Genomic DNA, 72,089 nt, shown 5'->3' with positions numbered 1-72,089 from the left:
AAAAAGCTAAATTTATTCCTCAGTGGCAGTAATTATCTCAGTCTTATTTCCATATATGTCCCTGTCTCCCTTCCTCTATGTGGATTTCTGGCTTACCTTTTTCCTTTAAGTTTTAATGTAGCCATCCTACAAGAAATATCTTTAAGTTATTTCAATCAGTTTTAGAATGACATGACATCCTGAAAGAAGCACCACAGAAGTTTGCTAACTGTATGGTAACTTGGAAACTTAACTGCATGAATCAGTTTGGTTGATTTAACATGAATGCCCAATTTTAAGTCAGAAGCAAATGGTCAAAAAATAGATTTTTTAAAAATTTAGCTCTATTTTAATCAATAGCCTATTGCAACTGCCTGACTGGAGGCCCAGGTCACATTCACCTGTCAGAGTATATGATAGATGAGCACTGTTGATGGGTCTGTGATGGAAGCTGTGCAAATCCTGCCCTGTGAAGTTATTTGAGATTCCTTCTGAGGGCTCACTAAAGGAAACCATTTACAATATTTGTCTGCTGCATAGGCCATAAATAGAAAGATTTCTCTAAGATCTTCAAAAAATATATGGGTTTTGTTAATATTTGGGTGTATATTCCCATTCCTTTCTCTTGTTCTGACAGCTCCTAATGGGGAAGATAGTGTCAGATAGAAAACTAAAAAGGGAATTTTAACTAATATCCTAAGTTCTATAAAACAGCTAAGGAAGGGAGCTAACACATAGAAGGGCTACATATAGCAACTTTAGGATCTTTCTAGAAACTTACATCAATAAAAGATCCAATCCCTGAATTCCAGGGTTAGCAGTCTACTGAGGAGATAGATAATTATGATAAAATGTGTAAATTACTGCTGTGTAAGATGAAGAGAGAAGAAGGAATACTGAAAACCATAAAATAAAAGACTGTATGTAGTTTCATTACAATGTGCTGAAAAGGCAGCGTAAGAGCTTTAGGTTAAAGGCAAGAAAATATTTCCTACCAGTGAGAGCTGTTAACATTTCATGGGCATTGAGGAAATTTGTTAAACCATCCTGGCTGAAAGGTCTTTTAAAACCAGGGAGATTTTCACATGTCTGAGAGGGTAAGTGTGGACCTGCCTGCAGGCTGAGGGATGGATTGGATGACCTCTTAAGAGCCTTGATTCTATTAGTGAATTTAGAAGTGGAAAATTCATCTTGTGTATTAGATGTTAACTTAAAAATGTTAAATCTGTCACAAAGCGATAATCAGTGAAATATTTCACACTCTGTGAGGCCAGAGCAACCTTGAGGCTCTTTGTGAGCCTGAAACAGTGGGATGATGGCTTACTCAAGGGTCTGATGTGCAGCTCTGGGGTCCTTCAGACTAGTTAGAGAGATAATAGTTTCTGCCTTGGAACCTGAGATTTTGACATTCAAATGGCAGTTCGCCATTTGTGCTGTGTTGGGTCATTCATCAACATCAGTGGCATTGATATTCTGTACAGTATGCTTGCATGCGAGACCATCATTATGTCTCCACATAATTTTTTGTCTGGATCACAGTTTATGTATTCCAGCTATATTTTTGATTATACGTGCTCTTCACTTGTTTAGGTGTTCCTGCCAGTGGACAGCATGACTTTTTAAATGGCAAAAAATGTTAGACTACTTTCATGTTATATCACCTCATCGTAGGATCCAGCCAGTGATGGACAGGCAGGGCTCTTCAGCAGGGGACAGGGCAAGAACTTGGCCAATCGGGAAAGGTCTGCCAGGAACTCCATTCAAAGAGCCAGAAGGTAAACTCTGATGAGCAAACAGGACTGGCATGTGGTGGCCTATTCAGGCCCACCTCGGGAGGTTTATTCTGAGGGAGTCAGTCATGGCAGGAGAGGTACTAGGCAGGTAGGAAGGTAGTGGTCTGGGGGAGCTCAGACACAGGAGGGCAGCTCCTGGACGCAAGCCACAGAGCAGCGAACCTTGAGTCAGGGGCAGGGGCTGCTTTCCCTCTGCTAGGCCTGGACAGCCTGGAGTCTAAACTGTTAGTACTAGAAAGACGGAGGCCAGAGCCTAAAGGTGACTGAGGAAGGGGAGTATGTGTTCTCAGGGATGGAGTGGAGCACAGTGGGTAAGGGTGATCACTGCAGTCAGCCGACCTGGGTAAAAACTCAGTTCTGTTCTCTGCCATCTGGGTGGACTCAGCCAAACAAATTAATCTCTTAGCCCTTCAGTGTCCACACCTACAAAGTAGGGAGGATGCAAGTAAGTCCCTTCATTTGGTTGTACAAAGTACAGTGCATAGCACATTGTAAGCGCTTAATGAACCATTTAACTACATAAACACACACACACACACACACACACACTACTTTAGTAACATAGTAGTAAAAATTCAAGAAGTAACATCAGAGAGTTTGGGGTGAGAACGTTATCTGGCATATCCTATCTTGGCAAAATACTTTAGAATCTGAATTTCGGCTTCTTTCTATGTTAGAATGAAATAATACTTTTAGATTGCAGAGTTGTCATAAGGATTAGGGCAATATAAGTAAAGGGGCCTGGTGCAGTGCTTGACAAATAGTAGGTGCCCAATAAAAGACACCATTGCTTCTGCTGTTATTGTTACTATTATTGCTATTACTGTTAAGCCACGTTGGGATGAACTAACTAGACTCTATCCACTGAAATAATGGCATCATTAATGGAGTCCCAGAGTTGTCATCTCTGATTAGGCAGTGTTGTGGAAAAGCAACCCTAAACCACAGGCCTAATGAATCTACTCAGAAAGAGTCTGGCCTGGAGGCCACAGAACGTGCACTTAGGAGAAGCAGGGAATGCTGTTGCTGAAGCCCCACAGTGTGCAGCGGGGGCAGATTACCCGGGCCTTCCCAGACTGGTTCTAAGAGTTTTAATTTTTAAAAAAAAATATTTTTTCTAATGACAAAAATAATAAATTTAGCATGTTTGAGAAACATGAAAGTATAAGAAACTAATACATAATAATCTCCAGGTATCCTCCAAGAACTAAAAATGATTAGTCACTATTTTGATATATATAGTCTCAGTTTTTCTAATCATATATATTATAAAGATTACAAATGTTCTGTATTCTACATGCCTTTTCATATTCTAATAAATCATGAATATTTTTCCATTTTGATAAATATTATACTTTTTAATAATTGAACAATACACCACTGAATTCTTGTAATAGAATTAACCAATTCTTCACGGTTAGACTATCAGTATTTTCTGATTTTCATGATTTTCCCTTTTATATGTGTCTATTAAAAACAAATATCAGAATTATTTCTTAAGTGAAATTCTGTTGAATCATGTGCAGATAACCGCTAGTAAAATAATTTTACTCTTTATTCACACACACACACACAGACATGCACACGCGCGCGCGCACACACACACACACACACACACACACACAAGAATATTACACAGTGTTAAGAGAAACAAGTTTAGAAAAGTCCTGTAAGCAGAATGCCGTTTGTTTAGTGGTCCTTGACCATCATGCAGGGTGAGGGTTGAGTGAGTCTCACTTGCACTGCAGAGGCTAGAACACATCATAGTGTCTAATTTGATGAATCTGGCACATTAAGTCCTAAAAGTTCACTACATTCATCCCACTACAGGCTTTGGTTATTATTTTCCAGTTGGAATAAATTGCATGTCAGACCTTGCCCCTTGAAACATGACAAACTGAGAAATTGTGGTTAGAGGCAGGCTGTACCCTTGCCTGCTTCTGGTTGCCTTTGGCAAGGGGCAAAGGTTTGGATCCTTAGAACTCCAGTTTTGTAGAACCCTTATCTGTTTGTTTCTTATTGCTCCTTTCACAGTAACCACAAACTTAATACCTTTAAACAACCCAAATGTAGTATCTTAACAGTCATGTGAGTAGGAAGACCAAAGTCAGTCTCAGAGGGCTAATGTCAAGGTGTCAGCCGGGCTGTTTCTTTCTGGAGGCTCTAGGAGAGAATCTGTATGTCACCTCCCCCAGCTTTCAGACGCAGCCTGGATTCTTGGTCATGGATCTTTTCTCCTTCTTCAAAGCCAGCAACATAGCATTGTTACAACTCCTTCACCAACTCTGCTTCTACTGTCACCACTCCTTTCTCACTCTGACACTCCTTCTTTCTAACTGAGACTCCAGGGATTACACTGGACCCACCTGCATAATCCAGGAATCACAAAATCCTTAATTTAATTATATACGTGCAGTCCCTTTTGCCATGCTACGTAAGGTATTCATAGGTTCTGGGGATTTGGACGTGGCTGTCTTTGAGGGGCCAGTACTCTGCCTACCGTGTCCTCCCTCCTTGATATCCATCTGTGAATCCATACTCAGATGGACATTGACATATCTGGAAAATGTTAAACTTGATATTATTTCTGGGAATACTGTTATTAAATCTTCCCTGAATTTAATGAGTGAGTAGCTCTGGGAAGCTGATGGTAAGATGTAAAAGGACTGAACTGGACACTGAGCTCCAGACCTCTGTCATCTCTGTGAGACTGTCTGAGCCACAAATAGAGCCATCATTAGCAGGGTCCCTCCATTAAATCTTTACAACCTGCAAATTTACAGCTCTGTCAGTGAGGCCCAGGCTTATCTACATGCACTGATTGAATATAGAAGGAAAATTATTGGTGCTATTGTCAGTAGTTGGCAGAAAATTTGAACTTGGAGAACAACTCTTTCTTAGAATGAGTGGCCAAGGCTTACAGGCTTGCTCATATGTACCAATTGATTGCCAGACTTAAAACTGTAGCATAAAAATCTCTTACATGGATATGAAATGGTCATTTCAGAGCATGAGTCTGGTAGGCTTTAAAAGTTATCTGATTGTACGTCAGATTTTATAGTTCTTTTTGCAATTCTGAGCTGAGTATTTGAGAAAGTTAGCAAAATAATACAATGTGTGCTCTTTCCTTAATGATTTCTTACATGACTTACGTTGTTGCTGTGCTTACACACATTGCGACATATGCCAACAGTTTTAGTAAAAACAAATAAACAAGTAAACAGACGTTCCTGGATTGTCAGCTTGTCAAAACACATGTAAAAGTCCTTTGGGTTCTGATGATAAAGGAGTGAAGCCTTCACACTTGAATTTTGGGATCTTATCTTTGACTGTTTCTATTCTAGTATTAGGCAAATTCCCAAGGGCCTCAGAAAATATGTAACTGATAAAGAGAGATTTGTGAGTTTTTTTTCTTTCTGCAATTTTCAATTTGCTGCAGTTTATTGATGATAGCAGGCTAGACTAGTTGGGCTGTATGAGATCCTTCCTTTCCTTCCTTCCAGGGAAGTATCAGCTAGGGTTCAATATAAGAAATAGAACCTCTTTGAGTGATACAGAAAAAAGAACTTATCATAGGGTCTAGACATTATGAAATTGTGTGAGTTGGTGAAGAATTCTATATAAAGCTGTTATCTCTGTGCCTGATGTGGCTTGAGGTAGCTGTAGGTCTTCAGGGCTGGTGGTCAGGTGGAAAAGCTGACTGTGAAGTGGAGGAGGGCAAAGAGGCAGAGGAGCTGTCTATTTCTCACCAGCTCAGTGGACCTCCATGATGCAGGTGACCAGCAGGAAAATCTAGGACTCTTCACTGGATATGCAGGACCCTGAGAAGTTGCTGAGGAGATCCAGTGGGAGCTGAAAGAGCTGGCTCGTGGTATCAAGGTGGGCCATCAGGTCATGACAATGTGCGCCACGTGCACCGGTGCCTCCCACCCTCGACAGATTTCAGAGCATGATGGTTACTGTTTCACTTCTGCCTTCGAAATCTAACGTTTCTCCAGTGGTCAAGTCAAACTCAGAACCCCACAGGGAAAGGAATTCCAGGAATTATAGTTCCTGCTGATCTAAGCTGACACAGTTAAAGCCACCACAGGAAATTCCCAAGACATTGTGGACTGACGATTAAGATCAACAAGTAGAGCCAGGCACCATATTAAATCCTTCAGAAACAGCAGTGAATGAAAACAGACAAGATCCTTGTCCTCATGGAGCTTGCAGTCTTGTGAAGACAGACAACAGAAGAACCATAAAAAAACACAAAACGGTTATAATTTTGAAATGCACAAAGGGATTTAAAAGGGTCCTATTATAGGGAATAATAGAAGAGTGATCATTCTGGAGAATGAATTGGGTAGGGCAAAAGACAGAATTTGGTGAACAGAAAGGATGATGACTTGGCTTAAATTAGTGGCAGTGAAAATGGGAGGAAGTGGAAAGCTCTTTGTTGTGTTTCAGCGGAAGAAACATCAGCATTTGCTATTAGATTAGATATTGAGGAGAAGAGGAAAGAAAATTCAAGGATGATCCTCAGGTCTTTAGCCTGAGGTCATTATGTGAGAAGGTCAGAAGAGGACTGGTTTGGGAAGGTGGAATCAAATTTATAAAGTTTTGAACATGATAGTTTAGAGACATTCAATTGGAAATACCATGTGTGGTTGTTTATAAAGTCTGGCCCTCAGAGGGGAAGTGGGAGAATAGTGCAGAGGAGATGTAAATTTGGGAGTTACGCTTATAAAGATAGGATTTAAGGCCATGGTAATAAATGAGATATTGTAGAAAGGGAAATATAGAAAGAGAAGTTGGAGGATCTAGCATAGAGCTCCAATCACTCTATAATTTAGAGAATCGGTAAACAGGAGTATCGTGTTTATATATATATATATAAGCCAGTGAAATAGAAAATTAGTAGATTGTGGTGTTGTAAAAGCAAAGAGAAAAATATATGAGCAAGGAGAGAATGCCAGTTATCACTGAGGGTGAGTTAGACCAAGAGGTACGTTTTCCAGGATTTTGGTTTCAGCAAACCTGTGCAGTCCTAAAAATTATGGAGAACCCTAAGGGGCTTCTGTTTTTGTGAGTTATTTCTATCAAAGTTTACTTTATTAGAAATTAAAACAGAAAAATTTAAAGTGTATATTAATTACTTTAAAAATAGCAAAAATCAATCCATTTCACATTAACATAAATAACATACTTTTATGAAAAACTATACTTCTCAAAACAAAAACTATTGAGAATGGGAACATTGGTTTATGTTTTTACAAATCTCTTTGTCTGGCTTAATAGAAGGCATCTGGATTCTCATTTCTGCTTCTGCACCAGTCTGTTTTGTTCTGTTGTTTTGGTTGAAGCATATGAAGAAAATCTGGTCTAACACAAAATGTAGTTGGAAAAGGAAATAATGTTTTAGTAGCCTGTAAAAATAGCTGTAGATATTCTTTTATACTATGCCAAAACTTGGTAAGTGGCAACTTGTTAAAAATTAATTGCTGTGTAGAATCTAAAACCATATCAGTGAAAATTTAATACTCTGTTTAATACCTATCAGTCTGCTTTACACTTTGAATGGATATTTTCACCCATGCGTGATTTTGTAATATCATTTATCACCCAGAAAATATCGGTTTACTGAGTTATACATATTGGTCAAATATTGTCATATTCCATTTGACAATAGTTTTAAAATCACATTAATATCACATCTGATGTTATCAGTATTATTATAGGAATAGATTTTATAACATAAACTCCTTGAAAAAGTTTTTGGTATTCCAGGGATCCCTGGACCACATTTTGAGACTGATTAGTTGGACGAAACTAGAAAATTATTCATTGGATTTGACAACATGGTGACTTTGGTAAGAACAATATTGATGGAAAGAGGGAGACAAAATAGAAATTGGAATGAGTTAAATAAAGTAAGGAAATATTGATTTCACAAAAGAGTACTCTCCAGAGACATTTATTTGTAAAAATAAGCAGAAAATTGGGATGGTAGCTGAGGATGTGTGGTTAAAAGAAGATTTCGTTTTATTTGCTTTGCTTTATTTTAAAAACACAACCACATATTTGCATATTGATGGAAACATTTGAGAAGACTAGAAGAGATGGCTGGTGTAGGAGAAAGAAGCCATGGCTTCTTTAAAACCAATGGCTTTAAGTCCCTTTGTCAGGGATTTAAGGTGACTTACTCTAGTTGACAGGTAGCAATTGCACATTATTTCATTTTTAGAATTCAGGTAAATACTCCTTCCTCCACCAAACACAATTTACTGCAAAGTAAATACCTCCTGTGTAACTGAGCAGGTATAATTAATAAAGTGCAGAAAAGACTTGGAATGTGTGCTTCATCTATGGATACTCAAGTAGAACTTTTTCTTTTTAAAATTTTTTTCAGAACACTGAGCTGTTCATATAAAACGCATGTGACAGTCAAATGGCTTTTGATTTGCAAGTTTGCAGTCACAGATCTAGAATCTCTTGTTTCTGTTGCTGGCTAGATAAATGCTTCCAGGATCTTATACAAAAGATGAAAGTCCTGATACGCACATATAGTCAGCCTTGCAGATGTCAGAAGGGCACCAAATGTTGCTATTCTTTTCCTGAATCGGAAGGAGAAAAGTTAAGCCCATATTTTATTGAGTGGCATGTTATGTCTCTCCTTTGGAATTCAGATCTGATCAGCCAGAGGGTCAAATAAAAAGGGCTCGCAACTGGATTTTGATCCAAACTTGCGCTTTTATTCAAGAGCGGCAACAGCTTGTATGCTTGGGGAGTTAAATTTGCTTTATTATTTGGAATCAAACCTCTGCTCTGTGCCCCTGAGCTGGATAATTATTCTTTTAGAGAGAATTAGTCTTCTGATGACACATTAAGAGGTTCTTTTAGAAAACAATACATTTTTAACATTGGACTAAGTCCCAGGATATTTGAAATTAGTGTAAGTAATGGTTGGAAAACCCCCAAATGATGGTTGTAAATGACACGCAGAGTGGCAGGCTCAGTGGAGGCAGGGACTTAATGGGCACAGAGACAGACGCCCTAGAGGAGCAGAACGCCATGCTGAAGGATTAAATGGCCAGTGTCTAAGAGGCTGGATGCTACCATTTGGGATTTATTGTGGCTGTTCTAGAATGATTTCTTCAAAACCAATGCTGACATTTCAAACAGTGCTTCCAGGGGGCTTGGCTTACAATGAAATTTGACTCTGCTTGAACAAAACATTTCAGATATGCTGGCTGGAAACACATTCACCCTATATTAGTTCGTGTGTGTGTGTGTGTGTGTGTGTGTGTGTGTGTGTGTGTGTGTGTGTGTGTGTGTGTGTGTGTGTGTGTGTGTGTGTGTGTGTGTGTGTGTGTGTGTGTGTGTGTGTACACTTTCTTCCCTGAGGGGTAGATGCTGTGATGCTAAGCAAGTATTATCGCTGGATCTGTGCACATGACTCCCATGTTAATGAGATCCCAGATGGGTTGTGAGAATGTACATGAAGGGTGTAGATGAGTCACAAACTGCTGTTATGTAGAAAAAGTGTTTTACAAACATTGGAAAGTGTCATTTCATTATATAAGAAGTAATTTTTCTTTTCATTTTTCCTTTGGCATTTTGTATCAAGTGCCACGTATTAATTTGTGAAATAGCAATTGATGACTGAGTAAAATTGCTACAAATATATTCTGTCAAAAATATGAAATCAGAATTGGTCCCCAAAGGAAGCAGATAATAATGCAAAATCATTGTTTATTACCCTTTCATTTTTAGGTTTGTTAAAAAATGATCCTTTTCTGTTCTTCTGGGTGACTCTTTTTCTTCTTCCCATTTACTGTTTGTGAATACTCATTCCCCAAGGTTTTAGCCATCATTCAGTTCTATTTCCTTCTCTGTCTATCCCTTCAGCTGATGCCGCTATCTATCATAAATGGGGAAATGGTCCGACCTAATGCTCTGAGACCTTGGTGCCATAGCCTAGGGGCTAAATGGAGAGGTGGTGAATTTTCTGTCAGCCATAACCTTTGTCCATTTTCTCATCTTCTTTGGAAGAATTTCCTGCTCTAGTATGCATACGGTTCAAACCAGTGCATAAATGTATATTTACAAACTGTGAAGATCTGAAACTGCATATTGGGATATACCAAAGGGACGTGAGAGATTGTTAATTCTAGATTCTAGCTGAACATCTCATGCCAGTCTTACTCATTTATTTTGTAATGGTTGTCTATTCATATTCATGTTACAGAATGGTTTTGGTACTGAGATAGAAGTTCAATGAGTATCTTTTACGTCCAGCAATAATTTAAATGGTTTTTAGAGAAGGAGTTACATTTTCTACTTCTTTATGTCTTTGGTGCTATATTGGGTATACTGTGGTTTTAAGAGATGAGGGAAGAATCAGTGAGTTAATGCTCCCTAAATACTAGGTGTCAGTTGGGATGAGTGATATGGAAGGAAGATAGAATGACAATGACATCTGTGACTTGGTTTGAGTAATTTGAAGTCAAATACCTATAGGTACAAAGTTGCGTATATCAATGCAGATGGGATGCAAAATTGAGCAGGCAGTGGGATCTTTTTAAAATGAAAATCTGATCATGTTATTTCCCTTGTATAAATCACAGCAATATGTTCCCAGTAATATTAGGAATACCCAGATTCCTTACTTGACTTATGAGGCACTTTATAATCAGCTATTTCCTTATTTATCCAGTCTAATTTTGTCACTCCGTTCTTATGAAACTACTTTTGATTGCTCTAGTGTGGCTGAACTAAAAGCTGTAGAAGAAATGAAAGCTTTGGCTCAACAGATCACAGACTTCCTCTTAGGTAGTATCTGTTTATTTAAAGAAGAAGGAAAAGCATATATATACCCAATATATTTACCTAATGAAGGTGTGACTTCAGGATTCAGTTGCTAGAAGTAGATAAGGTCACATTTGGCAAGTTTACACACTTGCATTTTCAGCTAAAAACAACTCTATCAGTTGTCCAGGATCATAGAATAATGTCATCCTACCTCATTCTGAGGATAATGGGATTACTAAATTCTAAATGAAATAGTGGAAGAACTTTTCTTAACCAGAATCTTTGTCTGTGACTGATGCTGCTTAAATTTTCCAGGGTGGTTAAAGTCAGCAGAGGCCAGGGGAAGGGATTGGGGAAGAGAAGTTTGGGAAAGAAGTTTCAAAATGAGCTGTGGCAGAGGCTTGAATAGATCTGAGCAATGGCTGGAGAGGACACAGAGAGCACCTAATATGGGTTAGGTTACTTTGTCTGCACTAGACAGTGAGGCTCAGAGTCAGAAATTAAATTCCATTCTAAGGATATTAATGCTTTTTCCACCCTGAGCAGTAACTAAAATTTTCTAACCATATAAATACTGCTACATAATACATAACTACTTTTTAACTTAATGCTCTCTAACAGTGATAATAATAGTAGCTAATACTACTGAGTGCTTACTATGTGCCAGGCATTATTCTACATACTTTATATGTGTTAACACAATGCTCATCATAACTTTTTGATGTAATTATTATTGTACCTTTATGGTAGAAGAAACCAAAGCTTAGAGAGGTCAAGTAACTTGTCCGAGCACACAGCAAGGAAGTGGTGTCGCTGGAATTCCAACCCAGGCAGTCTAGTCAAAGACTATACCCTTAGCCTTGAATCTAAACCACCCCTAATGCACCAGGTTTTGTCATTCATTATAAACACCGATGTTCCTTCATTTCTGTATATTAATTTACTGAGAATTAAAGCATTTAGAGTGGAAGTAAATTCAAAGGAAACCTAATCAGGTTCCTTATTTTACAGATGAGGAAACTAAAGCCTTGAGAATGCAAGGGGGTTCATCTAATGTTATATGGAGCTGATAGACGCGAGCTCAAGCACACTGCTTTAAGCCCTTGTTGATTCACTGTAACCAAGAGCCGTTTACTGAACATTGTTTTGCTGGGGCTGGAAAAAAGTCTCAAAGTCTTGATCTGGTGGTTCTTTATTTTGGTTTATGTATGTATGTATATGTATGTTTGCTTATATGTTTGTGTGTATGGAAATATATTAATACATATGTACACATACATATAAAATACATAAATACATTAGAAAAAATACATATAAACACAAATACATTAAAAATAGATATTTTTAGGACATGTTTTTCAAAGGGAGAATGCCTTAGCACTTCCTCATCAGGGTCCTGAGTGTCCTTGTGGACCTTGCTGGGACTCTGTCTTCAGCAGCCTCAGGCCTATCTGCTCATCTTTGTTTCTTTGGAAGTGAATGAAATTAGAAAACTGAAAGGCACACTTTCTTTTCCTTTTGTTTTAGGGTTTGTACACTGCTTTGCTGCTTAGCACATTTTTATTCAAACACCAATGATCAATAAGTACGAATGGGGTTATCTTTCTTTCCCATGTTAGAAAATAAAGTGAACTTGTTCATTTTTTTTATTCTGACAAAAGAAAATCTATATTAAATATTTGTTTTATTGGGCAGACTTTTATTATTTCTTTCTTTATCTTAATGCAAGCATCTGTTCCTGTTATATGATATCCTTATGTGATACTGGGTCCTCACTTTCTACTGTATCAAAGTCCGATTCTGTGGAATATTATTTTCAATCCCTCGACCACCATCAAACTCTCTTGTCTCTCTTTCTTACTATCAGACTAGTTTAGTCAAACTGACTCGGATTGAGCTCAACTATCTGACTTAACCTACATCCAGAAGAAAGAACTATCAGTTCTGCTGATTATTCTCCATCTAAATCATGAGCATAAATCTAAAAGGGCACTGAACATTCGCCTGCATTTATAGTTTGCTTGGCTAACATGCTTTGGATCTTCTGTGCCTCACAAAGACTATAATACACCTCCCTTTGAAGCTCCTAGACCCCTACCACATCTCACTCACCGTTTGTGACCTTACTTCACACATCTGCAGACTTGAACTTCCTCATCATCTCACCACAGTCAGACCTACTAGCCAATCTTCATCTGAACCTACAGTTTCTCCTACTGCAATACTCCCATCAAAGCCTTCCCTCTGGGAGCTCCAGCCCGTGTTCCTCACCGGCAGAACTCAAAGGAAGATAGAGGGCAAGGGAGCACATTGAGTAGGTGGAGGAAGTGAAGAGTAAATCTGGAGTACCAAAATTGCCCTGGACAAAGGTAACCAAACAAGGAAGAATTTATTCAAGGCCATAGAGGAGTGAGGCTAGAACTCAACTACACCACAGTTAAGAGCACTAGAGTTTTTAAAGGCTGAGGTGAGCTTGTGGAAAAATACTGGAGGATGTTAGAAGGAAGTCATAGGTCATCTGTGTTTGCTAATAAACTTCACATATTTTTATGAAAAGTGGTAGTTTTGCAGCTTGAAGCAAGGCCACCACATAAGTTAGGCTGTTACCTTCCCATAGAAACCAGGAGATGGGGATTCTATCTTTCTTGATTACATTTCAAAGAGATGGCACGCAGGTCACTGAGAAAGACAGTCCTGTGTTATGAAATAGACAAAAAGCCCTTAAAAAGAGTTATATTTAAAATGGGTCAGAGAATGAATTTATAAGTTTTCTAAAGTAAATAAGAAAAGGGAGGTCAAGGGTCTATCAGGAAGAAGCTTGTCTAAAGTTTAGTCAAGCGGAGGAGAACTTTAGTGTCTTGGTCACCAGGTCACATCAGCATGGTATATATTAAAACAACATAACAAAGTGTATTTTTTTCCTGCTGCTACTGCTCCATTTCTCTCCTTGTCTTCAAAGCAAAACTTCTTGAAAGAGTTGTTTATAGCTATTGTCTTTGATAATAACCTTTTGTTTTTGATAATATTGTCTTTGATAATAACCTTTTGTTCACCCTTCAATCCATTCTAACCATTTCTCCATGTCAGGTATTCTGTGATTGGTCATCATGTTGCCAGATCCAGTGGCCAGTGTCTCTCTCTGTATCCTGCTTGACCTCAGCAGCATTCGACAGAGTTAACCACTTTCTACTTGAAACATTCTTTCCTTAGCTTTTGTTTTTTCATCCACATCACTGGGTGTTCCTTCTTTAACTTTGCTGGTTTCCCCCTCTCTGATGTTTAAGTTTGGAATGCCCCAGGGCTTGGTCTTGGGCTCTTTCTTTTTGGACTACACATTCTTTCTAGGTCAGGGGTCCCCACCTCCCTGGCCGTTGACCAGTACTGATCCATGGCCTGGTAGGAACTGGGCTGCACAGCAGGACGTGAGCAACGGGCGAGCAAGTGAAGCTTCATCTGCTGTTCCCATCGCTTGCATTACCACCTGAACCATCTCCCCTGCCCCGTCCGTGGAAAAATTGTCTTCCATGAAACCGGTACCTGGTGCCAGAAAGGTTGGGGACTGCTGTTCTAGGTAATATCATCCTGGACCATTACTTTAAATATCATCCTTATGCTGCTGACTCCCATTCAGTACCCTAGTCTTGACATTTTCCTACAACTTTAGAATCAGGTTTCCAACTCCCTGCTTCTTGTAGGATGTCTAAAAGACACCCAGACTTAATTTGTTCCAAAGCATATTTCTTGTCCCTTAACTCTAATTTGTTTCTCCCCCATTTTCCATCTGGTAAATAGCAGTGTTACTCACCCAATTGCTCAAGTCAGAAGCCTGTGAGGAGTCTGGACTTCCTGTTTTCCCCTCCTTTCGCACATCCAAATCATTAGCAAGTGTAATTGATTCTACCTGCAAAAACGTATCTCTTCTATTTCCAACAATACATGACCCAACCCATTATTATCCCTCCGTGCAATACTTATCTGTTTGCACTTCTGCCTCCCTGTAATTCATTCTCTGCAGTCAGCAGAAGGATCTTTTAAAAAGCAGACATCAAATCATGTAACTTCCCACTTACACTTAGAACAAACTCCAATTCCTCCCATGCCCTATGATACTTCGCATGAGCTGATCTTTGCCTCTGGATAAATCATGGATTTTGTGTCTCAACACCCTCCCTTTGCCCACTGCTCCCAGCCATGTTGGTCTCTCTGCTCCTGGAATTCTCTTTCTCCTGATCTTTTCATGGTTGTGTGTGTGTGTGTGTGTGTGTGTGTGTGTGTGTTTATGTGTTTGTGTGTGTGTGGTAATTCAGGTCTCAGTTTAAATGTCGTGGGAGAAGATTTCCTTGACCACTCAATCCAAGGTGACCCTGCCACTCTATTACATGACTTTATTCTAATTATTTGCAGAACATTTATTATTCTCTGACGTTTCTTCTTTATTTTTTATTGTCTGCCTTATCCTGCCCGAATCATGAAATCAGGTCCTTCATTTTATCCACTGCCCTTGGAACATGGGCTAGCTCATAATAATTACCATATAAAAATATGTTGAATTAATGTTAATAGAGGAGTGAAAGCTACATATTCAAGTAGATTCAATTTCCTGACCGTGTCTCAATCTTGAAGCTAAGTCTATACTCTATAAACTGACATCACTTTTTTTTTTGGATTAGCAGTATATCAGTGTACTTCAATTAAATCAGAGAAAAGACTAAGATTAAGTGATTAACCAACAGAAGAAATTGCCAGTGATGGAATGATTTTTTCATGTGACATAAAGGTTCCTATTTATAAGGTTTTATGATGATGGTCTTTTCTTTAATGGTGCATTACATAGATACATGTATGTATTAGGGTTAGGCCTTGAGGTTTACATGAATACCATGTTAATTCATTATCTATAGCATTTCAAACATAGAAATAAATAAGAGTGAAATCACTAAATGGTAGGCAACTATTTTAAATGATTAGGGTAAATTAGCTAATACTGGTAAGATTTAATTCGGTTGAACAAATTATTTTTAAAATTCTTAAAATAAGTACCCATGTATTACATATTTTGGGTTCATTGAGGAGGATTCTCCCAGAGATTTTTTTAATCCAGTTTGACTTATGAAATTAATCTAGATTCTCAATAAATAACAGTAATTCACATACTGCCAGATATCAAAGTATTTTATAAATACAAATTGACCACATGAATGGTCCTTACAGGGTAGATGTTAGGGTTTATGAAAATGTGAATGGGCAACTGATATGGCCACAAATATAAGTGTTCAGGAATAAAGTATATTTGAAATACTCAAGTCTTGCACTACTTAGGGCAAGTTTGCAATAAATTATATTGTATTAGCACAATTGTTTTGCTTAATTTATACAATGTTTGAAAAATCTTTAGACTGCAACGGACAATCCATATTTTTGTTTTTGCTCAAAAAACCTAATATCTCTCCTTCAGTGAGCCCTCATTGCCACATGGCAGCAGTCAACTGAGCAGAGTAGTTTCTGGTCCACTCTCCACCACTCCCTAGTGTTCAGTGCTTGCCCGGTTTCTCAGTTCACTCATATTTCTTGCCTGGGCCCTGTACACATTGTGTTGACAAATCTGTCAGTTGCTCTAGCTGATAGCTGATTAAGTAATACCTAATTCATATGGGGGAAGTATCTATTTGCTTTACCTGTCTCAATGGCACAAAAGATTATATATTTTTTGCATAAAATGTTTCACAGTTGATGAATTAAATCAAAGGTTAACAGAAATTTTGAGGTACTTAACAATACAATAATATAAAATAATGTTATTAATTTTGTAATTAAAAAATTTTGGCCTATTTTTATGTTAAATGGTATTAACTTGACAAATTCTTTTTACCTAAAATTGCCTAGTAGAAATTACCAATTCAAGAGTATTATTAGAATATATATTAGCACACCTTTTCCATATTGGTGAATGAAAATGTACATTTATTTTGCAACATTTTATAATTATAAACTATACATATTTACAGTAGAAAAAACTTACATGCAGAAAAATTCAGGAAAGATAGAAAATTACCCATATTCCAACTACATTATGATAGTGAGTATATATGTGTATATGTTTGTGTATTGTGTGTGGATATATATATCTCGAAGTATGTATAAGAATTATATATTTATATTGTATATATATATATATTTTTAAAGCAAAACTAAAAGTTAAAATTAAGATTAATAAAGTAAAATTTAATAGTAATGTTTCATTGTCTAATATATTATCAGCAATTTCCTGTGTTACTAAATCGAATGGACAGTTCTGAGAGAGGAAATTAGTTTTTCTTTTTATTTATAACAGACAACAAATGAGAATTTTTCATTTAATTTTAAAACTAATCTTGTTAGGACCAATCAGTCTTGCTCAGTTCATTTGAAAGGGGAAAGATCTATAAAGAAAGCAAAAAATTATAATAAATAAATAAATTTATATCTTTGCCCCCAAAGAAATATTTATTTTCTCCACTTTCATACTCTTTACTGTCTGATTTGATTTGGCCTCAAAATTGAGACTTAGAAATATTTTTACCATATGAAAGGCAAGACATTTTTACCATATGAAAGGCAAGAAAAGCAGTAAGAAAACTGCTACTAACATCTGAAAGATCCCCATTTTTCAGTATTCTGTTTTGATAAAAATAGAACCATAACTGAAAATGAGTAATTCAAAGAAATAATGTTACCATTTGCTAAAGGGGGACCCCTTTCTTCCTTCATTTTATTAAGCATGAGAACCAGTGAGTTGGATTGGGGGGAACTTTTAATTGTTGTGTGTATGTTTAGAACTAAATATGGGTCCATGTATATTTCACAGCACTTAATTCACAGCTCCACTGTGTTTTACTCATAATGGTGTCAGCTATGAAATGAGTGAGTTTTACTCAGCGTACCCAGTAAAACCCATGTAAAATTTCATTTCTAAACAGATTTGATAAGATTTTTATTTTGATAATTTCACTTTACAGATGAGAAAAAATATCCAAGGAAACAAATAACTTGACCCAGTAACATAGGAAGTTAGCAAGATGGTGAGGCTCAGAACTCATCACCTGATAAATAGTGCAATAAAAATACCAAATATTACAACCAACAATGCCAAGTTACTACTTAACTAAAGCAAATAAAATAGAGAGCATGCAAAGGCGATACCTCTTTGTAAATCAGTGACTTTAGGGACTTACATTTAGGGAAAGCATTATACTATAACAGATATAGTATTACCATCACAGATATGTAACAATTTAGGTGCGCATTTCAGTCTGGTAATACCCAAAGCAATATTTCAGGCAATACAAACATTCCCCTATTTAAAAATGGCCATTTACCATGATCTTATCATTTATAATCTGAGATCTTAGTAAAAAATATTTTGATAGAAGGGATTACATTGCAGCCATCAGGCCATCATCAGTGGTTTTCTAGAAGTCACTCTTTACTGCTCTCATCCCCCTTTCTACCACCCTCCTTCCTGCTCTTGTCCACATTTTCAGCAGCTGCATTATTTACTTGGTTATTATGTTCATATCAAAAGTTCAGTGGTCTCGATTGGGCATTAGAAAGTAAATCACATCTGAGTTCCAGAAGGGCTGCCTATGAAGTGCAAGGTACCATTTTAACTTTCCCACGTAATAGGTTATTTTGTCATTGGCATTACTGTGCGCCTCAAGTCCTAACAACTAGGCTAAAATAACTCCATTTGTTTCAGCCACCCTCTGATTATTGAACTGTGGAACAATTTTCCTTTTGTTTCCCTCTAACACTTTAGAAAATAAAGTTATTTAAGTATAGTTCTGGGATCCTTATTGTCTCTACAGGTCATCTGCTCTGGCCAGAAAGATTTCTAGGCAATGAGAAATTGATTTACCCAGAAAACAGGGAGCTTCGTTTTTAATTCTTCCTAATGGTCTTCATGAGGGAATTAGAACATCCTCCTCAGAAAGGTTGACATGCTCTGGCATAGATGGGGGTCGAGCTGTGCTATAAACATGTTAGTGTCTTGACTGTGAATTGCTTGCCACCTAGATGAATGCTCATCACACTCTCTGGGAGACACTTGTCACAGCCTCGTCAAGATCTGCTTATCATTCATGTGGTCACTTCCATTACTTCTACTCAGTCGGTGCTGACCTGCTATTAGTGACTTTAATTTAATTTCCCTCACTAGTGTCATGGGTTATTTCTTCCATTACTTGAGAGGTTTAATTTACAGGGTAAACTCCGTTACATGAGAGAAGGAATTTTTCATGACAGTAGGAACAAGTACCTTTTGAAGATTAAGATGATGCTGGTTATTTATCTTGGTCATCTCAGTAGCTGGCAATTGAAACTTCATTGAATGGTAATATATTCCTGTATTGATGGTGCCTCTGACAGAAATTAAGCAGTGTATGGTTTACTGATTTTATGGAGTCACTTTTTGGTGCTGTTCATTCAGAGAATCTTAAATAACAGGTGCAGCGTGACTTATGAGAGGTAGAGAAAGAATAAAAGAATATTATTTCCCTTTTGTTACCCCATGGACTTCGGAATCTGACTTCCTTCTGTTTTATTATACTATTTCAAAAGAACAATAGTGGCAAAAAGTCTCCATTGTGTAAGTTCAGATTAAAAGCTTAAAAGATGTTATTCTCCCTCTATTTAGATTTGATTTGAAGAAATGCCTGATAAGAGGGTGCCTTTAGAGCAACGGTCCCCAACCGTTTTGGCACCAGGGAATGGTTTCATGGAAGGCAATTTTTCCATGGACGGGGGTTGGGGGAATGGTTTAGGGATGATTCAAATGCATTGATTTATTATGGTCTCTGTGCAGTCAGACCTCTCTGCTAATGATAATCTGTATTTGCAGCCACTCCCCAACGCTAGCATCACTGCCTCAGCTCCACCTCAGATCACCAGGCATTAGAGTCTCATAAGGAGCACGCAACCTAGATCCCTCCTTTGCTCAGTTCACAGTAGGGTTCGTGCTCCTATGAGATTCCAATGCCACCGCTGATCTGACAGGAGGCGGAGCTCAGGCGGTAATGTGAGAGATGGGGAGCGGCTATAAATACAGATGAAGCTTTGCTCTCTTGCCTGCTGCTCACCTCCTGCTGTGTGGCCTGGTTCCTAACGGGCCATGGACCGGTAGTGGTCTGTGGCCCGGGGGTTGGGGACCACTGCTTTAGAGTACAAATTATGGAGGCAGACTGATGGTACAGCATTGGAGACTATAAAAAAATTAAAATGTGTTCATTATTTTGATCAGTATTTTTTTTGATCATTAATTGCCAGAACGTTTAAATATTTTTCACTCACTTTTCCCCCTTTATTCTTCAATCTCAGGGCATTGCTTAAATGACTTATCCTTCTCTCTAAGTTCTTGGCTTACAAACACTCAACAGTCCTTACAGATTATGACTGCTTTCCTTGGTCTGAGTAATGCCCCCAAAGAACTGATGCCTTGTGAACTTAAATAAATAAAAACAAATAAACAAACAAATGGAGAGCTTTGTGTCTGTGGGCCTGGATGTTGAGAGAGAGATGACTGTCTATTCCTCTCCTTTTTCCGATTTCTGTTGTTGGCTTTCTTGTTGTTCAGGTCCCAAACTTGAGTTCATCCTCAACTCTTTTCTTTTCTTTTACACCATAGATCTAATTCTTCAATATATACTCTGCCCTCAGAATTAACTCAGAATGTGTCCACTTCTCTCAAACACTGATTTCTCTGAGGGTGAGGGCAGGCATCTGTTGCACCCTCTTGGAGAACAGCGTGCTGGCCACACTGGGTAATGAGGGGGGTGGGAGGAGGAGGCAGGTGCTAAAGTTTATTTTAAACTTCTAGTCCTAAGAAAAAGGGAAGGAATTTTCTTCACATTCTCTTTTTCAATCCCTATTTCAACTCTTCTATTGTGCTCCTTCTCTAGGGGATGAGTAATGGTCCTTTTAAATCAGTTATGGTAATTTCATTCCCCTTTGCCAGTAATTGGCCTGGGGTGGTCATGTGATTTTATTCTGACCAATGAGATGCTCATAAACCCCGTTGAGGGGATTTTATTCTAAAATTACCAGGGGAAAGCATCCCCCCAGCCTTCCTTCTTGCGTGGAACACTAAAATGATATTTGAGGCCATATTGGGGCAGGAGGGGAAAGCTTGGGGATGACAAGACAATACACGAAAGACACAAACAGCCTGGGTCCTTGGTGATATTGCCAAGTGACTGAATCAATCCTCAGACTTCTATAAATAATAGCAGTCTCAATTAGTTAAGTTTGGCTAAGTTTAGTTTGCTCTCTGCAGCCAAAACCATTTCTAACTGATGAACTTCCATGTAATTTTACCTTGGACTCCCTGTCATTATGTTCCACCCAATGTGGAGTGATCACATTCTTTTTACTTGGAATCCTGGTGCACTCAATTTGTCTAAACCATGACTAGAAAGTGCATCCTTGGTTACTATGTCTTGTCCCGTAGATGAACTTCAACTAGATTTCCTAGACTTAGGGGGTCACAGTTTATACTGTTTTTTTTAACATGTTACAAAGCCAGATCTTCGGCTGTGTACATTAACCAGCATGTACTGTTATGAGGTACCTGAATGTCCTAAGTAGTTTTTAGGTTTATGGCTATACTTTATTCTTCTTAACTGGGATAATATATGTGAATACATTTTGTCATAGTTAAGAATTGAAGATATGTGTGGTACTATTATTGTTGTTAAAATTTTTATCATTACTGTTGATTATCGTCCTCTTCCTTCTCCATGTTCATGATGGACTCTTACTCCCAAGATCAGAATTCTGACTAGTATTTCAGTGCTACGATCAGTGTATGGAATTACAATGAGACTCTTTTAAGATGTTGGAAATAAGCAAAACATGATTGCTCTCGGAGAGTTCAGTTGGAAAATTAATATAGGATAAACCAGAACTTTGCAAGTACAAAGAAGCGCCGAGGCTATAAAACTTGATTGTAACCTGAATGAATGTATCAACATGCATAAAGAAAAAGGATATTGATTAAAGGGGGGGTTGGTTTGCTAAAGAAGCATAAATAGAGTTAGAGTCAGACATTGTCAGTGCTCTTCAACACCATCCAGGGAAGAGAAACTTAACACATAGATCTTGAATATTCTGGCTTTTGAAGCTTTCTTAGATTCTGTAATTTCCATTTCATCAGGGACTCCTGAACTCTTCAAACAAGGTTTTCAAGCTGCTTTGACAAAGCTAGTTGCTTCCTTAGGAGGCATTCTGAATGAATTTTATGATTATACAGCTTTTACTTATTTTTGGTGGTTGAATTGTTTCTTGGAGTGTGACTCCTTACCAGCTCCCAGAAGAAAATAATTTTTATTCCTTTTACTTGGGAAGAAAGAGAGTTGCTTTTTGAGGTGATGGAGTGGACCCTATCTTGATAGAAGTTGATTTGACTCTGACAGTTGGACATGTAGAGTCATTGACCTTCAAACTATTGTGATGTTTGAGAAAGTGCTGAGCTTCTGAATAGCAGCAATTGTAGACAGTTTTAATAAATCTATCAGTTATATACCTAAAACTAAAGTTTGTAGAGACAAGATGTTTAGTATTATTGCAGCATATAATTTTTGCTAACTCTTTTCTATTAATGTGTGTGTACAATATTTTATTTTAAATGAATAATTCATTATGGGTTTGTTTGATTAATTCTTCTGTGCACTCCTTTGTCCTTGGAAACCCAGAGGAGTAAAATATTACATCTGCTCTTGTGCCTGTCCGTGAATGAGTGGATCTAAATGCCTAGTTGGGCAGTGATTAATCAGATCTGGCCTTCCCTGGAACAGCTGTGTCCAGCACATCTCCCCTTGGAGTTGGTCAGAGCATAATTTACCCCTAGGGATGGCATATGTCTCAGTTTATTTTATAATTTAGCCCAGTGATTTTTTTAAGCTTTCAGATGCAGGTGACATTTTGGTAAAGTATTAAGGGAACCAGATTTGTGGTCAAAGATCAAGGTTCTAGGTCTCACCCCACTGATTAACAGACTGACCTTTGGGAAATCACCTGTTAGCCCTACATTATACTTTAGGGCACAGAGTAATACTCTCCTCCTTAATTACCTTTCCATGTTGTCAGAAGCAACAAAGAAAACTATATATATATATATATATATATACACACACACACACACACACACACACACACACACACACACACACAGTATATATATATATTAAAATAAATAAATATATACATAGAGAGAGAACTTTGAAGTAGTTAAAAGGTTTTGTGTTTCTAATAAAGAGAATTTATTATTTAATCATGTAAATGTTGGGGTAAATTTTACAGCATATGTTCATGAGCAAAATTATGAAATTTTTTGTTTTCTTATGGCTGAACTTAATACTACTCGGAGTTCTCATTCCCTTTGTTGGAAAAACACTTGATCTATTATCTCCTAAGGAAATTCCAACATTTCAAAATTTGTCTTAGAAATTTTGAATTTAACTCAAGACAGTGAAAATTTCTCCCTCCTTTTCCTCCCCTGCAAAAGTAGCTCTGAATCCCTGGCTTTCTGTCATACAAAGGTGTGTTGGTGGGGAAGGAGGGGGCATCTGGTCTGTGGGTACCCTTTGCCCACCCTGGCTGTGCTCTGGGATATTCAATCATCTTATCTTGTCCATTTCTAGTGGTTTGTTCAGGGTTCCTGCATCCCTGAGCAGGGTTCCTGCATTTCTTAGTATTAGAAAGCTAATTGATAGCTTTCATTTGCTCACACTGACGATCTGTGGGTCTACATCAAGTTCCACTGCAGTATCCCCTTGTCCCAACTGTGAGACTTTTGTTTTGCCAGCCCTTAGTGTCACTTTTCTGCCATTCTTGGTCATGTGGGAGGGGCAGGATGGCTCCCCAGGCAGCCCTCTTTTACTTTCTATGCATGAGTGGTGAGGAGGTTGCTGTCCTGATCAGGATGGAAAGGAGGAGTTTGGTTTTCTATTTGTTTTCCTTAAACTCTCCTGAGCATTCAGCTTTTCTCCTCTTTGACCTGGGGAATCTTGCAGGATGCAGGGCTGTTCCTTTTCCCATGGTCCAATTCCATTTTGTCTCTTCTGCTGTTAATGTATATCTAGTAGGTAGGAAATTAGAGAGGGGCGTGGCTGTTGGTTCTGCTGGATCATATTCCATTCAAATTTTGCCTATCAAGCCTGGTCTGAGGCATTTTGAATTTAACAGTCAAGAATTTATAATCTTTTACTGTGATTTCTCTACCAGTGCTGGGTGACTAGGCACTTGGTAAAAGTGAAGAAACTCAATGAACAAGGTGAGTAGGAGAACAAAACATTAATTATAATCTGTCATATAAATTCATGTTTGTCTTATATTTTCCTGACAAGATATCTCATAGTGTCACTCAGAACGATGATTTTTGAGAAAGATGGAAATTTGAAATGTGAACATTGGACATATGGATCTCCAAAAAGTTTAAAAATATTCCTGGAGGTATAAACTATAAATCTGACGCATACTACAGTAATTTCATTCTATTTCAGTAGATGTTAATAAGCTTTATTTTTCTTGTATCCTTATAAAACTGTTTGTTGGATGACTGCTACCTTTTGAGGAAGTATGTTTCCTTATATATTAAGTGGGGTATCATTTAATAGATGAAAGATCTCTGCAAAGTACTATGGACATCACTGAGGTGTTGTGTGTTTTAATTAATGCCAATCACTTGCATACACACTAGGGAGGATTAATAAATAGTAAATAATTAATTATCTTTAAATATTTGGAGGAATGTGAAGTGGAAGTCAGGATGTAAATCAACTTTAATTTTAAAAAAATTGCTAGAACTAATAGATTATATTTTACTTGGTACTATATTTGTAGAAAGGAGAGAACTTCAGAAATAGGAAGGAAAAAGAGGAAATAGAGACTCCTAGAAATATTAAATGTGAAACAATTTTGACTTAGAACACATTTTTTTCTGATTTTGTCCTAAAAACAGATATATTTTGATTGTTGATTTTGTGAATGAAAACGGTGGCTCCTCCTCTTTGAAGTTAATGGTCTATTTGGAGCAAGAAGCGAGTAAATAAAACTAAAGAAAACAAACAAAACTCCACAAAATACAATGCTGTAAATGCTGTAATCAGGTCATGACACCAAGTAGTATCAGAGTTCTATGGGAGAACACTAATATATCAGTCTCCTCATAGAATTGCGTTATGCTCTTGTGCTGTTTGAAACTCTGTTAATAATATGAAAATATATCACAGTGTCCTGATACTGACAATATTTAACTTGATAACAACTTATAATTAACATCAACCAATCTTTCTTGAGTTAAAGGTGTCTAAGATGCATGTTATGCTGTCAGCAACATAACCAGGAGACATGACTGTGATATAATAATCTTTTAAAAATATTACAGTTTATGTGCATACCATTTTTTATAGGAGAAATTCGGAAAGGAAACGTGCTATTACTTTGAAGCCACACCACCACCCCACCCTGCAAAACCAGCTGTGAACAATTTAGCTGCAATAGTCTCTCTTTTAGCCTGTTCCAGTGGAGCTACTAAGTCAGAGATCAGAGGCAGTCCAATCCAGTCCAGTCAAGGCCAGCCTAGCCCAGTCTAGCAGTCATTTTATGCAAATTCCTATTGACTTATTTGTCTGTAGGCACAGTTATCAGTTACATGTCCTGTTTATCTTGAGCTTCTTCCTATGACCTGGCATCTTTCGAGTTTCTCTGGGTCTGTCTTCATCAAGCTTCCTAAACCTTAAGCTTTGCCTTCCTTGAAGCTGAAGCTGCAGGTATCATTTTAGCATCTGCAAGGGCGGCAGCACAGTGTGGGTCCCCGGATGTTGGTCCTTAGGCACAGTGAAAGGCAGAAGCAGTTAAGTGGATAATAAAACTCTGCTTGCCAATACTTCACCCCAATAGTTAACAAATCAAAAATTCACCTAGATTCTTCCTAGGATGAATTTTATCTTTTAGTGTTTATTTCAAATAAGACCTCAGTGACTCTTCACATAGAGCCTTCCTTTTCTGAGCAACAGTTTTCCCTCCAGAGCTCTTACTTGTAAACAATGATTCAACTGCCTGCCACATGGCAAAAAACCTGGATTACTGTATTCTGTGGCTGCCATAGTGATAGCTTTCATAAAACAAATGAATTTTTGAAATAATAAGAAAATCAGGTCCAGGAGCCCAGAACAGTGAAGAGCTATTATTATTTTTTTAAGAAACTTTTAATTTTAGAATGGTCTCATAATTACAGAAAAGTGAAGATAGTAGAACTAGTTCCCATAAACCCCACACTCATGTCTCCTGTTATCGGCGTCTTATGTTACCATAGTACATTTGTTATAATGAACTGAAATTGATGTATTGTTTTTTAAAGTCCATACTTAATTCAGATTTCCTTAGTTTTTACTGAAAGTCTCTTTCTGTTCCAGAAATGTAATGCATTTTTCAGAAGACTACATTAAATTTAGTTGTCATGTCTCCTTAGGCTCTTCTTGGCTTGCACAGTGACGTTCCTCTCAGTTTAACTAAACTTTAGACAAATTTCTTCCTGATGATAGACCCTTAGTATACCTTTCCTTAGATCATTTACTTTAGAAAACATGCAGTTGTAAATTTTTTCTCTGCACCTTTGAAATGTAAACGTAAGTTTTCTCCCAGCCTCTTGCCATTTTTACAACCCAGTGAAGTCTTTCTCAAGGACCTGGGAACCATCCTTGGAAGTATAAACATGGAAGGAGATAGCACTCCTATCTCCCAGTCTCTATAGGAGGGTAGGAACCTAACTTTTACTTCATAGGTGTCAAGATGGCCCAATCATAGAGAAAAATATTTGCAAACTCAGGAATAATTTGGTATGCTTGGCATAGCTCATTTTTGCAATAATCTAATATAAAGTCTTCCTCCTTGTGTGTTTAACTTTGGTGCAGTTTTGGCTTTGACAACAAAAATTTTCCCTTTTTTTAAAAAGATTTTGATGACCATGGCACTTTTGAGAAGTCCCAGTCAGGTACTTTGCTGAATGTTTCGCAGTTAGGATTTATCTGATACTCTTCTCGTGATCAGATTAACATTGTGGGTTTTGGGGAGCAGAGAGTGGATATAAAGTGCCATTTTCATTACATCATATCAATCACACGTAATATCAACATGATTTATCACTATTATACCAGAATGGAAAAGAATATTAAGAAGAGTATATGTATGTATCACTGAGTCACTTTGCTGTATAGCAGAAATTAACACAACATTGTAAATCAACTGTACTTAAATAAAATTTTTTTAAAAACCCATGATTTATCACTACTGACATTGACCTTGATCATTTGGCTAAGGTGGCTTTTATCAGGTCCCCCTCTCCTGCTTTTCTCTATTGTATTTAATGTGTAGCATAGTGAAGTTGTGCTCCTCCACCTTGAAACTGGAGTATCTTCATATACGATGTGGAATTCTTTTGCATGAAAGATTTTGTCTCTTCTCCATTTATTATTTTGTTCAGTCATTTATTTATATCAGTATGGATGCATAGATATTTCTATTATACTTTGGGTTATAATTTAATGCTGCTTTATTTTGTTGCTTAGCTATTGGGACCCCTTTCGGTTGACTCTCATGTCACTTTGACACACCCCCATCCTTGTTTTTTTACTTGTTTATTAATTCATTCATTTATCTATTCATTCATTTATTTTAGTACTTCCTTACTTTCTGGCACTACAAGATGCTCCAGACTCATTTATTTTCTGCCTCGGTCCTAGATTCAGCCATTTTTTTCAAGGAATCCTGGTTCCTTTCATTTGAGAACGATACTAGAAATCAATAGCTGGGCACTAAGTGTGCTAGTTATTATGAGGATATCCTTGCTTCCAGGATTTCTCAGCTCACAGAGCAAGAAGATGCATGTGTCAATACTAACATATGTATATACATATATTTATAAACATCTCTATCTGTAATCTGTATCTATATTAAGCCAAAACAAAGCTATAATAAAGTTAAATCAGTTCATATTGATTTCTCCAATTCTAATCCATTAACACATGGATTATTCTAGCCTCCTTCCTTTGCTGGTTTATCAACTCCCACTCCAACAGGGAAAAACCTAGCTCCCACCATCTGCCTCCCATTTACTTAATTGTTCAGTTCCCTTATGTATGTAGCAGTATCAGAATTGTTAACATGTGTTTCCATGGGAAATAACTTTATCAACTAGAGTATAGTGTTCATGCACAGTTCCTTTTGCCTTTAGTTTTACAGACACCATTCATTTCCAAAGTTACTTACGTCAGCTCTGCCACCCCTCCCCACTTCAGTGAGGCTTTTTCATATATTTGTAATACAGTTAGATTCTTTTTCACATTCTACATTTCATTCTGGGATTCTCTCAACCTCCTAAATGATTTTTTAAAATTTGCATACATTAAGGTTCACTCTTCGTGATTATTAATTTTAGATCTTTCTTCTTTAATATATACATTTAATGCTACAAACTTCCATCTAAGCACTGCCTTTGCTGCATCCTACAAATTTTGATAAATTATATTCTTGTTTTCATTTAATTCAAATATTTTAATTACTCTTGATATTTCTTCTTTGGCCCATGGATCCTGTGAAAGTGTGTTGCTTACTTTCCTAGTTTTGGGGGATTATTTAGATAGATTTTTTGTTATTAATTTCTAGTTTAATTCCATTCAGTCTGAAAACATGCTTTTTATGATTTCTATTCTTTTAAATTTGTTAAGGTATTATCTGGCCCAGATAGGCCCAGAATGTGGTCTATCATGGTGAAAGGTCCATGTGAGTTTTAGAAGATGTGTATTCTGCAGTTGTTGGAGTAGTGTATAAATATCAATTAGGTCAGTTGATCTAGTTGATTGATAGTGCTGTTCAGGTCAACTGTATACTTACTGACTTTATGCCTGTTGGATGTATCAATTACTAAAAAAAGATAGACGTTGAATTCTCCAACTGTAACAGTGCATTTGTCTATTTCTCCTTTCAGTTCTATCAGTTTTTGCCTCACCTTTATAATGCTCTGTTGTTAGGTGCATATACATTTAGGGTTGTTCATTCTTCCTGGAGATGTTACTCCTATCATTATGTAATGCCCCTCTTTATTCCTGATGATTTTTTGCTGTTGTTTTGAAGTCCGCTTTGTCTGAAATTAAAATAGCTACTCCAGCTTTCTTTTGATTAGTGTTAACATGCCATTTCTTTCTCCATCTTTTTACTTTTAACTAACCTTAGTCTTCATATATAGTGTTGGTTTCACATAGACAACATGTATTTGGGTGTGACTTTTTTTCTCATTCACTCTGAAAATTTCTGTATTTTAATTGGTTTATTTAGATCATTCACATTCAAGTGGTTTATTGATATAGTCATATTACTATAGACCATGGTTGTAACTGTTTTCTATTTAGTGCATTTGTTCTTTGTGCTTTTTATTTCTTCTTCCCCATCTGGGTTTAATTGAGCATTTTATGAGATTCCCTTTCTCTACTCTATTACCATATCAATTTTACTTATTTATTTTTTTAGTGGTTGCCCTAGAGTTTACAATATGCATTTTAAAGTAATCTAACCCCACCTGCAAAGAACACTATGCTACTTAATAAGTAGTACAGGTATCTTATAAGAGAGAATTCCCAATTCCTCCCTTTTGTATCTTACGACATTGCTTTCATTTCATTTATCCATATGCTATAATCACCCAATACATTGTTACTATTATTACTTGGAAAAAACATTTTTCTTTTAGATCAGTTATGAATAAGAAAAATAAAAGTTTCTTTTGACCTTTACTTATGCCTTCTCCAGTGATCTTCTTTTCTTTATGTAGCTACATTTCTGACCTATATCATTTTCCTTCCTCCTGAAGAACTCCTAACATTTCTTGCAGGGCAAGCCTGCTGGTGATGAATTCTCTCAGTTTTTATTTGTCTGGCTATGCGTCTTTGTTTCTCCTTCACTTCTGAAGGACAATTCTATGTTGCTGTTCTTTTTTCTCTCTTACTTTGATAGTTAAATAGTTCACTTCACTCTCTTCTTATTTGCATGGTTTATGCAGATCAGTCCCTTATAATTTCTATCCTTGTTCCTCTATAGGTAAGGTATTTTTCTCTTCTGGCTTCTTTCAAGGTTTTTTCCTTCATCTTTGATTTTTTGAACTATGAACATGATACCCCTAGGTGTGATACTTTGGGGTATTCATCCTGTTTTTCTTTGCGCTTCCTGGGCCGTAGTTTGGTGTCTTCCATTAATTTTGGAATGCTTTTGGCAATTACTGCAGCAGATATTTCTTCGGCTTTGTTCTCTCTTCTCATCTCACGTTCCAATTCTGCATATAGTACACCTTTTCAAATTATCCCTGAGTTAGATATCTTGTTCTACTTATTTCTTTATTTTTTCTTTGCATTTCATTTAAGGAAGTTTCTATTAATGTATCTTCAAGTTGACTGATTCTTTCTGTGTCAAGTCTACTGATAAGCCCGTTGAAGGCATTTTTCAGTGTTGTTGATGTCTAGCCATTATTTTTTTTTTTCTGAGAACTTCCATCTCTCTGCTTACATTATCTATCCATTTTGTATGTTTTCTACCTTTTCCATTAGAGTCTTTACCATATAATTACAGTTATTCTAAATTCCAACATGGATATCATAGCTGAGTTATGTTCTGATGATTGATTTGTCTCTTCACACTGTTATTTTCTTACTCTTTGGCATGCCTTGTAATTTTTTTATTGTGAGCTGGGTATCTTGTACTGGGAAGAGGAACTTATGTAAATAATCCTTTAGTGTGAGGATTTATGTTAATCTGTTAGAGGTTGGGCTACTTCTCATGTTTCCTATAGCTATAGGTGCCAAAGACTTCAGATTCCTTTAGTGGCCTTGTTTTTGTCTGTCTTTTCTTGGGCTTCCCTAAGTATTCTTGCCCAGAGAGAGTTTAGATTTGCAACCCTTCCAGCTACGCTGTTATTATACTTGAGCCTTGTTGGTGTGATTGTAAGTTGTGACCAGTGCAGAGAGGAGGCATTTTATAATTTTCTGATTAAATCTTAATCATTTAGTGGTCCCGTGCCTTGTGACCTTCACAGTTGTATCTGTGGTGGTGTAGTTTTTTTGCTCTTTCCCCTATTCTCTTCATTGGATGCAGTGTTCCCAGTCCATTTCCTTGAGGCACTTAGCCCTGTTGAGTTCTTCTCCTCTTAGGTGAGCAGGAAAGCTAGAGCAGGATGGAGCAGGGAGAATGCCCCTCCCTCAGAATCTCTATAAGCTTCTTTGTCCTTGAAGAATAGGTTTTTATTATGGAGAACACTCTGGGTATATTTCATAATGATTACTTTTCCCTTCCTCCTGCTAGAGTTATGGTATTTCTTTCTTGGATCTTCACTATAAGAACCTGGTGGGGTTGTTGGAGGTAAAACTCATGACAGTGTAGGGGCCCCACTAAGATGGTGGCACCCAGGAGCTTAGCCTCCAGCAATTTATCAGAATTACCATTGAGCTGTTCCTAGCAGCCTATGGCTTCTGCAGCTTTGGCATCATCTCAGCAGATCTCAGATGTGACTCTTTAGATGCACTGTTTCTCCAGATTTCGTTACGGCAGTTTGCCCGCAGCCTCAGTTCTCTGATGGGTCCAAGAAAAGTCATTGATTTTCAGGTTGTCCAGCTTTTTCATGTTGTAATCATGGGAGCGACTACTTCCAAGCTTTTTACTTGTTAGAGGTAAAACTGGAAGTCCAAGGATTATTTTTTATGTAAACGTCTTGACCAGTAAAATTCAGAGTGAGACAGGTAACTCGTTCTCTCAGATGTCTCTTATATTAGTAGCTCCAGAAGTTCATTAAATACTATCTTACTCCTTCTACAATCACTCTGAGGAGCAGAATCAAAGAAAAACATCCTAACTGTGCAACAGGGAATATCCTGGAACAAAGAAAACTTAAATCACTTACCAAAGGAGATACAAAAGCATCACAGCAAAAGCAGGTACAGAACTTAACATATGGCCAAGTGTTCTACTTTCTTGACCTAATTTTGCTTGCTTTTTCTCCTTTTACTTACTCCTAATGCAAACAAAATATGGCTGTATGTCTCACTATGGGAGTGAGAGGTCGGAGCTCTGCGCTAAGAGATCCTCCTGTAGCTGTGGTAATTTTGACACATGTAGCACCACTTATTCTAACACATTATCTTTGCTCGTATTCCAATCCCAAGTGATCCAGTGCTGCTCAACTGTTCCAGAAAAGCACAACAGTGAAATCTCAAGCAAGGCTTTTACATACTGGGGATTTGATTAACATGACTGCATGAGAATAGAGCTTGAAGCTTTAAAATATATATTCAGTGATATACTCTGTGCATCCTACAAAGTCTCTAATAACTGGTGTAAATGCTTAAGCATCAATTTAGGGAATTGAGACTGAAAAGTGGGGACAAGAGCCAAGCAGATTCTCTAAAGGGCAAGACAGTGAGCGTTAGTAATGCTGTCCTGCCACGGAGTCATAAATGGGTAAGCACAGTACCACTGAAAAGAGACAAGTCAGGGTGCTTGCAGCCCCAAGTCACACCTGAGTTACCCAGGGCTCTCTGGTTAGTGAGGCTTAGCTTGCTGGTCTCAAGGGTGAGACAAGGAAGAGTGGATTCGATTGCGATGCTGACCCAGCAGCGTGCAAGAGTGCTGACAGCATACAGCCCTGGAGTCTGTGGCAGAAGAGCAGCTTACTGACAAGGTTCAGGAATCCAAAAGTGATATGCAGGACGTCTCCTGTCTCAGCAGCAACCAGCCACAGCGCAGAGTGTCAGCAAAAAGAAAGGCAAATGAATTTCTTTACTTTCTATTGTTCTCTTGCAAGACCATAATAACCAAAGTCAACTGTTATTTTGTATTAATTCTCTTAAATAATACGTAAAGAATGTTGTTAGTTGTATTAAAATTCTGTTCCCAAGTGGCAAAAAGGTGAAACAGGAGAGTGAAAAGTGACATCTTTGAACAAAGAATGTTTGGGGAGAAAAAGGCCTTGAGTCATACATTTGACAAAATAACTTTTAAAAAATGTTCCTTTCAAGGAAGGCTCAATTATTAAATAAGAAACGAATACGTATGTGAAGAAAATAGCTTATTGACGATAAAGCAGCAATAAACTAAAAATTATACAGTGCTTTTATATTGGATTTGAGAAAAATCCATGATATGGTGACTGAAATAAAAATATAGGAGGATGCTTGTGCTAAATAATTTAAAGGATAGAGGAGACATACATTTAGAAAATAAAAACTCATGACCATCATTTGCTTTTTCCCCCCCTAGTTCTCTGTATAAGATGACTCTGAAGGATACACTGCTCTTACAAAAACAATTTTTGAATTACTACTACCGAAAAGGCACTGAGGAAAAGTTTTGTGAGTTAGTATAAAATAGCCTCTCTGCCATAAAAATGATCCTGTCTAGTTGGGATGTCATGGGTGCCCAAATCTGCAAATCAGAAAGCAGTTCAGGACTCAGATCTACTGCCAAATCTCCTTCCCGTGTAATGGGAAGGATAAATGGTGTGGGAGGGGCCCTCATTTGTAGTGTTTGCTGATTTCTCTGGTGTTAAATACTCCCACCTCAGCTCATTTTAAACTGCTAGTGTGAAATTGACCATCTCTCAAAGCTCCTGATAATTTATAATCAGTGATTGCAAATCTATTCAGGGTTGCTGCAACACTACACCAGCTCAGAGGTTGCTTTGAGCTGTTGTGGCTAAAAAATGCATTTTTGGAGAAATTGGAACTTAGGTTGAGTATTAAAGGATAGGTACTGTGAAACTAAGTTTTGGAGTTGGGGGTGAAGGCTTTTAATTCAGATAGGAAATAGGTCATGAGCCCAGACCAGAATTGGCAATGCCCCTGAGTGAATAAAACAGAATGAGTGCCCTGGAAAAAGGGATCTGATGTAGGGGTGTAGAGTTGGAAAAATGACACCAAAATCCATATAGTGTCTTAAATGATAAAAGGAAAAGGTAGTGGTTTTGCTGTATGTAATGGAAAACTATTGAAGGTTTCTGTCAAGTTTAAGACAAGATTATAAGGTAGTGAATTGTGAAGATTAGTCTAGAAGAGAGGGGATTGAAGGAGTTAGAGACCTGAAGCATGGAGCACAGTTTTTATCCTATCACAATGCAGGTTCCCCAGGAACACACTGTGAGAGAGAGATTTGCCTGCAGGCCATTTACTGGGGGGAGCTCTCAGTTGAACTGTAACGCAGTCAGTCACAACAAGGACCTTAGTTAATCCTGTGGGGAACTCCAGCTGTGATGAGCCTTCAGAGATGTCTTGAGTTGGGGTGAGGATGGTGGGTCTTTTTATTGTGAAGGCAACAGATTATTAGACGTGAACTGTTCTCAGAAGGCGAAACGACCTTGGGAGGCATCTTTCTTTAGCCAAGGACAAGTCCGAGAGAGGTACTTGTAGGCAGCCAACCCTCCAGGCAACTGGGAGAATGAATGTTGCAGTCCCGGCATGGGGGACCTGGGTGGCACATCACAACACCACATACCTTTTCTTAATATGCAGGTAAATTAATGAGAAACTAGTCTAAGGTGGAAATGGAATCGGAAAGGAAGCTATACCTGTGAGATGCATTACAAGGGGACACTTTCTATTGCAAAATCATTTTTCGCTTTTACAAGTTCTAATTTTTACAGTCTCTTGTTGCTTACTCATTTTATTATTCTGTTTTTATTTCTTAAAGTTTCCTTTAAAATGTTTATTTTTAAACATTATGCTCTTTATATGATATTTCAAATATCTAAAATACTTAGTGTATGTATCTGTTGTTTGTTGTTTCTCTGGAATCTCACTAATGATGGCTGGTCTCACTGTGTGTTTGGTGATATTTGATGATGAGACCATGTTTATTTGATCACAATCAGTGGGAACCTTGGGGGTCAGAATTGAGATAGCTCTCTCCAGAGAGGATTTGAAATTGTTCCCAAGGCAGCCAGGTGCTCTAGCAGGTTGAGGTCCCTTCCAGCATCCCTAGCTCAGTGCAGGTGTCTTCGAGTCAGCCATGCCTACTCACAACTTCACTCTTAGGGCAGCGCTACCTTTCTGATTGTCCAGTGGTCATTGTTCTCTGCTCCCCACTTCTCTCTCTGGTTTCCGTTTATTGTGTTTTTTGTTTTGCTTTGTTTTGTTCTTTCGAAGGGGTGAACATAGGGGTTTCTGTCACTTTTGGGGAGTTCACTGATGCAGCAAATAATGAGTTTTATGGAGGAGGTACTTGCTCTGTAGTTGGGAAAGTACACTGAAATATTTAGTTCACCGTACTGTTAGAGGCCAAAGTGACTGGAGACATGACATAAGCAAGATGAAGGCATGAAACAGGAATTTCAAAGTTCTGGATTATAAAACTGGAATAATGATGGGCAGAAGTATGAAAGTCAGGAGAAGAAGTCTTATTGATGGTTTGGGAGGAAGGTAGTGTGTTCTAATATACTTCACTATATTCTGTGCACAATATATAAAAGTTTAAATACTTGAGTGTAAACCAGTAGTAAATTTTTATACAAAAGTATTTCAAACAAAAGCTTGCACAGCTTTCAGGACTATTTAGTAGCTCATAAATTGTGCAAATATATTTAATTTTAGTTTTTTCCTTATTATTTCGGGTGAGAGAACACTATATTTAGTATGGAACATGTGACAGAAATGTGTGACATGTCAAGGAGTTGTATGTTAAAAGTGTGATCAGCTGTGAATGAAAGTAGCTTAAATTAGTAGTCAACATTAGCTGTTTACATAAAAACACTCAAAGAATTTCGAAATAAGGCATATATCAGAAATATTTTGCCTCTTATACTAGGATATCCCCAAGTAAACTGTGTTGACTGATTTTATATGAGGTAAAAGTTTAATTTATGGACTAATTGTTTGCTTAGTTAATACTACACTATTAATTTTAGGAGCTTTATAATATGTGTTAATATTTCGTAGGACAAATTTTCCTACTCCCTCTTGGCTTTTATTTTTCAAATTCTTTTTTCTTGATTAATTTTTAAAAATTACACAAAAACTTTAGAATCAGTTTGTTTAGTTTCTGAAATCTTATATTTTGTCATTATTGTGCTAAAGTTATGAATTAACTTAGGGTGATTTGCATCTTTATTATGTTTTCCTACATGAGAATATGTTATGACTTATTTATTGCTTACATATTAGTTTTTGTCCTTTAGAATTGCTTACATTTTTGTACAATAGGTCTTGTACATTTCTTGCCAGTAAAATGTTGAATTACTGTGGTGAGAGTGCGCATCCTGCTTTCTTCCTGATTTTGTCGGAAATGCATCTAAGGATAACTAGTGTGACTGAGCTGGAATGCAATGCCTAAGTTCTTTCTGTTCTGACGCACTAACTCTCAGTAAAGCTTTATTCTTAGGTGAAAATGTACACTTACATAATTTTATAAAAACATATATATCTATAAAATATAATAATAAGAGTAGTCAAATAATAAAAGTAGTTCAGTACAAGTTAATATATACATGGGGGTATTAATATTATCTTTTTACATTTTATTGAGTCTGAGGTAAAAGGCATTGCATTTTGAAGTGGACTTTATTTCCTGTAATTTACTTAAAGTGGCACTTCCTTGTATATTTTACCCATAAATATTCCCATGATATTTATAAACATAGATTTGAAGATTGTAAAATCTTCCTCTCACATGCTATTCTACAATGTGACTTTGCCACTCCTTCAACAAGAGGTGGCTAATTTTCTTCCATTTGGGTCTGGGTGGGCTTATGATTGCTTTGACCAGTAGAGTACTATGGAAGTAGTACTCTGTGACTTCTGAGGCTGTGTCATAAAAGGCATTGCAGCTTCTGTCTTACTCATTTGAACACTGGTAGTTGGAGCCCTGAGCCAATGTGTAGGAGGTCTGACTGTGAGGTTGCCATTCAGTGAGGAAACCAGTCTACATGAAGAGGCCACATAGAGGTGCTCCAGTTGGCAGTCCTAGCCTTCAAGTCACACAGTCCAGGCACCAGACATACTAAGTAAACAGATCTTAAGATGACTCCAGTCCCCAGCCATCAGGCCACTTCCAAGCTTTGAATCTTTCTGCCTAGACCCCAGAGATCATGGAGCATAGATGACACAAGACCCACTGTGAGTTGCTTGAATTCCTAACCCATTGAGCCCTTGAGCAGAGACAACGTTGAACTTTACCTGAGCCCAGTGCTCTGGGAAAATAGCAATGGTTAAGAAATCTTCTCACCCTTTGTGTTCTGGGAAATGGTTTTTTCGTGAATATTTTATGTTTTTTTGTTGTTGTTGTTTGTTTGTTTTCTTTGTTTAATTTGCTTGCCTCCTGCTCTGAATAGATGACGACTTATGACAAAGCCAGACACAGATCCTCCAAATTCCCATTCTTTGTCTCATAAATGATTATGAGACAACTCTTGAACTCTTTATCTTCACCAACCAATACAGATAAAATGCCTGTTGACTTGACCAAACTTTTTTTTTTTTTTGGTGGTATGCGGGCGGGCCTCTCACTGTTGTGGCCTCTCCTGTTGCAGAGCACAGGCTTCAGACGCGCAGGCTCAGAGGCCATGGCTCATGGGCCCAGCCACTTGGCGGCATGTGGGATCTTCCTGGACCGGGGCAAGAACCCGTGTCCCCTGCATGGGCAGGCGGACTCTCAACCACTGCGCCACCAGGGAAGCCCTTGACCAATCTTTGATTTCCTGACCCAGAATTTTTGCCCACCCTTACGTTAAGAAAGTGTTCGAACAATCTAGCATTGGAGAATCTGCTGACTGTAGAGAAAAAATATCCTCCCCAACCATCCGATCATGTCACCTGCTCACCCCATTGCCCCACACCCAATTCTTTCCACTGGGTTATTTTTACTTCTCTCTGCAAAAGAAATCCCTTCCCTTTCTGCTTTCACTGAGGGACACTTGCAGATCTTATGGTTCGAGGATTCTCCCTATTAAAATAATCCCCTTCCTCGTATTATCTCAAGAGTCCCCTTAACATAGTCTTTCCTTACTAATGTAAGGACTTGCATTTTTTTTTCTTTGACAGCATGACAAAATGATTAATCTGCTAACTATTAGGTTAATTAATTGACTTTTTTTCCCCCAGCATATTCAAAAACCCTTTTTACTCAGGGAAGCATAAGTTATGTCAGTGTTGATTCAAAAATTAAGTACTGTAGGCAGGATTATTTCACTACAAAACTATCAGAAATGTTTATCCTCATATATTTACTGGATAATGATTTGAATGACTTCTAAGTTTTGGTATTTATTTGAGTGAATGGAATATTTCATTATTATATTCTAGACATTTTAATGATAATTTTCATGTTAGTTGAGTATGATACTGATAAATTTTATCGGTCCATCCAAAATGTTTTCTATTAGTAGGTATAACATGATATAAATTGCATAAGAGCTATGTTACAGAAACTTGATTTTTAAGACTATTGATGGTCTCCAGATAGAGAAGAAATATCCTGAGTATCAATTTTGTGCTAGGTCTTTCACATTCATTACCTCATTTAACAAACAAAGCAGCCCTGCAAAACTATGTTTTAAATTACATTTTTCATAAATGATAAAATGGTCTTCCTCAAGATAATTGAATTCCTTCTTTGAAATTTTAGTTCTCTTTAAAAATTAAACTAATCTAAAACTAACAAAGACAAAATCAATACTGTGGAAACGGAAAAAAACGTTTCCTTAGTATCTTTATGGCAAAGATAAGAGATGACTTTATCTTATCGCATTTTTTTGTAGGTGACAACTAAAATTTTAGAGAGAAACAAAGATTGTGGGCCACACACAGGCTTAGTAAAGGGACAGAAATAAGGATTTTTATTTTATTTTATTTTATTTTTTTTGCAGTACGTGGGCCTCTCCCGTTGTGGAGCACAGGCTCCGGATGCGCAGGCTTAGCGGCCATGGCTCACGGGCCCAGCCGCTCCGCGGCACGAAGGATCCTCCCGGACCGGGGCACGAACCCGTGTCCCCTGCATCGACAGGCGGACTCTCAACCACTGCGCCACCAGGGAAGCCCCCCAATTTTGTTTTGTTTTGTTTTGTTTTGTAATGGAACCTTTCTTCCATTGATGGCTGAGGTCTCTTAATCTTACTTCACCTGATTTGTGCAGGATATGAAATTTATGTATCACATAAAATTTTTTAGGAAACTAATATATCTGTTTGTGAGCCACCAATGCTATGGTCTGTGAAAAGCTCTGTTAACCCCTTTTATACAGTATTCGGAGTGCTGAAGAGAAATCCAATATAAGAAATGATTTTTCCTAAAAATTGTATATAGACTGGAAATTAGTTGGTAAAGAAAAAAAAGAGTTGGTTATCTTATTATTCTGTATGAGTCCTTCTGTGATAATAAAAGTAGAAGTTATCTTACAATCTGAGGAGGCATGTGAAAACTCACTCTATGGAGCATAGTGACACCCTCTATTCTTAGGTAAGATGATTTGGAATTAGTTTCATTTATTCAACAAGCATATTTTGAGTACCGCCATACTCCAGAAACCATAAAGTTTTCTGAGGGTGCAACAGGGAACAAAACAGATATCGTCCTTACCCTCATGGAGCTTGCCCTCATAATGTAGTTGGACATTTGTCTCTAGCTGAAATTGCTTAGTTTTGAAATTCAAGATGAAATAAATTACCGTTTTTCATCCTTTATGCTAGCACGTAAGTTCCATGTGGGCAAGAATCTTTGTTTTTTTCTAGAACAGTGCCTGGCACATAGTAGATTCTCAATAAATATTTGTTGAATAATAAGTACTTTCAACAACAACTACCCTTGGTTAAATTTCTCTTATATACTAGACATTTTACAAGACCGTGTCTTCTAGTGTCACTGGGTGGTGATAGGGGAGGTTGGTACTATTTTATCACATTAACAGTAGAAAGTCATATTTTCTTGACTCCTCCTCTTACCTGCATAAATTATACCCTAGAAACCTCTTAAAAATTTCACTCATTTTTTGGAACTTGCTCAGTGGGTGTACAAATATGAAAAAGTTGCCATGCACATCCGGCAGATTCTTCCCCTTTATGGCCCAGGTCTACTCACCGACTTCCTCTGCCAATGAAGCTGCTGGAGGGTGTTTGTCATTGACATTCCTGCTGGGCAATCTGTCTCCATCAGGATAATGACGTAGTTTGTGCCTAGTGTACTGTCTCCTAACGTTTCTGAAACGCATATGTATTTCCTCCACTCTGTCACACTCCACCACAGAAACTCCAGAGCAAAGCTGCTCATGCTCTGGGTCTCAGACTTTCTTTTGAGAAGAAAACCTTCAGATTCTGTGAGCAGTGCTCTCTCCATTGAGCTCTGACATAAACTGCTAAGAAGGGTGAAGGCACAGGTAGACCTTGCTGCCTTCTCCCATTCCTCTACTCTTCTCTTCTGTTCCTTGTGTAGACTGATGCTTGGACATGGTGGATGCAGTGTGGCCCAGGCCTAGACCTGCGGAAGTAACCTCATAGCGACAGGCTCAAGGAGTAAATTATAAAACTAGAACTTAACAGGGGACAGTACTGTCACCATGATAGGGGCAGCAACTTCTCATCTAAAATCTGTCATTAAATCTGACCATCTGCCTAAAAATTATTTTTCCTAATTTCAGGAAACTCAGTGTTCAGGTCCTTGAATAAGTAAACCGCCTGGAGAGAGAGAGAGAATGTCGACACAAAAACACACTTGAGGCTTCCAGCTGCATGTTATCCTATTAAAAGTCAGTTTGAATAAAACTGTTAAGAGTTAATCAGGCATTTATTTGTGCCTGGCACAGTTGACCATGAAAGAAGATAAAGTTCTTGTTAACTTGGGAATTATTTGGAGGGGGGATGGAAAAATCCCCAATTGCAGGCAGATATTAGCAGCATGTACAGCTACATATGTGGTGTGATTTGGGGGGTTTTAAGAAGATCCTGTGAATTCCACAATTCTTCCTTGTCCTGCATGCTTATGCATGAAATCGTATTAGGAGTAAAACATTTTTCAGTTTCAGTTAGTTCAGTGTAAGGTGGCCACAAAGGAATTAAGACATTAAACATTTCATTAAAGGAGATTTTCATGGGGTTGGGCACAGAGAGGCTTGGAGCTATTATCAGCACACTGGTTTTCTGCAGAGGTAGAGGAGAGGGGAAGGGCAAAGTTAGGATAGGTTGAAGGCAAGCTGCAGTTATCACACAAATTTAGTAAAAATAATTTCAATGAGGATTATATCTGAACCATACAAACATTAAAACAAGGATTAGTATCAAGAAATGGAGATTTCATTGAAGTAAAATTCAAAAGAGCCAGGTTTTAGTTCTGACCTTGATCCTTGCTGACTGTGATCTTGGGCAAGTCACTGAAACTCACTGGGCTTTTCTCATTCTAATATCTTCCAGTCCAGTTTTCAAATCTTGTGATTCAAATGGCTGGGTTGTGTGGACAGACCTAAAAAAAAGAGCAGTGTAGGTTGGAATAGTTTGTAGACTTTGTGGGAAAGGTAAGTGTTATAGATTGAATGTTTGTGTCCCCCCAAATTCTTATGTTGAAACTTAATCCCCAATGCGATGGCAGTTGGAGATGAGACTTTTGGGAGGTGATTAGGCCGTAAGGGAAGGACCTTATAAAAAAGATTCCAGAGAACTCCCTTACCCCTTCCTCTATGTGAGGACACAGTGAGAAGATAGCTATCTATGAACCAGGAAGAGGGCTCTCACCAGACATCCCAGACATTGAATCTGCCGCACCTTGCTCTTTGACTTCCCAACCTCCAGCACTGTGAGAAACACATTTCTGTTGTTTATTAGCCACCCAGTCTACGGTATTCTGTTATAGCCCCAGAACAGACTAAGACAGTAAGTCTAGAGCTGGACCACCAACAAATACAGTAAAAGTGTTCTGTACCCAGTTTCTAGTTTGGGGGGAATCCCCACAGCACCAGGCAATTCTTGGGCATCAGCTGGGCATCCTGCAATTCAATTCAATTCAGACACTATCTACCCAGAGACAGTACCAGATTCCACAGGCTAAAGGAACTGTACCCCTTACCCCACACTTCAGGTGCCCATTGCAAGCCCAGGTTTTCACCTGGGCTTCTACCCAACCAGCTGTAGATTGGAAGTTCCAATGACCCTTCTCCAACTCAGGGTGCCAATCACAAGTCCAGGTTGTCACTTGGGCTTCTGAACAGGGATGGGCTATAAATCAGAGGTTCCAACAACTCCCTCTTTGGGTTCACTTAATTTGCTAGAGCAGCTCATAGAACTGAGAAACATTTTACTTACTAGATTATAGTAAGTTTATTATAAAAGGTTTATTATAAAAGGATATGACTCAGGAACAGTCAGATGGAAGAGATGCATAGGGCAAGGTATGTAAAAAGGGGCTCTGAGCCTCTATGCCCTCTCTGAGAACCCCATTCTCCTGGAATCTCCACCTGTTCACCAACCTGGAAGCTTTCCCAACCCTGTCCTTTTGGGCTTCAATGGAATAGGTATAATTGATTAAATCATTGGCCATTGGTGATTGAATTCCAATCTCAAACTCCTTTCCCCTCCCTGGAAGTTAAGGGTGGGTGGTGGGACTGAAAGTTGTAACCCTCTAATCACCTGGTTGGCTCCACTGGCAACCAGCCCCCATCCTTAGGGTCTAAAAATCATCTCATTAACAAAACAATAATAACTCTCACCTATTAGGAAATTCAAAGAGATTTAGGAGCTCTGTGTCAGAAATAAGACAAAAGAAGACCAAATAAATATTTCTTATTATAAATCACAGTGATCACATACAGGAACTAGATTACTGGAGAAAGAGAAGGGGAAGGAATTCCAGTAAGAAGGGCACAAAATGCAAATTGTAGATCTCAAGGAAACTGATGTGACTGGAAAAAGGTCAGGTTGGTTGTAATAAAACTGTATACTGCATTTTCTAGAATGATCTTTATGATTCCAAGCATAATTACTCTTCTGCAATTGTGTTGTGAAATATTAAATTCCTACCCTCTTTCCTATTGCTCCTACCCTGTCAACTCTCTAATTCCCTTAAGATGCCCATTTTGTGAATTTGTTTTAGCCACTAATATCTTGATTATTGTTGTTCTAGTTTCAATGACTGAGGTGTCCTTTCTCTGTGCAAAGCCAAGGAGCATTAATGGAGTCTCACTTTTTGTAGTAGGGACTCTTAGTTTGGGATTGGACTTGAGGCCTCACAGCATATTCTGTTCATCTGTATTTTTCTACTCCTTTCACTTAGACTGGCTGAATTTTTTCGTCTCTGCTTTCATATTAACCTGTGCATTCCTCTATTGCTTCATTGATATTTAACTATGTGTTTTTCTACATATGTATCTTTCTTTTCAGCAAGCTCTGAGTTTCTTCAGGACAGATTTCTTTTTTTAAGCTGTAGGTCTAACATAGTGAACAACATATGGTAAAGGTACACCTGGTTGAGTGAAGAAGTTACCTGTTGTTAAGCTATACGTCCCATGTTTTGTAACAGAAAATGCCATCTTGATGTTGGGAGCTGAAGGAACTTTTGAACTCAACCATATTTTAATACAATTCTGCCCTTGATTTTTTCCCCTAATATTCTTTAGACTCCAGCTGCATCTCTCAGCAACTGAAAAAAATGTGAAGCTCTATTAGCAAAGAGAAAATATTCAGACCTAGAAGACCTCAAATAGAAGATCAATAGGCTGTGAAGGCAATTATCTAATTCATCTGGGTCACCCTCACCTTTATTGCTAGAAGAACTGGCTTTATTTCAATTCAGTCATAAAACCAGAGGGTTATTAGCAAGAAAACAGGCAAGCAGTTCCTCTACCATAGCTACAGTTAAGAACAATTATGGTATTAAGTTCATGGATACTGAAAAGATTAATAGACTTTTCAAGGAGTTTTATGGACAATTATATGTGAATGATAACTGTACTATATGTTAAGGGGAAAGCTCATATATCTGTATTTCCTTAAATGTGAACAAATTTTGGGAGGAAAAGAAACCTTCTTGAGTAAAGGTATTCTTCCTACTTAAAACTGCCAAAGTCCTAAAAAAGTCTAGGTAAGGTCATGAGGTAGCCAGCTCCATTAATGCTTTGCATTAAAGGTTTCATTAATCTTTTACAGAATGTATGATAATAAGACTATTTTATCTCAAATGATCCTGGCCTGGATTTTGCTTGACACGTGTTTTATTAAGTGCTCTTATCTGCCATCTTAATAATCCAGTGCTGGTATTTATTAAAAAGTTTTTGTTAAATCACATTTTTCTATGCAGTTCCTTCATTTGAAGAAGTTGAAAGAGTTTTATTGTTATCTTATTAATATATGCTGTCTTTCTCTGCTGGAGATGTGTAGACAGTGTTTCTCTTTCCAGTATCCTGTTATGTCCTTCTACTGTGCATCTCTTCTGGTTGTTATGTTTCTTCCAAGACAGAAAAGGCAAAATGGAGACAGTTTCTGCTGGGTTTAGGGAACTACTCAATACTGCTTCCTCATTTAAAGGAAGATTGAAGGAATCATACAATCCACAGAGAGTTGTCTAGAAAAGAAATACACTTTGAACTATTTTAAAGAATAGTAAGCATTTTCTTGCATTCCATGGATAGGCTTAAAGTTATTCTAATACTAATTAAGCTTTTATTTTGAATGGCACATTCTGTAAGATGTAAATATACAAAAGGTATGAGTATCATGGGTGAGCTGGTTTGGGGGTTTTTGAGTGATTGTACTTAAAGGGTTCACTTCTTTACAGTGTAGAATTCTCAACCTTTTAGGGAGTGATTAGGTCCCAGGGAACTGATTCACTTTTCAAATTCAACAGATGGATCTTATAAAGCAATGTGACAATTTATTCATTTTTAATATGTGGTATAACTTATTACTGTGCAGAATAGGAAAGAATATATAGTAAAGCATACTATCTAGAATAGTACATGAAATAATGTATGTACAAGCCCTTAGGTGAATCCCTGGCATTTAAAAAATACACAAGAATTGTTAGCTACATCTGAAGTAGCAAGGTACCTGGGGAGAAGACTTTAATAACCAGAGGTTGTATTTGAAGTTAGTAGCTATTTTGAGGAATCCGTGAAAGGCCTTGCTTTATTACATGGCTGAAATCTCCAGAATATGAAGGATAGTTAAAAACCCTGCTGATACAGTGACTTTCAGATTACAAAATATTTTCATGTATGTTAATGCTGTCCTGATAAAAATATTGTGTTAATCGACTACTCAGTCACTTTTGAACTGTGTTAGTAAACATTGGTGAAATTAATTTTCCCAGTTCTCAATATTGCAACATAAAGGATACATTTCTCCAGTTCTCCTTTTCTTTTTTCTTGTTTTCTTTGAAATCTTCCGGGTGTTGTTTTATTCTTATCAGTAAATCATTGTCAATTTCAAATAATTGTATTACTTCTGGGAACTTTCCTGTTGATGGCTAAGCATATTTATTGCTCGTGCATTCTTATTTGCTTTGGTCATGTAGGGGAGCCACTCAATCAATTGACCGCTGTTCCTTCTGGCTTTCTCTTTAGATTGTGGGTACAAGTTTGCTCCTGGTTCAGAACTCTTTTAGTGTTCTTTCAGCAAACATTTATTCAGTACTTACTTGCCCCCTGACAGCGTAGAAGCATCTAAAATGAAACACTTCCTATGGGCCTGGCCCTGTCCAGTCAGTGAGCCAGAGAGAAGCAACAGTGCCTGGCTTTACATTAAGAGCTCCATCTTCATTTGTCAGGGAAGTTTGTTGCTATGCCATTGATCCTTGTTCTCCTTAGAAAATAGGCAGGATCTCCCTATGTAGTCTCCCCTTACCATATAGCAGACTATCTGCTCTGGCTTCTCATTCCATTTGGAATTGGGGCTTCATCCTAGTTCCCCCTCATCCAGGTCTTGCTATCAACTTTATTTCCATATCAAAAAACTGAACCTGGAACTTGCCTAACCTATACCTTGTCCTTGTACACCTACCTGAAGCTGAGAACTGCTCCCCTGGTTCATGTCAGAGCCATCAGTCAAGAATGCCATCCCATGTCAAGCTAAGGTTCACCAAGCAACCTTTAACCATGTCAATATGAACTGCTGCTCCTTTCTAAAGAGGGTCCATCCAGTTCAGTATCCTAAATCCTGTCTGATCTGGTTTTAAGGGGAACTTTAGCTTTTATGTTGCTAGGGCTTTGGAGAATCTCTAGCCTGGCAATCATATACCAGGCAATGCTGGGATACCTCTGCTGAGCTAGAACAACAGCGCTTATGTTCTCCAAGAGTTTTTCCTTTCCTTTATGTATAAACTCTCCACTTTGCTCTCACACAGTATCTGTGGTATTGACTAATAAGAGGACATCATATTTCCCCCAACATCAGCTTGCTTTCTTTTATTAGCTAAATCCTTGGTGATATACTGTTGAGTCTGGTGTGTGGTTTTACTCTAAGGAATAAAGTAGATAAACATTCAATCCAATCTGGGGTCATGTCTGTTGTAATATTTTAAAAGAGGGACTCTTAGATTTTTATTTTTACCACCCTCTCTAAGCAAGAGCATAGAGCATAGATCAAATAATCATTATAAAATTACGTTTTTCTACAGGTACAAATAAAGCCTTTTCAAATATCTGCATCCTTTCTGGTCAGCCCTATCTGAAGCTAAATGACTCAGGAAGGGTACTGCAGTTATATCTAAGTCTCACATTTTGAGGAGAGATTAATGACTCATTTAATCTAAAGCTTCCAAGTGAAATAAAACCCTTGGGTAGAATGAGCTAACGGTACAAAGAAAAAGGACCATAAAATTTAGTGTGCATAATAATTACCTGGGGTGGTTTTTCATAAGCCAGATTCCATGACCCAGCCCAGAGATTCTGAGCCAGCAGCTTGGAGCAGGACCTGAGAATCTGCCTATTTCACAAACACTTTTGAAGATCTGATGCAGGAAGTTCCAGAACGCCACTTACCAAACTGGATCAGGTCTATGCGTGGACATGGCTTTATTGCCCTCCTTTGTCACGCTCTGGCCCTACATCTCTTTGGTTAGAATATGGTGAGAAAGCTGTTTTCATACTACTTCCCTAAAGCTGTGTTTCTCCAAGTGAGCTCTGGACATCACAATTGCTTAGGAAGCTTGTTAAGCTTGTGACTTCCTGGGCCCTACCCCAAACTCTGAATGAGAATCTCTGGGAGTAAGAATTTGTATTTTTAATATGTTCCTAATTGGCTCGTGTATGCTAAAGTTGAGAACAAATATCTCAACGATTTTTTTTTTTTTTTTTTTTTTTGCGGTACGCGGGCCTCTCACTGTTGTGGCCTCTCCCGTTGCGGAGCACAGGCTCCGGACGCGCAGGCCCAGCGGCCATGGCTCACGGGCCCAGCTGCTCCGCGGCATGTGGGATCTTCCCGGACCGGGGCACGAACCCGTGTCCCCTGCATCGGCAGGCAGACTCTCAACCACTGCGCCACCAGGGAAGCCCCTATCTCAAAGATTTTGACAATGAAATTAAATAATAAAAATTCCTAATGCTTATGTATTTATATGTTTCTCAAAATACTTTCTCATATATTAATGTATAGTATGTTGTGAGTTAGGTAACACTATCCCCATTTTACTGATGGTGAAATTTAGTTTCGTATTGGTGGATGGCCTGGTCCAAGATGGTAAACAAATATGTGTCTCAAATTTTCTCTGAATCTTAGGGAAAAATCATTTTATTCATTGCCCTGTTACTTATTTTATTCATCCATCCATGTATCCATCCACACACCTATCGATTTGTTCAACACATACTCACTGAGGACATGTTATGTGCCAGGTAATCTGTCAGGTGCTATAGACACAAAGATAAGCAAGGCTCAAATTTGATTTTCAAAGAATTTATAGTGTAGAGAGTGATGGGGTAAAGTGAGAAAAAGTCAAAAAATCCCACAAAAATAGGTACAGTCTATTTTCCTTGTTTTGTTAAGAGTGGGCTGCTGGGCATCATTATATGGTGAAATGGAGTTAGTTCTTACCCACTCACTCTCCCTGTCCTTCCCCCCACCCCATATTGCAAATGCTGAGGACTTCCCCTTTCGTACCATCATCATAGCTTTAGGTATCTAGTCACGTTCTCCATCACAGGGGCTTAGGAGTATATACTGGTCTTTGGTTTTTCAGATGTGGCTAAGGCATAGGTAAAGCTTATTGTTGCTGGACAGTCAGCAGGCAATTTACTGTTAGCTGTTCTTCCTGGATGACAGTGACAAGGGCAGTAATTATTGCTTCTAAGCACATATGATATATAGAAACGACTTAAATGGCTACTGGGTGTTCTGCAAGTCTTGAATCATCTGCCACGTGCTAGTAGCAGCTGGCATTCACCAGGTAGAGGGTCTGCAGTCACTTGATGTCAGCTCTTCTGCCCCGTTCATGTGATCTCTGTTCTTCGCTTTAATCTCGTGGAATTATTAGCCCCTCTAGAGGCAGGGAGTCCAGGTCACTTTCTATTTCCCCCAATCTGTTAAGCTAAGTCACACCACGGAGTTGCTGATGTTTGCAGATGGGCAAGAATGTCACCTTTCTGATGCATTTTCTTTTTTTGTGCCTGTATATGCATTCTTTTTTTTTTTAACATCTTTATTGGAGTATGATTGCTCTACAATGGTGTGTTATTTTCTGCTTTATAACAAAATGAATCAGCTATACATATACATATGTCCCCATATCTCTTTCCTCTTGCATCTCCCTCCCTCCCACCCTCCCTATCCCACCCCTGTAGGTGGTCACAAAGCACTGAGCTGATCTCCCTGTGCTATGCGGCTGTTTCCCACTAGCTATCTGTTTTACGTTTGGTCGTGTATATATGTCCATGCCACTCTCTCACTTTGTCCCAGCTTCCCCTTCCCCTTCTCCGTATCCTCAAGTCCATTCTCTAGTAGATCTGCATCTTTATTCCTGTCTTGCCCCTAGGTTCTTCTGACCATTTTTCTTTCTTTTCTTTTTTTTTAGATTCCATATATATGTGTTAGCATATGGTATTTGTTTTTCTCTTTCTGAGTTACTTCACTATGTTTGACAGTCTCTAGGTCCATCCACCTCACTACAAATAACTCAATTTCATTCCTTTTTATGGCTGAGTAATATTCCATTGTATATATGTGCCACATCTTCTTTATCCATTCATCTGTCAGTGGACACTTGGGTTGCTTCCATGTCCTGGCTACTGTAAATAGAGCTTCAGTGAACATTGTGGTACATGACTCTTTTTGAATTATGGTTTTCTCAGGGTATATGCCCAGTAGTGGGATTGCTGGGTCGTATGGTAGTTCTATTTTTAATTTTTTAGAGAACCTCCATACTGTTCTCCATAGTGGCTGTACCAATTCACATTCCCACCAGCAGTGCAAGAGTGTTCCCTTTTCTCCACACCCTCTCGAGCATTTATTGTTTCTAGATTTTTTGATGCTGGCCATTCTAACTGGTGTGAGGTGATACCTCATGGTAGTTTTCATTTGCATTTCTCTAATGATTAGTGGTGTTGAGCATTCTTTCATGTGTTTGTTGGCAATCTGTATATTTTCTTGGAGAATGTCTATTTAGGTCTTCTGCCCAGTTTTGGATTGGGTTGTTTGTTTTTTTGATTTGAGTTGTATGAGCTGCTTGTAAATTTTGGAGATTAATCCTTTGTCAGTTGCTTCATTTGCAAATATTTTCTACCATTCTGAGGGTTGTCTTTTCATCTTATATGGTTTCCTTTGCTGTGCAAAAGCTTTTAAGTTTCATTAGGTCCCATTTGTTTATTTTCGTTTTTATTTCTATTTCTCTAGGAGGTGGGTCAAAATGGATCTTGCTGTGATATATGTCATAGAGTGTTCTGCCTATGTTTTCCTCTAAGAGTTTGATAGTGTCTAGTCTTACATTTAGGTCTTTAATCCATGTTGAGTTTATTTTTGTGTATGGTGTTAGGGAGTGTTCTAATTTCATTCTTTCACATGTAGCTGTCCAGTTTTTCCAGCACCACTTATTGAAGAGGCTGTCTTTTCTCCATTGCATATTCTTGCCTCCTTTATCAAAGATAAGGTGACCATATGTGCATGGGTTTGTCTCTGGGCTTTCTATCCTGTTCCGTTGATCTATATTTCTGTTTTTGTGCCAACACCATAGTGTCTTGACTACTGTAGCTTTGTAGTATAGTCTGAAGTCCGGGAGGCTGATTCCTCCCGCTCCGATTTTCTTTCTCAAGATTACTTTGGCTATTCGGGGTCTTATGTGTTCCCATACAAATTGTGAAATTTTTTGTTCTAGTTCTGTGAAAAATGCCATTGCTAATTTGATAGGCATTGCACTGAATCTGTAGATTGCTTTGGGTAGTAGAGTCATTTTCACAATGTTGATTCTTCCAATCCAAGAACATGGTATATATCTCTCCATCTGTTTGTTTCATCTTTAATTTCTTTTTTCACAACGTTGATTCTTCCAATCCAAGAACATGGTATATCTCTCCGTCTGTTTGTATCATCTTTAATTTCTTTCTTCAGTGTCTTATACTTTTCTGCATATAGGTCTTTTGTCTCCTTAGCTAGGTTTATTCCTAGGTATTTTATTCTTTATGTTGCAATGGTAAATGGGAGTGTTACCTTAATTTCTCTTTCAGATTTTTCATCATTAGTGTATAGGAATGCAAGAGATTTCTGTGCATTAATTTTGTATCCTGCTACTTTACCAAATTCATTGATTAGCTCTAGTAGTTTTCTGGTAGTGTCTTTAGGATTCTCTCTGTATAGTATCATGTCATCTGCAAACAGTGACAGCTTTACTTCTTCTTTTCCGATTTGCATTCTTTTTATTTCTTTTCCTTCTCTGATTGCTGTGGCTAAAACTTCCAAAACTATGTTGAATAACAGTGGTGAGAATGGGCAGCTTTGTCTTTTCCCTGATCTTAGTGGAAATGGTTTCACTTTCTCATCATTGAGAACAATGTTGGCTTTGGGTTTGTCATATATGGCCTTTATTATGTTGAGGTAAGTTCCCTCTATGCCTACTTTCTGGAGGGTTTTTATCAAAAATGAGTGTTGAATTTTGTCGAAAGCTTTTTCTGCATCTATTGAGATGATCATATGGTTTTTATCCTTCAGTTTGTTAATATGGTGTATCACATTGATTGATTTGCATATATTAAAGAATGCTTGCATTCCTGGGATATACCCCACTTGATCATGGTGTGTGATCCTTTTAATGTGATGTTGGATTCTTTTTGCTAGCATTTTGTTGAGGATTTTTGCATCTATGTTCATCAGTGGTATTGGCCTGTAGTTTTCTTTCTTTGTGACATCTTTTTCTGGTTTTGGTATCAGGGTGATGGTGGCCTCATAGAATGAGTTTGGGAGTGTTCCTCCCTCTGCTATATTTTGGAAGAGTTTGAGAAGGATAGGTCTTAGCTCTTCTATAAATGTTTGATAGAATTCACCCATGAGGCCATCTGGTCCCGGGCTTTTGTTTGTTGGAAGGTTTTTAATAACAGTCTCAATTTCAGTGCTTCTGATTGGTCTGTTTATATTTGCTATTTCTTCCTTGTTCAGTCTCAGAAGGTTGTGCTTTTCTAAGAATTTGTCCATTTCTTTCAGGTTGTCCATTTTATTGGCATGTAGTTGCCTGTAGTAATCTCTCATGATCCTTTTATATCTGCAGTGTCAGTTGTCACTTCTCGTTTTTCATTTCTAATTCTATTGATTTAAGTCTTCTCCCTTTTTTTCTTGATGAGTCTGCATAACGGTTTATCAATTCTGTTTATCTTCTCAAAGAGCCAGCTTTTAATTTTATTGATCTCTACTGTTGTCCTTCATTTCATTTTCATTTACTTCTGATCTGATATTTATGATTTCTTTCCTTCTCCTAACTTTGGGATATTTTTGTTCTTCTTTCTCTAATTGCTTTAGGTGTAAGGTTAGGTTGTTTATTTGAGGTGTTTCTTGTTTCTTGAGGTAGCATTGTATTGCTATAAACTTCCCTCTTAGATCTGCTTTTGCTGCATCCCATAGGTTTTGGTTCATCGTGTTTTCATTGTCATTTGTTTCTAGGTATTTTTTAATTTCCTTTTTGATTTCTTCAGTGATCTCTTGGTTATTAAGTAGTGTATTGTTTAGCCTCCATGCATTTGTATTTTTTATAGGTTTTTTCCTGTGATTGATATCTAGTCTCATAGCATTGTGGTCGGAAAAGATACTTGACACAGTTTCAAGTTTCTTAAATTTACCAGTGTTTGATTTGTCACCCAAGATATGATGTATCCTGGAGAATGTTCCATGACCACTTGAGAAGGGAGTGTATTCTGTTGTTTTTGGATGGAATGTCCTATAAATATCAGTTAAGTCCCTCTTATTTAATTTATGATTTAAAGCTTGTGCTTCCTTATTTATTTTCATTTTTCATGAAGTGTCCATTGGTGAAAGTGGGGTGTTAAAGTCCTCTACTATGATTGTGTTACTGTTGATTTCCCTTTTTATGGCTGTTAGTGTTTGCCTTATATATTGAGGTGCTCCTATGTTGGGTGCATAAATATTTACAATTGTTATATCTTCTTCTTGAATTGATCCCTTGATCATTATGTAGTGTCCTTCTGTGTCTCTTGTAATAGTCTTTTTTTTAAAGCCTATATTGGCTCATATGAAAATTGCTACTCCAGCTTTCTTTCACTTTCCATTTGCATGGAATATCTTTTTCCATCCCGTCACTTATAGTCTGTATGTGTCCCTCAGTCCAAAGTTGGTCTCCTGTAGACAGCATATATATGGGCCTTGTTTTTTTATCCATTCAGCCAGTCTGTGTCTTTTGGTTGGAGCATTTACTCCATTTACATTTAAGGTAATTATTGATATGTATGTTTCTATTCCCATTATCTTAATTTTTTTGGGTTTGTTATTGTAGCTCTTTTCCTTCTCTTGTGTTTCCTGCCTCGAGCAGTTCCTTTAGTATTTGTTGTAAAGCTGGTTTGCTGGTGCTGATTTCTCTTAGCTTTTGCTTCTCTGTAAAGGTTCTAATTTCTCTATCGAATCTGAATGAGGTCCTTGCTGGGTAGAGTAATCTTGGTTGTAGGCTTTTCCCTGTCATCACGTTAAATATGTCCTGCCACTCCCTTCTGGCTTGCAGCGTTTCTGCTGAAAGATCAGCTGTTAACCTTATGGGGATTCCCTTGTATGTTATTTGTTGTTTTTCCTTTGCTGCTTTTAATCGTTTTTCTTTGTATTTAATTTTTGATAGTTTGATTAATATGTGTCTTGGCGTGTTTCTCGTTGGATTTATACTGTATGGGACTCTGCTCTTTCTGGACTTGATTGACTGTTTCTTTCTCATATTAGGGAAGTTTTCAACTATAATCTCTTCAAATATTTTCCCAGTCCCTTTCTTTTTCTCTTCTTCTTCTGGGATCCCTATAATTAGAATGTTGGTGCGTTTAATGTTGTCCCAGAGGTCTCTGAGACTGTCCTCAATTCTTTTCATTCTTTCTTCTTTATTCTGCTCTGCAGTAGGTATTTCCACTATTTTATCTTCCAGGTCACTTATCCATTCTTCTGCCTCAGTTATTTTGCTATTTATTCCTTCTAGACAATTTTTAATTTCATTTATTGTGTTGTTCATCATTGTTTGTTTGCTCCTTAGTTCTTCTAGGTCCTTTTTAAACGTTTCTTGTATTTTCTCCATTCTATTTCCAAGATTCTGGATCATCTTTACTCTCATTACTTTGAATTCTTTTTCACATAGACTGCCTATTTCCTCTTCATTTGTTTGGTCTGGTGTGCTTTTACCTTGCTTCTTCATCTGCTGTGTGTTTGTGTGTCTTCTCATTTTGCTTAACTTATTGTGTTTGGGGTCTCATTTTCACAGGCTGCAGGTTCGTAGTTCCCGTTGTTTATGGTGTCTGCCCCCAGTGGCTAAGGTTGGTTCAGTGGGTTGTGTAGGCTTCCTGGTGGAGGGGACTAGTGCCTGTGTTCTGGTGTATGAGGCTGTATCTTTTCTTTCTGGTGGGCAGGACCGCATCCGGTGGTGTGTTTTGGGGTGTCTGTGACCTTATTATTAATAGATTTTAGGCAACCTCTCTGCTAATGGGTGTGGTTGTGTTCCTGTCTTGCTAGTTGTTTGGCATAGGGTGTCCAGCACTGTAGCTTGCTGGTTGTTGAGTGGAGCTGGGTCTTAGTGTTGAGACGGAGATCTCTGGGAGAGCTTTCGCCGTTTGATATTATGTGGAGCCAAGAGGTCTCTGGTGTACCAGTGTCCTGAACTTGAGTCTCCCACCTCAGAGGCACAGGCCTGACTCCCGGCCGGAGCACCAAGACCCTGTGAGCCACCCCTTTGGGAAGTCTGAGGTCTTCTGCCAGCGTTCAGTAGGTGTTCTGTAGGAGTTGTTCCACATGTAGATGTATTTCTGATGTATTTGTGGGGAGGAAGGTGATCTCCACATCTTACTCCTCCACCGTCCTGATGGTCTGTCTACCATATGTAGCTTTTTGTATACTTATGATTGTGAGCTGCAAAATATTTTCTGATTGTAACAGTGATTTTCTACATTATTTGCCTATATGATTGCTTTCAGTCAATGTGTCAATTTTCTTTTCCCTGTGTTATTTTTGTTCTGATTATTTTTTGAATACAATGTTATTCTGTTGACTTTAATAATAAAAATATATTTGTATTTTGCATATCTTTTAAATTTTATTTTCTAATTATTTATATTTTCTTTATAAAACTATTGGTATGTGACTGATTGTAATAAATTGAAAATAAAGTAGGTCCTTCACATTAATTAGAGAAGGACTGATCTAGAATACAAAGGAACCAAAGAAAATTAGCAATAAAGCAAAAGATAATAGGAATATTGGCAAAAGTTACAAACAGGCAGTTTGCAGAAGAGATGAAAATTCTAGCATGCATTTGAAGAGATGCTTTAACTCATTAAAAATCAGAGAAATCAAAGTAAAATAGTGATGGAATATACTTTATATGTATTATGTAGGCAAAAGTCAGAAAGCTGGATTATACCAATTCCTGACAAGGATATGGGGATAAAGGAACCTTTATAGACTGCTGGTGGGAGTGTAGAATGGTATAACTATTCCGGAAGGCAGTTTGGCACCACTTAGTAAAATGGAGAGTTTACATACTTATAGACCCAGCAGTTCTGTTCCTGGGTAAAAATACCAAAGGAATTCCCATAAGGGAATATCAGGAATTCTGATAAGGGAATGTATCAGACACGTCCTAGGCCCTGTCTCAGATCCTTTTGTCCTCATGAGCTCTAGGATCCCTTGTCACTCTACTGCCCAACAAAGTCCCTTCGACCTACCCTGTATGGGATTTGTAACCACTATTGCAGTAAATAATTCTACAGATTGCTCAGTTCAGCCCTCAGAATCCACCTGGATTTCTGAGTCCTTCCACCACTGCAGGACTCAGAGGGAGGTCCCTTTCTAATTAAGTAATTGAGTGGATTGGTTGCCTTTTGTCCCCAGTGCCCACTCTCTTTCCTCATTTCCCCATACAACAAAACAGTTATTATACATAACTGGAGAGAGGGCTATATATGACATTCTGTAATCAGTATATATGTGGGAAATACATGGAACAACAATGTGACTGGAAAAGCAAAACAGCCTTACTAATCTTTCTAATTTTAATAGGAATTATCTTTGTAGCTTTTCCCACAAAGGCATTTGTACTCTGTCCTACTCATCCTCTGGTCTTTTTACTTTTCCTTGTATTTCCTCATACTTTGGTTGAATATGGCTCAGAATGCACAAAAGAGGATTAGTGGTCTTTTAAGTTTCTTCTCTATCCTAAGTTTCTATGAGTCTGTGATCACTATGGATCAGTGAATGACCACTGGAATAAAGTTGGGCTAGAAGGAAAAAAAAAAAAACTCAGAATAACATAACAGATAAAGAACTGACTATTCTGAACTGACTATTCTCCAAGTCACCAGAGACTGTAGCAAATCATTTCGGGGGAAAAGGCAAAGAGAGAAAAGACAAGAGAATTGTACTGTTCAACTTTCAATAAAAAGTGTTGTTCGGGTTTTTTTTTTTTTTTTTTAGTATTTAGCTAACAAAATTAGTTCAGGAACACACTTCTGGACAGATTATCAAATACCTTGCCCACTTCTCCTGTTTGACACCACCTCCTTGCTTTTCTTTGTTTCAGTGCAAATTTTTCATTTTCAAGTGAGTCCATGAAATGGGATTGCTAATATGTTTGACTAGGACTCATTGTATCTGATGAAACAGATTTCAGTGCTCTGTACTAGCATGCTGCATTACAGAAAAGTCACTTGCACTCAGACTAAGTAATATTTATTGGGTGATACACTCTTAAAGTGGAAGTAAATGCCTTTCTTTCATACCTGTTTCTCTGCCAGTTTTTCCTTTTCTTTTCTGTTTTTGTTTTCAAAAAACTGAGCACCTTTTCCCTAAATGGACTCTGGTAACCTGTCAATGTGAAGAAACAGTCCATATCCTGGTGATGGAAGGTCTATTGTTATCCCCAGCCTATTGGGAAATACCCTCTGACCTGTCACTCTTCTCTGTAAAACTAAGACTAATTTAAAGATAAATTGTCCGGAGCTACTGTGAAGCAGAAGCAAAGATAAAGTTAATGGGAATGTGATTCGATTTATAAAAATCTGATTTACACACAGCTTTTCAGTAGCACATTTATAACATCAAATGAGGAACATCTGTACTAAAGGAAACAACAAATTCCTTGAGATTTCATTATGAAAAGAAATCAAATTGTGAGGAAAGACAAGATATATAGGCAATTATTCAATATCAACATGGCTGACAAGTTCAACTATAACTGGTTAGAAAAAAATAATTAAATTCCTTGAACCATAAGCTTGTTCACTTTTTTTTTTATCTCGACTGTCTGGGGGGAATAGAATAGTGATTGTATATTGTGAAGCAAGGACAGGTTTTGTCACTAGAAACTTCACATCTTTCAGAAGAGCTGTGATGGTGAGAGTTACACTTTATTATTGGATGATATCAGCCTCTTAGCCGAGACATTTATTGTTCACTAAGCATCCTTGTTCTCTCTCACAATCTTGGCTTCCTTCCAGTTACCTGCAACCATGTGACTTTCTAGCCCACAGGTTGGGGTGGAAGTGACCTTGTCACTTCTGGGCCAAGGCATTTGTGGACAGGTATAAGTTCTCTACTTTTCTGCCACTGTGAACACCAAAGTGGAATCTTCACCAACTGAGATCCCCAAGTGAGTATATGGAACAGAAGCCTTCACTGACCTACACTGACCTGTAGATGAATCAGAAATAAACTTTTGTTGTATTGAGCCACTTAAGTTTGGGGATTAATTTGTTACTGCAGCGTGAATCAGTGTGTACTGATTAACACAACTGCATAGATGTTGCTAATTCAGACTTCATACTAATTTTATTGCTCTGTTATAATTTTTTGAAGTATTTAATTTTACTTTTTAAAAGCAGAAATATTTTAGAGAGGTAAAGAGAGTAGGAAACTACCATAGTTTCTAACTTTTAATTCAACTTTATTTTAAGGCTTTTGTTTGTGTTCCAGGAGTTGTTTAATGGTATCATAGTCAGTATCACTAGATACAGGTAAAAATGTGAACACTTCTACCAGGGTTTCAGTAATTTCATCAACTTAGCATTTTATTTCTTTAGGTAGAAACATCTTTCAATCCAGGCATCTTTCAATCAGTCCACATTCTCCAGAGTTGCTATTAATTTGTGGAAGAGATAGGAACAAATTTTTTAAAAGAGCTCTGACAATTTATAACTAGGCACTGGGTTGTTAACTTCAAGCCAAGTGGGAGAATATATAGTCTTGCTAAATTTATATTTCAGATGTTCTAGTAAACATACCTATTGTTTAAATATGAATTTTTATTCTGCTGCTGATAGAACCAAGAATTTAGGAAGTGATTTTTAACACAAAATCCAATGTAAAAGGCAAAACTTAGACATAATAATTTCAAATGTGGATGCAATGTACATTAATTTGGTAGTTAGGTTGCAAATTGTACATTTAATTTATTAATAAGTATTTATTGAAGTCCTCAAGAATATTAATTGTTTGAACTCATCATCATCAAATTATTATAAAGCCCAAAGTCAGGGCGTTATGTGCAACGATTCTTTAAATTCCACAACAACACGATGAAAAATTTATCATCATTAGCCTTAGCCTTAAATGAAGACCTTGAAGCAGAGGAAGGTATAGTAACTTGCCTGAGGCCACATGGCTAGGAAGTGATGTAGTCAGGCTTTGGATCCAGGATACCCAGTTCCAGAGCCCTCTCTCTTAATCCCTACACCTTACTAAATCTATTACTACCTGTCAGGTATTTTATTACACATGTCATGGATAATATTTCGATTACTTCACTTATGAGGTATGTATTAATATGCTAATTTTCACAAGTAAGAAGACTGAGGAAAAGAAATGTTAAGGTAAATCAACTATACTCCAATAAAAATTAATTTAAAAAAAGAGAAATGTTAAGGAGCTGGATCCTAATCATACAACAGCAAATATTGTGGTAGGAGTTGACTTCGAACCATGCTTAAACAGGAATGAATTTGATTTCCAAATGATGATGTAGATAAAAACTCTGTGTTCAGATATATACACATGACACAGTGGAAGGTCCTGTGCAAATGATAAATTTGGCAATGACTTTGTGGCCCTCTCAATACATTATAGTTCCCATTCAGATATTTAATAGGGCTGTCCGATTTCAAAACAAAAACAAAACAACTATACTCCCAGTTAAATTTAAATTTTAGATGAACATAATTTTTTTTTAGTATAAGTGTCCATACAATATTTGGGACATACTTATATAAAAAATTGTTTATCTGAAATTCAAATTTAATTGGACCTCCTCCATCTTATCTGTCAATCCTATTTTCTAGAAGTTTCGTTACTTGTACTTTCATTTTGTGATTATTTACCACATTCAAGGTACAGCTCCCTTTTATTATGTCTTTGGAGTAAAGGTATTATAAAAATATATAGTTCATTATTGCTGTTTATTTACCTACAACAAATGGGGAAGATGGGATGAAACAGTTTTTAATCTTTCCTTTAGTATATGGAATATATAAACACGGACATTCATATAAATTGCTTCTTTGCCTTACTCTCTAGTTACAGTGTGTCAGTTCCTCCTTCATCTACTTATAAAATGTAGATATAGATGCTCATAGAGCAAAACCCCACATATTTATTAGTATTTCATACACATGTACTTGAAAGATAATATGAACCTCCTTGAAGTCAAATACATTTAACAATAGATATTATTAGATTAGAGTTTTGATGGTCTGACTGTTGTTTTGAGAACATCACTGAGAAATTTTGTTTATGGATCAGATTCTGAGACTGTCTCTTAGTTTGAATATATTTTTTCTTGGAAATCTTGACTGCTGTTATTGTATACTCTTTCCTTTTGTTTTTTGCGGCACGCGGGCCTCTCACTGTTGTGGCCTCTCCCGTTGTGGAGCACAGGCTCCGGACGCGCAGGCTCAGCGGCCATGGCTCACGGGCCCAGCCGCTCTGCAGCATGTGGGATCTTCCCGGACCGGGGCACGAACCCGTGTCCCCTGCATCGGCAGGCGGACTCTCAAGCACTGCGCCACCAGGGAAGCCCCTCTTTCCTTCATTTTTAACAAATCACAACGTAGTCAGAGTACAAAAACACTTTAGAACAAAAGTTTGATGAAAAATAGTAAATTATCATTATCTTGGATTTTTTTTTTCATTTAAAAACCTGTCTCTTCTCCATTTATGGAGTTGGGGGCTGTAGAGGGCACTAATTTCTGTGTCATAGCAACAAAAGCCCAATATACCTGAGAATGGAACAAAAAATAGGATTGGAGATTTGTGGTTGTTTTGGAAAATAGTTTCCAAGATATGCTTCATTCATCTCTGTTAAGTATTAAAATCAGCTGACTGACCCTGTGACAAGAGTGACTAATTTCCAATTTTCATTTGTTCTGGCTCATCTTCTTCTCTGAAGTTCCTTGTTAATGTGTGAAAATAACTGGTGATGCTTTTCATTTTCATTGGAATGGTTAAACTCATTGCTTGGACTGATGTAAAGTTTGTGAAAAGGAATACATGACATTATATAAATGTGAACTTTATAATAATTAAAGTACACGAGGAGAAGAGGAAAGAACCCCAGATTTTTCATTGCAGAAGTAAGAAACGGAAAGGTGAAGCAAGTGTTCTAATCCCAGAGAGCTGCATCTTACTCCTTCCATCATCTGCTCTCCATCAAGTGGTCTTGGGCTGTGAGAGCCTAAGAGTGGAGTTTCTTCTTATCTACACAGTAGCAAAAATCCACAAATTTAAAAATCTGGTGATCCTCCTCCCTGTCTTTTTTTCTGGAATTTCCTTGATGATCTATGAAATTTACTGGGCTGAAATTGAAATCCAGGAATGTTAATTATTTACCTAAGAAAAATATCTGAAAATAAGATTTTTCGTATAAATTACAGAATAAAATGAATCTAAATTCATTTTTGTTTAATTTTAATATTTCAAGATTGCGCTTTATCTGCACATTGTATGTATTTCCTTATAACAATGACTGAGTTTGTTAAGAAAAATTCTAATGATGGCCTGTTTTATTCAGAGAAAAAGGTCCCAGAACAGTGTTTGAGAGCACCTCTCCACAAAAAGGGAGAAATCCCTGTTAAGTACAACGTCTATTCATCTTCAGTAGGAAAGAGTTTCCTAGGCTCTTCTCTTCACTAATTCTGGGGAAGTTGGTCAGAAGGAGGTTAAATTGCATGGCTGTATATTTATATCAGTATCTGTATCATCTGTATCTAGATTTTGCCATACTCAGTGCAGGCTTACATAAACCTTTTCAGCTCTGAAAGGATTCTTCACATTAGGAAAGGAGGATAAGTCATCCTCATTGCTACTTAGGAGAACTTGTTTTCTACTTCTGTGACGCAGTTAGTAGGCTTCATCGTAGCACACCAGAGACTTGACAGCATTTGGGAAATTCACTTCCAAATGCATGGACTCAAGAGTAATCTTTTCAAGTCAGAGTACATAGGTACCTGGGGAACCATTTCATGAAATCGTGTGCACTGGGTAGCTTTTATGGAGCTCATTTTCAAATGGGAACATTAGGCAGGAATCTGGCAGAGAAAATGTAATCAGGATTTATAATTAAGTGAGAACAGAATTTATAAACTTGATTATAATTGTAGGGTTTCTAGGCCCTTTTCCAAATATCAGCCACATGCACTGCGACTACAAAATAAGAATTTGTATACTAAGAATTCTTTATTATGATTTCAGTTCTGAAAACTTTGACAGGTTTAATCTCAAACTGAAAATATTGCCATCCTTCTAAAGAAAGTGTGGTTACGGGATATTTCTGGTAGATCCAGTCTGGAAGTATTTCAAATAATTACATAACTCAAAATAACTTCTCAAACAAAAATTCATTGTTTTTCTTAAGAATGTTAGTACTGTTCTCTTGAAATGAAAGAATTTTTGAAAGATAAAAAGTTTGCTTATTTTGTAGGTACATCTTATCCTGGTAGGACTAAAGACAGCTCCATCTCCCTCTTTCGTTTATTTTATTGTTGATCTTCTTGGGAGTTTGGAAACAATAATAGAATTTTTTGGAACTAGCTAGCAGCCAGGGAGTTGTGGGCCTTGGGCGTTGTGGGCCTTGGGCATTTTGGCTGCTGAGAAAGACAGATAAGCATGGCCCTGACTAGCTGCTGTAGCAGCAAGGGCTTCGAATTAGGTGACTCTACTCAAGACTGATAGTCTAGCTTGCATAGCATTAGCCAACATGGTGAAAGAACAGTATAGTGGTTCAGAGTTGGGTTTTATAATTATACCTAGCCTGACCTGGATGTGAACCCTGGCTATAATATTGACTAGCTGTGAGAATATGAGTGTTACTCAACTTAAGACTCAGTTTCCTCATGTGTAAAATGAGGCTAATAAAGCCAAATTTCATAATTATAAAAATTATAAACCTCATAAAGACGTTTAAAATTAACATGTAAACATATATCCCTGATACATAGTGGATGGTCAAATAATGATGGTACCTATTTTCATTTTTGTTGTTTCACTGAAAAGTTCTTAGGCTGAGTTTCTAGCCATCTGTATATCCCATGTATTCTTTTAAAGGATATTATATTTCCTCTCTGATTACATATAGTGTGTGTGTGTACCTACTTGTTAAGATATACAAGTAGGAACTAGTGTTTTACAATGGGGACAGAACAAAGTATAGACATTAATTATGGCTCTGTTTTTAGGTTAAATATAGGAAACACCTTTAAAACTTAAGATCCTTGATTTTACTTGTAAATAAAATCAAAATTATTGATCACCTCAAAGTACTCTGACTTCAGGGGCCTTAAAATCTGTTTAGTGAGGCAGAAGGCATGAACTCATGAAAAGTTAAAACAGACAGAAGACAGTACATTACCAATGGCCAAAGGAGTGGATGGGAGTGAGAGACCTTCATGGCCACAGGCAGAGCCCTGGGCTAGAGAAACCTGGGGGCCCTCGATAGCAGCCCTGAACTCAGAACTCTGCTGGGGTATGTGGGTAAGTGTGGAAGTCAGGCATCAGGGAGCTCTCACAGACAACCTCTTAGCCAGCCAGAACACTAAGTAGAACATGCATCGTACAAACCAGTAGTGATCATGAAAATCTAAATAAACTTAATGGAAATTAATTAAAAATATATCAGCCTCTTTATAAAAAAGAATGTGGATTCATGCATTTAAAAAGATTTCTTATGGCCTATCTTGGAAACGTGATGCTGAAATAGAATAGTTTTTGAAAAGTGTTCTGGCTACTCCCACTGCAGCCTGAAGTGCAGAGACAATAGAAATCCTTGGGCGGGGCTGGTGGAGCTACGATCACTGGCAGGGAGAGCGCTGTGGGTTTTGCTGTCTGTCACACTTTATTGATGGGATTCTTGTTACCAAACAGAACATTTCATGACGTATCCAGTTTTTGTTTTATTTTGTTTGGCTACCAGGAATATAAGGGTAAATTATATAAAACATGTTGACTTGGTGTTTGTTGTTTTCCTTTCCTGTACCTCTCAGGTTGTAATGATTCTATTACAGTGGAGACACACGCACATACACACACCTTTCTAGAGTACATATGTTATGAATAATTTATTAGACAGATACATAAATGTGAGGGTGGCAGAAGTAATAAAGAAGAGTTCCTGGAGTTTTGCATAGTTTGTGACTGAACCTCTGAGGGATCTGTCCTGTGAGTTCTTTCAGGCAGTTCTGTGTCTTATTCAACATTGTATCCCTGCACCTAACAGAGGGCTTGCCATGTGGCAAGTACTCAACAGCTAGTAACAATAGTGAGAATATATTTTAATAGAGTAAGTCACCAATAAGTGAATAATAAAATAAGAATGAACATTCACTGAATGCTTACTCTGCTTACTATGGGTGGGTACTGTGTAAGATAACATGCACATATTATTTCATTTAACCCTGAGGTAGGTAGTTTTGACCAAACTTAAATGATTAAGTAATCATTTAAGAGCCTTTAATTCACCTGTCTGGAGAAACATAGCTAGGATGTGCCAGAGGAAGATGGGAACTAAGTCAGCTCGACCAGAGAGTCCTGGATGTAACTAGGCAAACTCTGCCTCCCTAAACAGATAAAGGGATTTCATTAGTGAATCTGTTGATGCAGAGGAAGGTCTATCCCTATAGCTGCAAATTCTCTGGAATGACAACAGGGAAGAGTCCAAACATAAAAAGGACGATTTAAAAAATTATATATATAACACACTCCAGTTTATTATGTAGACTTTTACTTTAACCCGACCTGAAATTTGTGTTATTCATGTTGACACTAAGTTTTTCTCTATGTATATATAGATATACACACACAAACACATGCACGTATAATATATGTGTGTGTGGGTGTGAGTGCATTTATGTGTGTATGTGTATTTGTGTAAATGCCATCCCTAAAAAAATTATAGACCAAGGACTCCCCTTTAAGTGGCATTAAATTTAGAGAAAAAATGAAATAGGAAAACTGGAGGTAGGGATATTTGCATAGTATTTTGCCTTGTTTGCTAACTTTTAGTTCAGTTTTTAGAAATACAGATAGTTACAGCATGATATGCTTGGAATTACTCTTTTCTCTATGTCCTTCTGTGTGAACAGAGCAGAAAGTGTGAGAAGGTTTATTTTGATCTCCCAACAGAGGGACCAGTATCTCTCATATAGTCAACTGTTCTCTTCTTCCTGGAACATTTTCTTAGGTTCTGGAACACTGTATTTTCTGTGTTCTCTGTCTTATTAGCTATTTCATCTAAGTTGCCATTGCTGGCTCTGTGTCCTGGGCTTGAATTCTCTCAGGTTGCCGCCAGACTCTGTCCTTCACCACCTCCCTCCCTTCCCTTCTCTAGCTGTGCTCTCTCTTTGGGTGGGCTTGTGAATCTCACAGCTTTCAATGTCATCTGCATCTTCACAAACTCTATTTCCAGTCAGTGCTTTTAACACACCTCAAAAATGTAGAAATATCTTACTGTGTATTTGACATCTCTTTAACACAGACAATGAGAACTTTTGTTTTTCTCCTGAAATCTGCTTCTCCCTTAGTCTTTTCCATCTCATTAAATAGCACCACAATATACCCAGTTAGTTGCTCAAGGCACAAACCTATGAATGATTCTCAGTTCTCCTCTTTTCCTTCTAAGCCAACATGAAATCCTCAGTAGGTTCTGTTGTCTTTCTCCTTCATATCCTTAATTTTCATTTCATTTCCAACACTACCTCCTTGGTCTAGGCCACAATCTTCTCTTGCCTAGAATAGCCTCTTAAGTACTTGCCCTGTGTCTCTTTTTCTTCATTATCATTTAAGTATCAGGAGTGATCTTTTAAAATGAGTAATAGACTCATGTCTCTTCCCTGTAAAATCAACTCAAAGGCTTTCATCAGTCTTAGAATAAAATCCGAACACATCGCCTCGCCTGGTTTAGAACACCCTGTATAAATCTGCTCTCTGCTTGCCTTGTTTACCTCATGTCATACTAATAACCTCCCTCCTCCTTCCCTCCCCATCTTGGTCACTGTGTTTTTGCCATACTGGTCTTCTTTCTGTTCCTCAAAAACACTGTGTCTCTGCCTGACTTAGGGCCTTGATCCCAGCTGTTACTTATGCCTCAATGCCCTTTCACCTGACCTTTGCCTGCCCAGCTTCTTCTTGTCATTCAGATGTTATCTTAAACATCTTTCGTTTTGAGAAGACTTCCCTGACCACACAAACTAAAGTACACACCCAGTAACTCACTCTCTCTCACACCACCCTGTTTAAATTCTCTCCATAACACTTAACATGTTCTGAGAGTTTCTTATTTACATTATTTATATATGTATTTGTTTGTTTATCATTGTTGTCTCCACTAGAATATAAACTTCTTGAGAGCACAGACCTTATCTATCTTGTTCACCACAGCACCCAAAGGCCTAGTTAGTGCATGTCATAGTAGACCCTTGGTATGTATACGTTAAATATTGATAGAATGAAGGCTTGCATGTTGAATTCAAGATGTTTTTGAAGGGATCCTCTGTAGCTCTTAGCTGGCTCCAACCCTTTAAACCATGGGTCTTGGTTTATAAAGGAATAGATGGAATTGGGTGAGTTTTCTGGCAGGTACTAAGCATCCCACTGTGGGAGCTAACAGGCATTTTGCCTTATGCCAGCCTGAAAGGCTACATAGAGTTCTTGACTCTATGATACACCCATAATTCTTGAATTATGATCCACCCATAATTCTTGGCATCTGGAGTGCAGAATGAGAAAGTAATGATAAAAAATTGATATTCACCAACCATTATGTACTAATATAATATCCCAGGGAAATTAGGCTGATAAACACTCTGATTCAAAAATCCTCATAATCTAGCCCTCTAGGAATTCAAGCAAATCAGCAGGCAAACAAACAAACGTAAACTTAGTTACCAACATACTAGTATTAAAGAGTCTGTAGTCACAGTCTTCTAGCTGTAAGGGTTGTTTAATCAATAATGTGATCTAAAAGGCATCCTCAGTAAGAGTTGTCTAAAACGAAGCTCTGTGGTTGGTAGAATTTGATGTGGCTTTTGCCACCCGCTAGTAGTCCTGTGATTATGTTTTCTTAAAAAAAGAGCTCTTGCAGATGTATAATTAGTGGGTTTTAATCCTGAGGGATTATCTAGGTGGGACTAATCGGATCCCATGAGCCCTTCAATAGCTGGGAGTGGTGGTAGAAGGGGAAGTCAGAGAGATTCAAAGTATGGATAGGACTGATGCCCCATTCCTAGGTTTGAAAAGGAGGTGAAGGGACATGTGAAGAATGTGCGTGGCCTCCACAAACAGAGAGCAGTCCTCGGCTTACAGCCAGCAAGGCAATGGGGATCTAAGTCCTATAGCTGCAAGGAATTGATTGCTAATCTCCTGTTCCCCATCTGCACTCTGGAGGATGACCTACTCCTTGCTAGTAGCTGCAGACTACCTCTGGCCTGGCCAAATCAGTGAACTTTTCTGTTATCTGGTGGGCTGGACCACACCTACTCCACCCCATCCCAAGTTTATTCTTCCCTGAGTATTCCCTCTCAGCCCTAGGCAGCATATAAAGTTCCCTTACATCTTATAGTTAATCTTTTATCATAGTTAATCATTCTTTATATTAAACTACCACTGTTTAATCTACTGTGTGATTTCTGTCTCTCTATCTCCTGATGAAACTTAGAATGATATAGCTGACCACGATGAAATCACTCATTTTAGGGCATTTAAGACCTGTTTTTGAATACATGATTTAATCAAATCTATATTTAAAGTTTCTATAGGTCATTGTCCACTGTCATAGGAACAGGAGTTCAAATTATACAGATTTTATCACGGGGAAGGAAATAGTCTTGTATTGGGATTTTTATTCAGAAGGTATTTTATCTCATATAATAGAAATCACAGGAGCCTTATTACCTGTGTAGCAAAAATATCCATGCCTATCTCTGCAGTGCAAGGCAAATTTTCAGAACAAATACATAAATAATTGCTGATGTTTAGAAAGAAGCTTAGCTTACTTACTAGACATAATTTCCAGGTTCTACTTATTTTATAACAAAGTAATTTCTACTTTAGAGTACCAAGTAATGATTGTTTTAAGTAACATGACTTTTATTGCACCTTACTTCTTCAAATTTTACAACTTCTTTACTCTTATTTTTAACTTAAGGTCTTGATAGACCACCTGCTTTTAACATATGAAGTAAGAATGTTTGGGGTCAGTCCTTCTTCTGCCATTTTGTGGTCAATATTGAAAATGCTTTGTGTCCACTCATGTGTACTACTTGGAGCTGAAGTTGTCCAGCTGGGGAGGAGTTCAGTGGGAGAATGTGGATGCGATGCAGTGGATACAGTAGGAGAAGGTGGGCTGAAGCCCATTCCATCTTCACTGACACTGCAATGTTTCTAAGACATGACGCACAGGTGCATATGAAATGAAACTCTCATCAAAAGAGCATATGCAAATAAATGAAATTTCAGAATAACTCAAATCTTCCATTTGTACTTAATCATCATGAAGGGGACACAATGCCCAGTAATAACTCTTACAACCTCCTTTTTTCTCCTTTCCCATCCATTGTCTGTGTGTGCCACTTCTGCTTTCAGCCTTTCACTCCCAATATCTCCCCCCAAATGCCTCAGCTTCTATCAGTGTTTGCCTCTTGCTCTCTCCTCCATCTTCCTTCCTTATTCTCCATTCAAGCAAGGGATTACCTTAATGGAAGGTGGAGAAGGAGAAGAAATTTGAAGCTGGCCAAGTTGGAATCCATTTTAGTGGTAGAGGTTTGACTTAAGGCTGGGAGATCTCATTTATTCTTCATTTAAAATTCCGTCACTGATGTTTACCAACAGTACTAACTCCAATGAAAGACAACTGAAAAGTAATTTCCAGTCTATATTGAGTCAAAGTTCTAGAGCAGGAAGGTGTACTGTTTCTGAACTAGTTAATCTATGGTCACAAAATCTGTTCCCTGGGAAACAGATTTTGAAATGGAGATTAATGGGCAGGACATCCATTAGGGATTGTTATTGAGTTGTGGGAGGGAGCTGAAAAGAGGGGTTGGTTAGGAAGGAGTTGAGCTTCAGTCAATCTCCATAATTGTGTTAGCTGACTCTTTGAGGAGCTCTAGGGCTGGGATGGCCCTTTAGAGCTTTCTTGGGTGGGGATGAGAGAACATGGTCTTCATGTTCCCACACTGACGTGTGGATGTGAACTGACCCTGGAAGGAAGTATAACTTTTAGCAAGGCAGTTTTCTTCAGCTAAGTCAGTCCTCAAAGAGGACTAGATTTTGGAGATCGTCTTCTGTCAGCATTCTCAACAGCTGGGGGAACAGGCCCTTCATTCCTTAAGAGAGATCCAGGCAGTATATCTGTGCGTCCATCACATGTGACCATATGATGGCATTTGTCAGCCAGATATGTGCTTGGTCAAACATGTCATTAACTACTACTTGTAGGAAATCTTAATAGAGATTTATCATGGAACCCTCTAGAAAAATCAGATTTTATTTCTAGCTGTCAAGGAAATTTATAGAACAGCTTTCCTAGGCTTACCCATTTGTAGAACGAGAGAGGCTACTCCAAGGTTGGAATAGAAAAATTAACAAGATAAAGATATAAATGAACACGGAGTCCATGACTCCTAGACTATTAGGAAATACTGCTTGTGTAGCTGGAAGGGTGACAGAAGACAGAGGGCAATGATCCTAATTTTGGATAATTTTCTTTCAGTCTTCTCAGGTGACTCCTGTGCCTCCACAGCAATTTCTTCCTACAAATAAGCAAGGATTGGTGGTTCAGATGAAGGTGTCTATGTCCCATCACCATTAGCTGGAAAAGTGGGCACTCTGGAAAGTCTTAATAATAAATATACCCCGCTTTGCTCCCATCCTACATTCCTGAAAGTTTTGTTTGGAATGCCTTTCATGTTTTGGAAAATGTGATCTAAAATTCTGAAGGTCTAAATCTCTGTCACAGAGCTATCAGAAGACACATCATAGTCAGTGGTTCTGTTGGCTCACTTCCTTGTTCAATTTTGAGCTCCATATGGGCAGAAACCATGCCTCTGTTCTCTATCCCTCCTGACCAGCATTCCAAGCAGAAAGCAGATTCTCATCAATGTTTGTTGAGTGACTGGATGAGTACATGAATGGTTGTTCTATACTGCTGTTATGGTCTTGCTACTCAGTACTTTTTTCTCTGAGAATTTAAAATTATTTTACTAACTGGCCGCTAGCCTCCTGCACAACAGACACAGCTATGTTGGGACTTAGTATCAAAACATACCAGAAATGTCTACTGTGTATCTAATTAGTTGGGAGCAGAGTATCTTGCCTTAAAGACCATCTGCATTTTTTAAGAGCAGAGGGAGCTTGTGTGGCTGAAGCCTCCAGATTCCAATTCAATTAGGTGCCAGACTGAAGAGAGCTGTAATTGGAATCTAATCAGGCCATCAATACTGGTAAGAGTAGAAATCAGTCAGAGCAACCACATCAGCCTGAAGAACAGAGAGTGCCTGATTTGACCTTTATTTAACCGGAAGGTGATCATGTTGCAGCTGCATATGAGTACAGAAGCTCTGTGTGGCTGTGATGGGAAGTGGAGGACACAGAAGTTGCAGATGTGAATGTGAAGTGGAAAGACCATATTCTACTGGAAAAGACTAATAGTGAATATAAAGTAAGGTTAAAAGGAATAACCAAATGGGGATGGCATAAGAACTCCTGAAGGAAGAGTAAGGGTAATGCGGTGGCTCTGTAACTCCTCAATGGAGAGCTCATAGCTCTATAGATGAGGCTGCAGACACATGACCGTAGCATATAGAGAAGTTCTCTCGGTTAAGAAGGTGGTCCTTCCTTATACTTTACAAAGAAAGTAAAACATGTGAGGTGCTTCTTAGGTTTTTGTCTCCCACTTTACACTACAGTGATTCAATCCTCTTCGTATTTACCTATATACATCTAAATAACATGCTTATATTGCTAGCCACTGCCCCCATTACAAAAAAAGAAGTTTGTTTTCTATCTACTGACTTTCAGGTGTAGAAGATGAAGATTTAACCCTCTTTCATTGCTCCCTTCCCTCACACACATGAATAGGTTGCATTACAAACATTGTAATTTCAGTTAGATCAATACACGTTAATATTATTTTGATTATGTAAGAAGATTCACAATGAAGGCATGCAGTACGCTGTGATAAATTTTCCTTTCCTGTCTATATTTTGTCCCTCACCCCATGGCTCGGTGCTTATATTTGTCATGGTTTTCTTTTTCTGCCAATTTTCTTTGCTGCAACTGTTAAAATCTACTCTCAACGTGTTCAAACACATTAAATATCGTATCAGTTTCATTTCCTTGAAGATATTTCACCTGAGACCTGTAATCTGCTCCTGACTGGCTGATGCTTTCTCAATCAGTATCTCATAATCTCTCTGTATTTTGCCTTTCTCCTTGTTCTAATCTCCATTTCCTGGATCCCATATCTTTCTCTTTCCAGGTTTACTCCCTCATTTTGGTAGATCACATTATCTGTAGCTTCCTGAGACTGGATACATAGTAGGTAGAGTTTTTGACAACTCAGTTGTTTGAAAACGTCTTTATTTTACTCTTACCTATAGTTAATATTTGGCTGGATTTGTAAATTAGAGACAATTTTCTTTCAGATTGTTGTTGAGGAGCCTGATGATGCTCCAATTCTATCCCCCCCCCCCAGCTTTATTGAGATATAACTGACATACAGCATCGTGTAAGTTTAAGGTATACAAGGTGTCGATTTAATACATGAATATATTACAAAATGATTACCACCACTGGGTAAGCTAACACCTTCATCATGTCGCATAATTGCCATTTCTTTTCGTGGTGAAAACATTTAAGATCTACTCAGCCACTTTCAAGTATATAATACAGTTTTATTCATTATAACCACCATGCTGTATATTAGATCCTCACTGATTCTTGATCCTTTGTATAAAACCTATTTTATTATCTCTGGAAGAATATATTATCTTTTTCCTGAAGTTGTGAACTGTCGTGATGATGTGCACTAGTGTGAGTCCATTTTAATCCATGGTGCTGGATTCTTCTCAGGCCTTTCCAATAAGGCAACTCAGAGCCTCATTTCTGGGAAAATTCTTAAAATAGTTATTTGAAGAATGCCTTCCCTTCAGTTTTCTGTTTTTTTCCTTTTGGAGCTCTTTTTATTATCTTTTCTCTATTTCTGTCGTTTTGTCTTTTTGCAACATATCCTTTATCTTCCAAACATTCTATTGAGATTTTTTTTTCATTTCTGCTGTCACATTTTGAATGCCAAGAACTCCTTTTGTTCTCTAAATACCCACTCCCCCTTTTAAAAATAGCATCATCTTCTTTCTACACAACTATGCTTTTTATTATTTCTTTCTGGCTCATATTGATAGTATTTGTTTGAATATTTTTTCCTCTGCATGGTTTCTTTTCCCTTCAGATTGCTTTCTTTCGTTCTTTTTTTTCTCTTGGTTGCCACTTTTCATACTAGATGTTGCCTCAGATATGTAGTGATATCTGCCTCATATTTAAAGATGGGACAATAGCAAGCTGATAGGAGCTCTGTACTTGTGGATGGGCTTCCTTAAATGTGACATTTACTCCTATTGTGATCAGGCTGGCCCTTGCCTTGGGTAACTTGGTAACCCTGGATGTCTATTTCTTTAGGTGTTTTCTCTTGGGCTGGTCAGATTTCCAGGAGAAATCTCCTCCAGTTTCTTGACTCGAGGGTTTACATCTGATTGCTAGCATCTGAGAGGCTAGAGGTGGAAGAAAGCTGAAGGTCTGAATGTTAGTGTGTCTACGTTGTAAACTATTTTAAATTGAGCCCCACGCCCACACCCCAACCAATTGCACTGTAGCTGTGGTTAGTGTTCTACAACCCTGAGACCTTCTGCTACCTTTCCAGAAAACAAACCTCTGGTCTTCTGTCAGGGTGAGAGAGGGGCACTGGTTTGTGCATAAGGCTTGTTTCTTACATTTTCAACCAAACTTTGGTTGTAGCTCCATCTTCACCCCAACTTTCCAAGATACCCAGAGCCACCAATTTCTGAGACTCTGTGGTTCTGCAATGTACGTAATTTTGCTCCTGAGCTTTCCCAATTTGGGATTCAAAAAGGATCTCAGGTTGTAATGTCGGTTACCACACAACCTTTTGCTTTTAAGTTTCTGGATCTCTCCCTTTCTCTCTATCCTTGTGGATTTATGCCTTTAAAAACATTCACTTACAGTCATTTTAGAGCTAAATCCCTGTGCTCAATACTCAATACACATTTAGCCAGAAGTTTTCAACTGTGTTACTACATGTTGTTACAAGCTATCTCTATACAGCTAAGCCAATTTCT

This window comes from Globicephala melas, chromosome 14, assembly GCF_963455315.2.
Source record: "Globicephala melas chromosome 14, mGloMel1.2, whole genome shotgun sequence".
Classification (NCBI taxonomy): Eukaryota; Metazoa; Chordata; class Mammalia; order Artiodactyla; family Delphinidae; genus Globicephala; species Globicephala melas.
Note: the sequence above shows the minus strand (reverse complement) of the source record.